General features: G+C 34.9%; 4 protein-coding genes and 1 pseudogene across 7 annotated transcripts; 2 read left to right on the plus strand and 3 right to left on the minus strand.

The window, feature by feature from the left end:
* Positions 1–473: 473 nt before the first annotated feature.
* Positions 474–2,901, minus strand: LOC131621679 (uncharacterized). 2 transcript variants are annotated; one of them, XM_058892708.1, is made up of 3 exons: positions 2,763–2,901; positions 2,400–2,646; positions 474–2,178 (listed from the first exon to the last, which is right to left on the minus strand). In XM_058892708.1, exons 2-3 carry the CDS (start codon positions 2,575–2,577, stop codon positions 1,124–1,126), a joined length of 1,233 nt encoding a protein of 410 aa, XP_058748691.1. In that variant the 5' UTR covers positions 2,578–2,646; positions 2,763–2,901; the 3' UTR covers positions 474–1,123. The 2 variants fall into 2 exon arrangements, with proteins under 2 accessions (XP_058748691.1, XP_058748692.1); XM_058892709.1 differs by lacking the exon at positions 2,763–2,901 and having other exon boundaries at positions 2,400–2,755.
* Positions 2,902–5,569: 2,668 nt separating this feature from the next.
* Positions 5,570–14,379, minus strand: LOC131621678 (uncharacterized). Of its 3 annotated transcripts, none has more exons than XM_058892707.1 (13): positions 14,145–14,379; positions 13,008–13,252; positions 12,482–12,725; positions 11,563–11,840; positions 9,713–10,480; positions 9,527–9,621; positions 9,308–9,370; positions 9,130–9,218; positions 8,975–9,040; positions 7,614–8,018; positions 6,086–6,160; positions 5,919–5,989; positions 5,570–5,809 (listed from the first exon to the last, which is right to left on the minus strand). In XM_058892707.1, the coding sequence occupies exons 1-13, from the start codon at positions 14,148–14,150 to the stop codon at positions 5,674–5,676; spliced, it is 2,541 nt and encodes an 846-aa protein (XP_058748690.1). In that variant the 5' UTR covers positions 14,151–14,379; the 3' UTR covers positions 5,570–5,673. The 3 variants fall into 3 exon arrangements, with proteins under 3 accessions (XP_058748690.1, XP_058748689.1, XP_058748688.1); XM_058892706.1 differs by having other exon boundaries at positions 9,527–9,618; positions 13,008–13,491; XM_058892705.1 differs by having other exon boundaries at positions 13,008–13,491.
* A 12,544-nt stretch (positions 14,380–26,923) lies between these two features.
* Positions 26,924–44,220, minus strand: LOC131621680 (tubulin-folding cofactor D-like). The gene is made up of 17 exons (XM_058892710.1): positions 43,945–44,220; positions 43,298–43,845; positions 42,557–42,659; positions 40,727–40,903; positions 39,820–40,005; positions 38,421–38,537; positions 37,870–37,974; positions 37,482–37,652; positions 37,170–37,385; positions 34,491–34,689; positions 30,560–30,765; positions 30,210–30,434; positions 29,553–30,128; positions 29,196–29,474; positions 28,349–28,393; positions 27,488–27,673; positions 26,924–27,317 (listed from the first exon to the last, which is right to left on the minus strand). Exons 1-17 carry the CDS (start codon positions 44,143–44,145, stop codon positions 27,027–27,029), a joined length of 3,831 nt encoding a protein of 1,276 aa, XP_058748693.1. The 5' UTR covers positions 44,146–44,220; the 3' UTR covers positions 26,924–27,026.
* A 744-nt stretch (positions 44,221–44,964) lies between these two features.
* Positions 44,965–47,825, plus strand: LOC131621629 (uncharacterized protein At2g29880-like; annotated as a pseudogene).
* Positions 47,826–64,895: 17,070 nt separating this feature from the next.
* LOC131621681 (coatomer subunit delta-like) lies at positions 64,896–71,653 on the plus strand. Its single transcript, XM_058892711.1, has 12 exons — positions 64,896–65,048; positions 66,319–66,377; positions 67,268–67,307; positions 68,188–68,411; positions 68,858–69,100; positions 69,191–69,338; positions 69,513–69,817; positions 70,051–70,249; positions 70,336–70,489; positions 70,786–70,848; positions 70,929–71,025; positions 71,289–71,653. The coding sequence occupies exons 2-12, from the start codon at positions 66,375–66,377 to the stop codon at positions 71,376–71,378; spliced, it is 1,566 nt and encodes a 521-aa protein (XP_058748694.1). The 5' UTR covers positions 64,896–65,048; positions 66,319–66,374; the 3' UTR covers positions 71,379–71,653.
* The last annotated feature ends 436 nt before the right edge of the window (positions 71,654–72,089 follow it).

Raw genomic sequence — 72,089 nt, forward strand, 5'->3', positions numbered from 1 at the left:
TCTACTCTCAACCAAACGGACCCTTAAACCATGTGTACGGGTTTGAATACTCAGACTAGGAAAGTTCGAACTTTGAAAACATCATATCTTTGTTTTCAATTTGTTTTCTTTTTCATTAGAGGGTAAAAAAACTAAAGGCTTAGAGAAGATTTAACATGTCATCCCAAAAATTAAATCTGACACCCCCAATAATAGGTGTTATTACTTTTATATCCTTAAAAAAATTAAAATTATTTTTCGTGTTTATAAAAAATTTCAAGAAAATATTGGATTTTTTCTAAATTTCTGGAAATAAATATTGAATTTTAAAAAAAATACGAGAATTCAATTTTTATTAAAAAAATTACACTATCGAAAATTTGAAAATTTTCAATAAAATAGAACACTTTTCAAATTTTAACGGAAATTTTCAAGTCGTAAAAAAAAATTGAACAAATTCATGCCGAAAGTTTTAAAAAATTTACCGAAAATTTCCAAGTCATATAAAAAAAATGAACAAATTCATGCTGAAAATTTTAAAAAATTTACCGAAAATTTCGTTGTTGCCACCTCTCAAATTTGTTCGTTCAACTTGGAGGTGGCAAATTAAATCCTTCCCCTTACATGGTGGTGATTTCCAACTTCTATCCTATTTTCAGTTTTACTATCACCCTTTATCATTTCTCCTAAAGATTAGTGCACGAGTTCTCAGATAGAACACATACGGTTGGCTTCCTACGATGGCTTTATGATTTCCAATTCTTGAGCACAGTGAATAGCACAGATTGACTTCGTAATGTCGTAATTAGGATGATATAATTTACAAGCCATGAGAGAAAATAACAACACATTTATAAATTATTTGTAATGTATGTAACAGTTACAACCAATGGAGCTCTATTCTCATATGAACAATTGAGAACTACCTTTTTCTTCTTTTCTGTATTTCTTTAACTCTATGTTGGGCTTCTATATTTGGTACTGTAATGTAGATACTGACTGCCAAGTATATACAAAAATAATAATGATCATAACTAAGACTCTACTGGAGAGTAATGAATTGAATGAGCAGAATTCAACCGACACGGTGCGGTTTATAAACACCAAATAATGATAGGAATACATAATATCCTGGCATTCGTCTTCACAGAACCGTGAACAGATCGTCCATCGGTATGTCTAGGCCCACCGCATCATCATCATCTTCTAAGGGATCCACATCAATGTTTAACCAAGAATCCAGGTCTTTATCTGCACCAACTTCTATGGAGTCTAGTTCAGGCATGTTTGTTAAATCCAAGGGATCCTCAGTTTCAAAGGCAAAATCGATAGTTCTAGAACCATGAGGTACAGAGCCAACATTATTGTTATCACTGGAAACCAGTTGATCAGAGCCACAAGCCAATTGATGCTTAGAGTTAGTATTTTCCACCAACTTGTGAAGTGACCCTTCTGCAGAAGTAGAGAGTTGATCTGTCTTCGGTTTGCCCTTTGCTTTTGGTTTACGCCCATTCCTTGTGTTACTTGCAGAAGAACGACCGCCTCTTTTAACATAATTTCTCGTAGAAGTGTCCTTGTTCGTCCCTCTTTTACTCCTCTTTCCCTTTGTTCCACCCAAGAACGAATTACCAAGAGTTGCACTAGCACCAACATCCTCAAGTAGTACTTCTCCCTTCTTCCCTCCCAAAGAAGCACTAGCAAGTAGCACTTCTCCTTTATTCCCTCCCAAAGAAGCGCTAGCATCAACACCATCATCGTCAAATAGCACTTCTCCTTTCTTTCCTCCCAAAGAAGCACTCGCACCAACACCGTCAAGTAGCACTTCTCCTTTTTTCTCTCCCAAAGAAGCACTAGCACCAACACCGTCAAGTAGCACTTCTCCTTTTTTCTCTCCCAAAGAAGCACTAGCACCAACACCGTCAAGTAGCACTTCTCCTTTCTTCCCTCCCAGAGAAGCACTAGCACCAACATCATCAAGTAGAACTTTTCCTTTCTTCCCTCCCAAAGAATCACTAGCACCAACATTATCAAGTGGCACTTCTCCTTTCTTCCCTCTCAAATAAGTGCTAACACCAACACCATCAGGTAGCACTTTAGCTTTCTTCCCTCCGTTCAGTATTTGTCTAGTCCTGGCAAAGTCCAAGTTGGATGGATGGTTTGAATTTCCCAAGACATTTAGCTCCCTGGAAGGAAATGAACCTGCAAAAACCAAGGCCCAATAAATAACCAATAAGAAATAAAAAGGATCTATCCCCCTAAAGAAATAATATTCTAGAAGGCAGGAAAAGATATAAAGATGAACCAAAATTTGAATGCTTTAGGAAGAGAAATAAATTGATAAACATGACATCTCACTCACGTTATTTGAGTATCAAAGAAAATTCATCAAAAACAAATAAAACATGATGAAAACAGAAAACCTGGTGGTGCAAAATCTTGCATAGTGTTTTGAGCAAGTGGTCGGTTATCAGCAACAGTTGAAACAGTATAGTTGTCAAGAGCAGGAGTTGCAAATAGGACATCTTTAAACAGGGGATCCAAAAAGCAACTTTTCCTGGTTTCCTCAAATGCCCGGCATCTAGCAAGAGTCCTCTTCATGAAAGCCAAAGCAACTGGCCTTGAGGCCTTAGAAATTCCATATTTTGCTGCAATAGTTCCCCGAGTGGCCTATAATAATTAAAAAGGGTCATTTTTCAAATGCAAATCAGTTTAACTAAACTATCTCATGACCAAATCTGTCACAGCATAATTCTTAAAAGATTGGTCTAGAACAGAAGTCATACATCTGTTAAGTTTCAGGTACCCTACACACTATTATTCAAGTCTGCTCCTGATTATAAGTTTTTGAAGGCATTTGGTTGTGCCTGCTTCCCTCTGCTCAGACCATACAATGCTCACAAGCTGGAGTTCAGGTCTCATGAGTGCCTTTTCTTGGGGTATTCAGCTTCACACAAGGGATATAAATGCTTGTCTCCTACTGGCAAGTTATACATCTCCAAGGATGTACTGTTTAATGAGTCCAGGTTTCCTTTTCTGGAACTCTTCTCTAACCCTAACAATTCTTCTACATCATCTACACCTAAATCTTCTTCTATTTCTTCTCTGCACCATTTGCTGCCTCCTAGTGCAATCTCTTCTTTACCCATGCCTAGTCCTATTACAGCTGTACCCTTCTCTTCCTCCAATTCCTCTACTACAGTTCCATCACTTCCCTCACCTCACCCTACAAGTAACAACATGTCACCCTCTACTGACCTATCCACCCCTCTACCCTCTCCTACTGCTACTTCAGCATTCTCTCCTACTGCTACTTCAGCATCCCCTCCTACTAGTAATACAGGTGCTGCTTCCTCTCATTCTATCCCTCTTAATGCTGTCCCTGTTGTGCAAAAGCCAACTAATCATCATCAGATGATTACTAGAGCCAAATCAGGTTTTGCACAACCAAGACTTCAACCTTCCTTGTTGCTTACACAGTCTGAGCCCAAAACTGTTAAACAGGCCCTTGCTGATGACAAGTGGAAGTGTGCAATGCAGGCTGAATATGATGCTTTATGCAAAAACAAGACCTGGTCCCTGGTACCTCTACCTCCCAACAGACAACCTATTGGGTGTAAATGGGTGTTCAGGATCAAGGAGAATCCTGATGGGTCAGTTAACAGATATAAGGCACGCCTTGTGGCCAAGGGTTTTCATCAGAAACAGGGGTTTGATTACAATGAAACATTCTCCCCTGTGGTCAAACCCATCACCATTAGACTCATTCTCACTGTGGCTTTATCAAGGCATTGGTCCATTCAGCAATTGGATGTTAACAATGCATTTCTGAATGGTCTTCTTACTGAAGAGGTTTACATGGAACAACCATCTGGTTTTGTTCACTCTGACTCTTCTCTAGTTTGCAAGCTGCACAAGGCCCTCTATGGCCTCAAACAGGCCCCTAGACAATGGTTTGAGAGATTGCAACAAGCCTTGCTTCAGCTTCACTTCAAGCCTAGCAAGTGTGACCCCTCTCTCTTTGTTTTTCAAACTCATAAGGATACCATTTATCTCTTGGTATATGTTGATGATATCATCATCACTGGCAGCAACTCACATTTACTTCAAGATGTCATCACCAAGCTCAATTCCTCCTTCTCTCTCAAACATCTTGGTGCCTTGGATTATTTTCTGGGCATAGAGGTCAAACATGCTTCTACTGGCTCCATTCTCCTCACTCAGGCAAAATACATCAGGGACTTGCTACACAAAACCAAAATGACTGATTGCAGTCCTGTCAATTCTCCTATGCAGACCTCCTGCAAACTTACTAAGGCTGGTTCCTCTGCTCTTCAAGATCCCTTCATGTACAGGTCTGTTGTAGGGGCCCTCCAATATGCCACCATTACCAGACCTGACATAGCTTACTCTGTCAACAAAGTTTGCCAGTTTATGGCTCACCCTCTTGAGACTCATTGGGTTGCAGTGAAAAGAATACTCAGATATCTCAAAGGCACTCTCAGTTTTGGTTTACAACTGTCTGCTCTACCCTCTGCTCAGCTGCCTTCCATTAGAGTTTTTTGTGATGCAGACTGGGCTTCAGATCCAGATGACAGAAGGAGCACCTCAGGTGCTGCTATTTACTTTGGCAATAATTTGATCTCATGGTGGTCCAAGAAACAGCCAGTGGTTGCTAGATCTAGCACTGAAGCTGAATATAGAAGCCTTGCCCAAGCTACTGCTGATTTGCTATGGCTGCAAACCTTGTTCACTGAGCTTGGTATCTCCACTCTTCAACCTGTTGTTTTGTGTGATAATCAGTCAGCTGTCCTACTGGCTCACAACCCTATCATGCACACTCGAACCAAACACATGGAAATTGACCTTTTCTTTGTCAGAGAGAAAGTGCTGGCCAAGAAGATTTCTGTTGCTCACATTCCAGGAGTAGATCAGATTGCAGATGTCCTTACAAAACCTCTCTCCTCTCCTAAATTTCTGGAGTTTAGACACAAACTCAGGGTTGCTAGCTCCCCATGAGTTTGTGGGGGGGGTATTAGAGTATTCAATAGTATAGGGTTGTAAAAGCAAGCCAGTCAGTTTTAGACTGACACCTGGCAGTTGTAACTAGGATTACCTACTACTGCAGGTCACAGCTTGACTCTATATAAAGCAAGCTGTGTACCATTTGTAACCAACTTTCCAGATCTACAACAAAGAGTTGTAACTGAAATACAAAAGTTCATCTATCTTTTCTCTTTCTAATAAAAAGGAGAGAAAGAGCAAAGAATATAAATTCGAGGATAAAAAATGTGTAACTTCCCAATTAGTCCTCAACTCTGTAGAACACCCTCATACTGGTCCATGGCACTGAATAATTTAAAAAGACCCATGACTCTATTAACATGTCAAGTTGGAACCTATATATAAGCACTTACTATCAATAAAGTCTTTATATTACAAAGACCACCTACTATCAATTTGGTCACTATATTTAACCATTTACTATCAATTTAGTACTAGTATCGAAAAATTAATGAGTGAAATTTGATAGTCGTGGACCTTTTTGAAATAATCATAATCTCGAAGACTTATTTCAGAGTGTTCTATAGAATCAGAAATTAATTTGACGGTTTAATCTTTAAAAAATATTTTGAACTGCAACACCTTTCAATCAAACAAATAACATGTTTCAGATAATATGTCAAATAGCTGAATTCAATTGCCACATCTGCATTCTAAAACTAATTCAGCAAACAACAGGGAATAAGCACAAAAAATAAGTAGGCATATTACCAGCTTCTTCTTATATGCCAACTCAACAAGTTTGTCCATAGCAACTTGCTCAAGGGCTCTGCATATTAACAATACATATTAGCAATTAACGATGGTCAGCATGTGGACTTGTCAACAACAAAAAAACTAATGAAACAAGATAAACTATATATTGTCAAATATTATACCGCTGTTCCAATTCCCTGCCATCTTCTACTGCTTGAATAAGTTTCATAAATCCTTCTTTCTTTTTGATGAGCTAAAAAATTGGTCAAATACAGACAGTTTTGTAAATAATAAAACCAAGAATAACTTAAAACAAAACAGACAGTTTACTTCAGATAAGAATCAAAACCTGCTGGCAGCTTCCCTTTTGCAATTGAGTAATTTCTTGATCAATAGCTTCACAACCTCCATCAGCAAGCTCAGGCTTTTACAAGACAATCATATGGAGAACAGTTAGTAACAGAAGCATAGATAGAAAAATGAACCGAAAAATCATATTCAATACTCAATAAACTCATCAAACATAATGCAAGTCTGCATGCATATTAACATAAAAAGATAATATTCTGGCCAAGGAGTCGAGCACCAGTCATCATAAAAGATCGGAGAGGCATATTAATTAAAAAAACATGTTCTGTTTAAGGATGAAAAGGGAGGAGGGAAATGTTAAGTGCTTCCCCTCTAAAGTCTGGGTTCGTCCAATATTGGGAGGATTTGGAAGGAAGGAAATTATAATGTGTGTACAGACTAAAAGTCTGAAATGCCCTCAATTATGTTTAAAACCTTAAATTACACTCCAACAACCTCACCATTTCCATATAAAACCCTCTACCACCATCACCCTCGGACACTTTCCATCCCTGTTGCCACCCAACACACTACCGTTTCCCGCAACCATCATTTTTGCCATATTTATCTCTACCATGGTACCACTGCTACCACCTTGCACCTTTTATCATCACTATCACCGTCAAACACCCACCACCACCACTGGAGCCTATCAGCATCTCCACTGTAACTGGGTTAGGAATCCAGGAACTTAATTGAAAAGAACACTCATATATCCTCCCAAGTCCCAACACACTGGGCACCTTCCATTCCATTACCCAAGTGCCCAACAATCTCTGCTGCCACATAGCACATGCAATATCGCGTAACGCCCTTCACTAAAACCACTTCTTGGCACTCTCTGCCGCTACTACGCATCCTCTACCACCACTATCATCACTAGACACCCTCTTCCATTGCCATAGTCTTCCACCACTATCACCACTAGACACCCTCTTCCATTGCCATAGTCTTCCACCACCACCACTTAGCACCCTTGGTGACACCATGGGTGGATTTACACCCACTGCCACAACTTGGCGGAAATGGGTAGTTAAAATGTCTACTGTTAAACAAAGAGCACATCTAGGACACTCGCCCTTTCCTTAATCCAAATACTCTATATTCTATAACACACCTTCTCAACCCCCCTCCCCTCTCTCTCTCTCTCTTAAACCAAACATCATAACACATCCTATCATCTAAAAGTTGTTTCCAGCCTAACCATAGATTATGTGGGCAAACAATATATTGCTCTATTTTAATTTTCTGTTGAAGAATGAAGGAGGTATATTATAGAAGTTGAGATAAAAACAAACCCATGTCAAGGACTGGTAGTCAAAATGCTGAAGTTGTCAACTAGAGCTGAATGAATTGTTGCTATTTCTACAAGTCTAGTTACATGTATGCACAATGTGGGTAAACAAGATAAACAATAAAGCAAAAAAAAAAAAAAGGGGGACAAAGAGGCAAGATAATTAAATTATACAGAAAAAATCCCATATATATAAACTACAGAATTTTCACATATCTACAAATTGGAAGCTTACCACTGGTTCTGGGAATATGCCGACAGTCTTTAGCTCCATTAAGAGTTTATCTTCCATAGACATTTCGTCACATGTAGAGGTAGCATTCCCATTACAGGAAACTGTGTCAGTGTAGAATCCAACAGGAGGGTCATCTCTTTCATGCAGAAAAGATATGTTTTCATCTTCAACAGTTTCTTCAATTTGATCATCAATGATCAAAGCTGTCAATACTCTCTGGTACAATGGTGGTAGTTTGTATTCTAAATCCATTTGACTGGACAGAAAGCTGCCATCGTGAGGTTGATTAACCATGTCAACCATTGAAGATAGCTCTTTTGAATCAGATTGATTTAAAATGTTTCTGCCTCTTTCTCCTTCAAGTGGATATTGCGAAAAAAGGTTGTTCGTAAGCACAACCACATCCTGAGAATTTGGATGAAAGTAATGTGTTAGAAAAAGACCAATAACTGATTAAAAATTTTACTCTGGATGCTACAGTGTTATAGCAATTTGAGAGCTGTGCCCCAGTTTTATATTCTAGTGGTTATTCATATTAAATCAGTTTTGTTGATGCACACACTATGTTTTACTTATACAAAAGGTTGAAGCACTAGCGTATTAATCTAAATCTATTGTTTGGATGGCCGGATAAGATAGATAAATATGATAAGGTATAGTACATTAGTCTATTATTTAATGAGTTGGTACATATGATAAATTAATTACCCCTACCTCTTACCATAACATGTTCCTCTTGTTCAAATTCTATTATTACAAGGTAAAGATTGCATTAGAAACCAGAAGAACAGAATTAAAAAAAAAAAAATCTAATTTACTTTTATCTCTAATACAAAAAAGAGGATTAGAAGTATAATAAAATATGAAAATATTTAAAATAAAAAACTACTACAAATTAAAATAAACAGTAATAATATTTAAAAGATTAAATCAAAGTAATATATATATACATTAACTTTGAGTAGAATTACTCCACTTAATAAGTCCTTATAAACATTAAATTTCACAAATATAATTGTTGATTATTATCATATTAGTTATCAAGCAACAAAGTTTCATAGAAATTAAAATTTGTAGCTATATAATCTGCAAGTCAACATTTACTTGTATTTTAAAAAAGCTTTTATACATTCATTTGAATCCCCTACTCAATAAGAACAGTTAATTTGACGGTTGGATTGGAAAAATATATTTGTAGAGTCTTCTACTCATATGGTATTTGTAACACACATGCACCTCAAATGAAGAAAAAGCTAACTAAAATTGTTATTTCACTTATTTGAAGTAGAATATCCATTATTAGTGAAAAGGTGTCGAACTTGAAATAATTGCAAATATAAGATTTAAGCTTTAGGCATTACCGGGGCATCACTTTGAAGGCAAAGCATTTGAGATAAATATCTTTGATCATCCTCTATTGTTTTAACCTGGATCAAAGAATAACAAAAGGGGGGTAAGCAACAATTCAATTAAGAGTCACTTAAATTTTACAAACACAAATTGTCAGAACACACACCTGCTGCTTCAAGTGGTCTATGACTTCCAAGTTGACAGGAGCAAAATTAGGTTCCATTTGCTTCCAGAATAAACTAGAACAACCAGTATCTGCCAAGGACCAATATGCATATAAAATTTCTGCATACATTTAAACACACACACACCCAACTCAAAAATAACAAGGTTTAGTAACATACGGCTGGCATTGCTAGCAAAGTTGGCCGCAAATAATAGTTCCTCACAGTCATCACCTGATCTACCTGTCATTTTGGATTTTGTACAACATTATTGTTTGAATATGAGAAAACATCTTATATCATCTTGTTACTATAGAGTATCTTATTAAATAAGTATCATATGATAAACAATTCTTCTCTTTTAATGCAATGAGTAGTTACTCAAATGGATAGACGTACCTGCAATTTCCGGGGAACTACTAATTGATGGATGCCCAAGATGAGCAATAGCTTTACTATTGTGTGGCTTCTTCATACGAGGTCGCCTTGATCTACTGGAAAAACATAAACTTAGTCTAGTGGAAGAAATCCCTATTTAGCCATTATCAGGAGGAAAAAGAGAGCAATAAGTGAGAGAAACTATACCTTGCATTCTTTAGAGAAGAAGGTTTCGTATTTCGAGTTCGCTTTGTCAAGGATAAAATCTCAGACTTCTCTTCTGTTGATGAGATGTCATTCTTCAAAACTGAAAAGCCATTGTTGCCACTACACTGCCTACGCAGACCATCTCCAGTCTCTTCTCTGTTCAGCTTTAGTTCCTTTTTTGTCATTGACATGTAGGAACCTGTAATACAGGAATCATTTATGGCTCTTCCATCACCTTTGTTTCTGTCCAATTCTTTCTCTTTTAATTTATTTTCACCATTTTCCCTGGCGCCAAATTCTAAACTTTCAGATATTCTGGTCTGGATTGAATTGTCGTCATTTTTATTCCTAGTGCATTGCATGTTGTTGATAGCATCCTTGGATGTAAGTGGTCCACTAGTTGTAGTAGAATTCATTATAGTACCGCTAGAAGGGAAACAGCCTTCAAATGGCACAGGCATTTCATCACAATTTAAGACCGGCGGCGATACCCCATTTGCTCTTCGAGTGCGAGAACTTTTTTGAGGCCTCTGCCCAGCCCATTGGGCTAAACCGGACATAGACGATTCTACAGGAAAAGGACGCTTATGATTGATTGCCCCAACCAATGAATGAGGCTGGTTCACATTTGAAGGTTGCTCCCGGGCATCAAGTGTTTCAGAAGACGAGTTTCCAACTATCAAGTTATCAGTTTGAGGTGCCCTTGAAGCTTTGACTTTTGTATGTGGATAAATACCACCGGTATAATTTTTGCCATGGTCATCAAATCTAAAAAAGAGAAAATAAGATTACTCATAAAATTATATTAATAGGGTTTTATAAAAGAAATAAAGCTTGTTAGGCACTTCATAGATGCTTCATAAATACAACCGAGCAGATAAGTACTTGTTTCTTTTAAGTACACCCCATTCCCTATTTGTTCCATCCATTGAATCCTTAAACACCTTTTCTTGCTCATACTTGGCATACATGTGAAGCTGAACTAGCGGGCAGGGAAGCTAAGAAGCTTGCTATTACTGGCAATTATAGCCAAGTGAATCTTTTGCGATCATAATAGCCTCACTTAGCATCACCTCTAACTAGTAAATCATAAACGTGTGGAAGGTATAGAATTGTTACTATCATCACAAGGTAGGTAAACAGTTAAACACTAAACTTTCGGGAGACTCGTTCTTACAAAACATGCTTGTAAGGTGAGAATTGTCTTGCCCCTCTTATAAACATATGTTTAGGCCATATCTCATTCCAAGTGGGACTCTTCACAAATATCATTTCAGATATAGCCCTAGAATAAAAAAAGAACAAATCTTGTGTGCATTTCTTTCTGTGCTCTGTGTTGTTTTAACTTGAAATAATTAATTTATAATATTTTCAAATACATAATTTTTCTCAAAATTTGTTATAATGACAAAAAGTGTATTTTAAGTTAAGAACAACGCAAAAAGCACTTACGAGAAATGCACCAAAGTTTTGTCCAAAAAAATGCTCACGAATACTCAGTCGAGTAGTTTAAGTGACAAATTGATTGGTAACAAACTAAAGATTGATGTTAACTAATGTACACATATCACATCACAACAGTAGCTGAAATAGAACTGCGTGTCAGCCAACAATCTTTTCACCACATGAATTCTTAACACTACCCAATAAGGATATTTTTTATAAAGGAACCTAAAGATGCTCAAACACAACATTCCTAAATTAAGTATGAATAATTGATTTTTTACACACCAACATGTTTTCCAAATTGCAATTCATTTTTATGGCTGTTAGTTCACTTCTCAAACTTTAAGACTTGGCCATTTATAGAAAAAATCAGAAATCAAAGCAACTCATAAACTTGTGTTTACCTCAAACCTATGGCATCACAAGACTGCAGACCAGACTCATTAGCTTGCTTTAGATACATAACTCTTTTCGGCTCTCCTTCCCCATCAGTGGATCTGGCTGAGGCAGTGCCCATGGAATATTTTCTTTTCATTTTTCTATCCCATGTTTCTCCACTTACAGGTAACCATTGAATCTTCTCTTGAACACCATCACAAACCTTACCAACATCCTTGATGTTGTCTTTATCCTTTCCAATTGTCAAAGGCTGTCTGCCAAAGCTATTGTTTAGCCCTTCCGCCTAGTATTCATCATCAAAAGATATAAAGTAAATATAGATTATATATTTTTAAAAAATAAAGTATTAACAAGGTCGAAAAAATACGTTGCTACTCAGAAAACAAAGGAACATAGCATGTTCAGTATTTAAGAGAGTAAAATCAAATCAATAATTAGTTATCTATGACTCTCTACATTGTGGTTCAATGAGTTACATCGGTAATCCAAAAATAATAGTTCCTCCAGATACCTCGCAAATTTAATGGCACTGGAAGTAAGATTAAAAATAACAACATATGATGGATATCCAACTTGGCCCAACAATTAAAATTTAAGTGTATTAAAATTAAAATAACACATACAGTTGCAAGCTGCAACTTGAAATCTTTCAATATCCCATTCAGATGATTTAGTGTGGGGCTATAGCTTCTAAATCTTCAGAGAAGCACATGTAACAGAAATCCAATATAGTTGCACCAGATTCAAGAGAGGATGTGTCATCAATATCATGCTCTTCCTTATCCAAGTTATTTCAAAGCACTATAATTTTATTTATTGTTCAATATTATTGGAATTCTATAACTGGCAATTAACATGGCATAAACCTACAGCTTTAATAAAGGAAATGCAACAATAATTTTAAAAGGCTAGCTAGCTACTAACCTGTATCTCAGCAGCTGATGTACCGATGTGCATGTTGGGAAGGATTTTCTTAGGCATATCCTCTGGTTTTTGATTTGCAAGCTCTGTAGTGCTCTGATGAGTCTGACTTCCCATGTTAGATAATTGGGACCCACTCATCCTTTCATTTGGTAACACCTCGCTCTGAAATTGCTTCTTTGAGTTTAAGGCCTCCCAATATTTGTTCAATTTGTGTACAGATTCATCCAACCTCTTTGATCCATCACTGAAAAAATAAAAGAGTGAAACCTTTATAACAGAATCATTACACAGGTGACAAACTGACAATAAATGAGAAAATTCTTGGCGACTCAAACGCCGCCTTTATTCCAAAAAACTGAGAAAAGTTTACTAAAATAGTAGTCATTCAATTACATTACATATGCTGAAAATGTAAGCTCTCAATAACGCGCTAATTGATTAGGAATTACATTAAATGAGAAGTAGGGTAAAGGCGGTATGATTTGATGACAGAATATAAGGTATTGCATAAAGTTCCACAAATTACCTAGCCCTGGCAGAAGCCTCCTGTAGACGTGCATTGAATCGTTTCAGTTCCTCCGGATCCGCTGGAATGCGAGACTTCGGATTACCAGTTCGATAAGCACAATCTTCAAGGGTGTTTCCATGAGATATCCTCAGAGCCCGCTTTAAGTCATTTAAACTAGTAAACTTTGGACCTCCTGTGGTTATTGGATCCAACTTTAAATACTGGGCAAACGAATCCGAATCTCGTGAAGATGTAGAATTTCCCTGCAACATACTAGTATCAGAAACAGACATCCGACTGTCATTACCATCACAAAATCTTGCGGACCTATCCGAATCGACATTTCTCAAATTTCCCCGTTGTTCATTTGAGAAAGCCCCCTTGACAGCCAGCTCATCTTGGCTAGCTGCGCTGGAACCAAATTTAGTCTTTGGCGCCATAATTCAACGTTAATTGAATCAGCACGAATATTCTCTTAGCAACTCATGCACTAAGGGATATCCTGAAGACAATCCATTAAACATTAAACAGTAAACAAGTACGAATAGGTAAGTTACTTGAAACGTATATGCAATAAGTCAATAAGATAATAACAACACAAATCACAATCAATAAGTCAAAAAGAGACAGCGAATACTACACATTATCAAAGCCCTAGAAAATTTCAACAACCCTAACTCAAACTAATTTCACTTAAAAAAACACGCCATTGAAGGAAGCTCAGAAACCATAAAAACACATGGATTATACTTTAAATATACAATAAAATTGGGATAAACAGATAAACCACAACATCACGTCGTTAAGAGTAAATAACATCCACATAAAAGTCGAATTGCATCAACGAATAAAACGCACATTAGTGATAAATCACAGACAGCATTGAAGTTTCAAGAGTTAGAATTTCAAACCCTGGAAAACACGGAACGGCAATGCTATTCAACTGAAACAACGTGAAAATTAAACGTTTCGAAATCCAAAGCTACCATGATCAATAAGATAAGAAACATCAACCAAAAAAGTATAGAAAACTCGCAAAACTAGAATCGAATCCAAGAAAACTAGGGTTCAAGAAAAAGAATAACAATCGCGCCAACACATGGCGGCAAAACAAACACGGAGATAGATGAATGCGTGAAGGGGAGAGAGGAGTACCTGCATTGACCGGAGAAGAAGAAGGGATGGGATTTGCAGAGAAAGGACGAAGACGAAGACAGTGTCGAGTTGAGGACGAGAGAGGGAAAAAGGGTGGACCAGTAGGATATGACGAGAGTTTATATAGTAGGGCGCGAGATAGAGAAAAAGGGTTAACGTTATGTGGGCCCGATACCTGATTTGGGTAAGGAGTGGTAGTTGGTTGACTCTGTCGCTTTAGGTCATGGACTTGGAATTGATGTCTTCATTATAAAATTAGGCTTGATAATAATAATAATAAAAATGTAATGGTTGATATGATGGATATTGATATGACTTTTATATTGATAATGTGGTAAAGTTTTTTAAATTTTGGGTATTTTTTATTATTGTTTTTGCGGGAACTTTATGTTGTCTAAAACTATTAAGTGATTAAGTGTATGTATAGGTTTTAAAGTAAAATATGAGAGTTTGCTTGTAGTAACTAAAATAACATAAAAGGAAAGAAAATGTGATCAAAGTTTAAGAAAACGACATTAGGATTAAACTTCATAAGTTCTAATTTTCTTAGGTGCTATCAATCCTTGTGTGGGTCAGTTCATACAGAACTTTGTTCTGGCTTTAAATGGGACTCCTGCTAGTGAATGGTGGGATTGATCCCTCTTAGATTAGTCGGTCGCAAGACCGGATACCAAGATTTTCAAACAAAAAAAAGAGTTTAAAGTACGTTTTTTGGTCGATTATGGGATTTTAAGTTTTAGTATACATTCATTTATTGCTTTGATCAGTGATATGTTTTAGTTTCTGACAAATGATGTGATATTTATTGAATCTATTAATATCAGATCTCTGGTTTAATTGATAGATTCGACAGTGGTTTAGTGATTGTAAACTTGGACATATTTTCTAGTAACTAGCATTTATAAACATTTTATTCTAGGCCACTTAAGTGGAAAATCTATTTCTATCATTTTTTAAATCAACAGATCAATTTTGGAGTTTCACGTTGGAGAAGCATTAAGTATGGAAATAACAATATCAATATATCGAAAGCAAATTCAGTTGCATTTAATGCATTTTTACATATTTATTAATGTTGCAAAGGATACGACTCTTTAAGGTCGTGCTTCAATCATGATTTTCATGTCTAGTGTTACTGATACTCAATCAAACATGGAAGTTTGGAGGTTACATCTGACTTGCTGGCGTTGAGCACCGAGATTTTCACTCAACCAATCGTGGGGGCTCGGAAGAGGCATTTGGATTGCTAACATTGAAGGGCGAGATTTTCACTCAACGAGCTTAAAGAGGGGATCTAGGCTGTTGAAGTTGAGATCTAGGATTCTTCCTTAACCAATCGTATAAGTTTAGGAGGAGAATTCGGCTTGCAATCTAGCATAACAGAAATATATACTAGTTTTAAATGGAAAGTCATTAGCAAGTATGTATATAAATTTATTAAGTGATGGGGAATTAAAATGTCCAAGGTGTTTTAATTGGCTAACTTGGTTGGATATAATTTCATATTTGTGGAGAAAATGGCTCATTCATCTCCATTTAGTGGTCATAAGAAATGGTTTTCCCAACATATACTAAACAACAAAAACAAAAGACAATAATTTTGAAATGAGGGTTATTACTTTTAAGGAGTTTCCAATTTATTCAACTTGGTTGAATGCCATGTTATTGACAAAACAGCTGATGATATGCGTAAATCAATGTTGGAGGTATAAAATTTCTTAATCACTTACACATTAGTTGTTACTATATTTTACGTAATGAATGTTATTTCAAGTAAACAATATTCAAATTTGTTACTATTGACATTTGTTTGTATTAAGATGGAAAAGATTATCCTATGATTTATTCCAATAATCTTGATTTGTTGTTGAACATGAATATTTTACTTTGTACCGCCTGGAGGTCATATAGATAGAAACCTGTAGCGATAAGAACGATAGGGTTGGTGTGGTCACAACTACAACTACTAGCACTTCAAAAGGCTTATATTTCTTCTAAGGGCACTACAGCAAGCTACCTTTTTTTAGGTCTGGCATGAGCCATTCCATTCCTACTTCCACTCAACAAAAAAGATAGGATTCTTGGGCTCTACCTCCAGAGTGCGTACAGACTAGTTTTAATGCAATCTTGCATAACATAAATATATACTAATTTTAAATGAAAACTCATTAGCAAGTATGTATATAAATTTATTAATTGATGGGGAATTAAAATGTCCTAGGTGTTTTAATTGCCTAATTTGGTTGGATATAATTTCATCTTTGTGGAGAAAATGATTCATTCATCTTCATTTAGTGGTCATAAGAAATGGTTTTCCCAACATACATACTAAACAACAAAAACAAAAGACAACAATTTTGAAATGAGTGTTATTAATTTTAAGGAGTTTCCATTTTTTTGGAAATCTTGGTATCCGGTCTTGCGACCGACTAATCCAAGAGGGACCAATCCCACCGTCCACTAGCGGGGAGGGCGTTTAAAGCCAGAACAAAGTTCTGTATGGACTGGTCCAACAAGGATTGATAGCATCAAGCAGAATTCGAACTCAGGACCTTGAGATGAGCACATTCTAAAGACCCAAGCCTCTACCACTGTTGGAGCGGTAAAGCGGCAAGCAACAAAAGTTTTGGAAGTATTTATCTGGGAAATTATCGTGTCCACAGAGATTAGTGCTACTGAATTGCCGTTCGACGGATTCTTAGTTCTTGAGTTTGAGTTAAATGGGTTTTAAGTAAAAGTGGGAAAGTAAACATATGAACATAAAATAAATACATTCTTGATAGAGAATAATTTATCTGGTTCGAATCTAAACTACTCCTCGCAAACTTAGATTTATCACTCCGCCGTATTCAATCTACAATACTCATCAGAATCACCACATATCCCTCACATCAATGTCCATTTCTGCAACACCGAGGGAGTTCAACTATATTGCTCTTTTGACCATGTCTCAACCGATCGAACAACACAGACATTAAACTCAGATATTATGTGGATGTTAACCCCAATTCTATGTCTAGAATCAAAAGCTAACAGTTATCCCCCTAATCAAGATTTGTGATGTCTATTTCTACAACAACACAAATCCAAAACATTTAAGCAAAAAGATCAAGGAAACACCGATTAAGATTTGTAAAGCAAACTTTATACAACTAGTAGAAAGAGTAACAAACATCCATGGGTTTAGAGTATTTACATACAAACTCAACAAAAGAGAAATACAAAGAGAAGAGAAGAAGATGAACCAAACATTTATTGGTTTGCCAACACCAATCGATGAGAAATTCGACCTCCGATCATCCGATTGCAAGCTCCAATGGTGTTTCCAAAAGCTAAATCTACCCAAAAATGACCTAGGATGAGTTGGGGTTCAAAAATACCCAAAACATAACCTAAAAAATCTGATTTTCGCCTATTTATGCAATTTTTCAGATTTGTACAGCGCGCGTCGCGCCCAACCTGCTGACTTGAAAAAACAGCTTTTAGTAAAAATGACGTAACTTGAGAACCGTAACTCCGATTTGCGCCCGGTTCGAAGCGTTGGAAAGCTTATTCAATTTCCTATCTAACAATGAATAAATGGCAGTCAAACTGATGATTTTTATCATCCTCATTTTGAGCCTTAGCCACCGAATGAATTGATTATGTCGCTCAAAATCGCGCGTTTGAAGCCGTGTCTTCGACACTTTATTGCTCATGCTCCAAATACGTAAGAATACCTACAAAAAGAGTAGAAAACTATCAAAAAGTATAAAAGTGTATGAAAATATATCAATTCACAAAGTATACGTATTTATACACAAAATAGGGTATTATTCAAACGGTATTAGCAAAAAGTATCGATAAGTGCCACTATTTAAAATGGGGTATTATCCACAATTGTTTTTTGCGCAGAATTTGAAAATCTGAGTTATGCAAATCGATTTACACTTTGTGCAAATCGATTTGCAGCTGACAGAATGTTGTTTTTTTGCCTTTTTTTAACTTGTTTTTGGTCCTAACTCCTCTTCTACTCCATTCTTTTGATATTTTCCTTGAATCACAAATTAGAGGCCTAGATCCTCTCTAATGTCAATAGACTTAGGGCGTCGGTAGGATGAAAACCTGAATCCGCAATATTAAGTGATTGAACTTAGAGATGAAAGGAGTTTTGAATGTGGTTCCATCTTTTACTTCTTTTTGTTTTGATCGATGAAAGTCTTCAATATCTTGAGAATTTTTATGGTTTCTTGATAAAGACGAGATCGCTACCTATTTTCTTTTCGTGCGGTATTGCTTTCGGAGAGTGATTTATATATCACTTCTCTCGCATGCATTAGCACATAAATTGTTGATCGGCCTCGTTGTAGGGTGATTTCTACATAAATCAATGGGCGATATGCTTAACATAGCGCAACATTTCGTGTCCCGAATAAAAAGATCCAATATGGCAGAGAATTGTATGCGGTTGATTTAAGACTTATGGAAGTTTGTCGTGTAGTCGCTATGATTTTAATGAGCTTCAGATAAACTTCCATTAAATTTAAATCCGAGAACATCCTTCACTCACCATCGATCTTCATGACTAACACTTAGATGATATACTTGACAAGTTTCAAGATGGTCATCTTTAACAACTAACAATTGACTTTAATTTTTGCGCTTTATTATATTGTCCTTTATATTTCTCGCTTTATGCTTTATTTTATCATTCATCATGTTTATGTTTCCGCTAGTTTCTCTTTGTCCATTTGGACGCTTTGTTTATGTTTCCGTTATTTTCTCTTTGTCCATTTGGAAGTTTTATTTCCGTTATTTTCTTTTTGTCCATTTAGATCATGCTCTATTTTTGTGCTAAAACATTAATAAACAACTTCAAATCTAAAAAACACTTAAGGCCCTATGGACTATTGGTTACTATCCCAAGCATTTTGGAGACCTGGACTTATTGGACTTAGTATCCTTAGACCCTGTTATTCTGCTATTATTCTGTCTGGCATTAGATTGTTGTCTGTTTGTATGTGCAGGTATTTCCTCAAAAAGTCCTTGATGGTTAATTCCAAGGCGTCGTGATAAGGAATTTACCCAAAAACAGCCGTTACTCTGCCCAATTTTTGTCAGAATTGTAATGTGCTTAATGCAAAAGTGGTGCTAAAGATAATAAGTTCATCTGGATCCCCAAGTGGTAATGCGTTGGTTCAGTGTTGGTAGTCCAAAGGATGAGAAATCTACCTTGACTCTTAATGTCAAGTGTTGGCTTCTTTTTTGTTAGATCGTTCTTTCCTTAGCTTTTATTTTATGCTCTAGAATAGCCTCTTCATCTCCTCCCCTTCTTAGATTTTCAAAATCTTCTCCCTTTTTATAAAATCTTCTTATGTTTGCAACCTTTTTATATATCTTTCTTTTAAAAATATCTTTTGCCCTTAGTGGCTTTTCTTTCATAGTTTAGACACAATTAATTATTATAGTGAGTTGTGATACCCACGATTTTGAGACTGATTGATATGATGGAGTTTTTTCCACGTGAGAGAGCTAGTGGCATACTCGTTGATTTCCATCCGAGTTGGAGCCCTTCTTTCATTTGTGATGCAAAGAATCCATTTTTTCTCATGATCAAGATCAATGGCTGAGTATTCTCTCTAACGACGATAAAGTGTTTATCCCTTTTAAAAAACCTTTTCCCTTTTAAGCGGAACTACATTAGTTATGACTTCTCCATTGCACCGAGGAGGTATGTAGGCACAAGATATAATGTCTTGTCGAGCTTATTTTAAAAATTAAACAAACCTTTTTTTACACACACAACACAGATTTTCAAAAAGGTTCCTGTGGAGTACCACAGATATAAGGGGTGCTTAAAACCTTTCCTTTGTATAATCAACACCCGTACCTAAGATCTCTTTTTGTTTTAAACTTTGGGTTTTATTCGTTATTTTCCCATTTCCTTTGGAAAAGCGCGGTGGCAAATTTCAATGAAATAATGAGTCGAGTCAATTTAATGGCTTCGTTCTCATATTTTCCCCGCTACACATGGTATTGTGGTTCTGCAAAGAACTTATCAAATATTGAGATCTAGAAATATTTCGCATGACAATAAGGTATTTAAAAGGCTAAATTTATGTACAATGTCGACAACTAATGCATCAAACACTCAATACATTTATCATGTTAACTATTTTCAAAGTTTTTGTTGTGAATTCAATACCAATAACAAAGTATAAAACAAGGAAAGAATAAAGAACAAGGAAGAAGACGAACACAAGAATTGGTTATAAATGTTATTCTTTTACTTTTTCTTAGAAAACAAGATTACAAATTTACAAGAATAACAAATAAACTCTCTCACCCTAAATTAGGATTTGCAGTGTGCAATGATGAGAGACTAGTATGTTATTTATAATAAAACTTAACATACTAACTAATGGGCTTTTTCCATAAAGCCCATTACACAAACTAACTTAATAAGCAAGCTAACTTAAAAAATTAGGGTTTAAACACTAAAACCTAATTTAACATGCTAACAACCCTAGCATCTTCGACAACAGAATGTGAACAACCTTCGACTTCATGCTTAATCATGTCGAACCAAGAAGCTACCCTTCGACCATACTAGAGTTCAATCCAATATCTCACAAATCTCCATCTCGGACCTAACTCTACAACATCAAGGGAACATATTAGCTTTCTTTATGTAGCTTTATCAACTGCATACAGTGGAAAAACTTGCAACTCGGCAATCACTTGGTGATCATATCAGCAGCATTATGATCTTTCGAAACCTTCAACACTTGGACTTCTCCACGCTTGATTACTCCTTTGACGAAATGCAGCCTCACATGAATGTGCTTAGTTCGCTAATGATATGTTGAGTTCTTCGACAGGTGTATTGCACTTTGACTATCACATTTAACAGTGATACCTCGACCTTGAAGTTTCAGCTCCTTTGCAAAACATTCAAGCTACAATGCTTCTTTTACAGCTTGAGTGAGGGCAATATATTCTGCTTCAGTGGTTGATAGAGCAACAACCTTCTGAAGTGTTGCTTTCCAACTAGCTGTTGTGCCAAACATAGTAAAAACATATCCAGAAATATATTTTCTAGAATCCATACAACCTGCATAATCAGAGTCGACATATCCTTCTATTACTGCTTTACTATCTTCACCTAAGGCTCCACCATTAATTAGGACCCTGTTCAGAGACCCATTTATGTACCTTAAAATCCACTTAAATTCTTGCTAGTAAGCCTTTCCAGGATTCGCCATGTATCTGCTTACAAGACTTACTGCATATGCTATGTCGGGTCTAGTACAGACCACAACATACATCAAAGAACCAACTCTATTAGCATATGGGATGCTATTCATATAGGCTCTTTCGACATCAGTACTGGGACACTGATCAATACTCAGCTTGAATTGAGGGTTTGTCGGAGTCACAACTGGCTTCGAATTCGACATACCAAACTTTTCGAGAATCTTTCATATATATGCTTCTTGAGATAAGCATAATTTCGACTTCTTTCTATCTCTTCGAATGTCAATTCCATCCAATACGAAACTTGGGGTTTTTCCCAATACACCCCTAAAGCCCATCACTCTTTTGAGTTTGGTGCATGGATATAAACGGTGGACGGTCCATGGTCCGATCGACAGGCTTTGATACCATATTAGAGTTTGACATAACTCATCCTTATAAAACCGATTTGTAAGATGAGGGGTGTAACTCTATATAAACTTTCTCAAAACTCTATCTCCAACCAATATGAAATTTAGTATTTTTCTCAATATTAAAAAATATATGATTGCACCAGATATTGTATGTTGCAGATTTAGTCTTAATCTCGCAAATATCTATTTTATTATTATTGTTTTGTGGAATTTGATATGGGAAAATGCAAGATGGACCCAGGAGAATGTTTGCATCTTTATAATGAGGGGACCAAAAATGCTACTTTGATATCAAATATTACACCTACATCGTATATCACTATTCGCATATACAGTGAACATTAGTGATATTTATAATTTTGCCTTTTCAACATTTTATATTCTCTCAGACAAAACAATTTTGGTATAAAAAAACTTGGTTAATATTATTTGTAGGTTGGTTAATATGTGTCGTGACAATAAAAAATAATTTGAATTAGAAAATAAAGTTGATTAACTGAATATAATAAGTTGGTTAATATAGTTCATAATTTGGTTAATGAGTGTTTGACATCAAAAAATAAATAAGGTTTGTTAATGCATTTCATAATTTGATTAGTAACTTCTCAAAATTTTAAAAATTTGAAGTAGTAAAATAAAGTTGATTAATAGAATGTAAATATTAATTATTATATTTTATAATTTAATTTAATTTAATGTTAGAAGTATTTTATTGGTTAATGAAGTGGTGAAGTTAGTTATTTTTTAGTTAATGCAATGGAGAAGTTGATTAATAACACAACCTTATATTTATGTTATAAATACGATTAATAATATATGGTGTCAAATTTGAGTGTAAAAGCTTGTGTCAACATAGCATACATTGTGCGTGGACAGGGCATGTCCTTTGAATTTGGGTGCCTTGGGCGAATCAAAAGAGTGGTGCCCCTATAATTTCTTTAAACAATAAATATGTAAGGATTAAGGAAATAATTGAATAAAAAACACATTTTCATTTGTAATTGTGCAAAAAGAATACAAGTATGGATCTTTGAATCAATGTTTATACTACATCAAAACATAAACCACTATAAAGAGCGTTATTATTCTTCTTCATAATTCGATATTTTTTTCTATAAAAAAATTTGACTAAACCTTTAAAATTATTTAAATATCATCCTCTTAGCATTTTTTGTTGCTAAATCATTAATAATTTGGTCATAATCAAGATTCTTCAAAAAATTATTTTCAATTGAAATTAACGCAAGATTATTTAATCTATGTGACATAGTAGTTCTCAAATAAGATTTAATAATTTTAATTTAGAAAAACTTCTTTCAACATATGCAACTCTGATAAGAATAATCAATATTATTCTATAAGCTATGCACGCATTAGAAAAAAATTAAAAGTCTTCAAAGAACTCAATATCATATAGCTTGATTTTGATTCAACTGTTAAAACTTCTTTAATAGCTTTCAATTCTTCAAACAAAATTCCACCATCAAGATCAACCGCTTAATCCAAATTTGACACGGTAAGAAGATTTCTAACCTATCAAATAACATTATCAATAATATAAAATATTCTATATGTTATTATTTTAATTTTAGTGCCTCAATTAAATTTTTTATTTGCTAAAATTATGGATATATTAATTGATTATATTTTAGAAAAATTAATTGATTTTATTCTACTCTATATTTTATTTATGGGAAATTATATTCTTTTATTTATTTTAATTTTGTAGTGCCCCTAGAAATTTGTTAGTCAGTATTTTCAAAAAAAAAATTCTAACAAATTTTTTTATAATAAAAAATTTTCTTTTAATATATATAAGGGTAAAAAAAATTTGGTGCCCTTAAAATTATGGGGCCTTGGGCTCCCGCCCCGCGAGCCCATGCTCAGGACCACCTCTGTGTGTGGACATAGTAGTTATAGTTATGGGCATTGCGTGACACTAATTATTACACCAAATACGAATTATTTATACGGTGAATTGTGTTTTTTTACTACATTCGGTCTTATTTATAAGAGAAAAATTACTTCTAAAGTTATCAAATAATTAGTGTTTCTAGACTGTATCATGGACCAGATACATTAATTATTTAATGAATATAGGACCCTTTTGTTTTGGCTTTTTTTAAAAATGATTTTTATAGTGTTACATAATTTTTTGAAAAAAGATTTTACAAAGAAACTTTTTATAAAAGCTTCAAATGAAAATTTTGTTTGAATAATTATTCTTAAAATGTGATTTAAGGTATTTCATCTATTTATGAAAAAAAATTGAATATCAAAATTTCAAAAAATCACTTAATTTTGAAGCTATTTCAAATAGATTTTCATAAAAATCATTTTTGAAATACAACTTTTTGAAAAAATTGTGATTTTGACTAAGGTTTGATCTTCAATAATGTATGTTTATGTTATAGGAGGTTCAAATTAGTGTTTCATTTTAGAAAAAATGAACATAAAAAAACTTGTAATACAATATAAACTCTTTAAATTAATAATGTCAGGGTCGGAGAAATTTATTAATTTAGAGAGTTATTAATTTATCAATAAATTATTAATTATTAATTTAAAGAGTTTTTAAGTAATTATATTGTACTACATACCAAATAAAAAGGCAAATTAGTTTATGTCTCTTAGAATTACGTTGCAGCGAACCTTGGGACTCAACGTAAATTAGTAACTACTGCGTTCATATGCAGTGGAAATCAATAATGAATTTTGAAGTACAGTAAATGTAAACAAGAGGAACAAATGTGTTCAATGTATTCTTAAAGGAAAACAGACAACTATTGAATCATATTTCAATAGAGTGTAATATATATATATATATATATATATATATATATATATATATATATATATATATATATATATATATATATATATATATATATATATATATATATATATATATATATATATATATATATATTTTAGTTTCTATGAATTATTAATTTATGATTTTCTTGGGACTCAAAATTATAAAGGGATCTCCTGAAAAATTATTATCTTATTATTTTATCGAATTTTTCAATTTTTTACATTAGCCCAAGTCGGGACCGGACAAATTTATTATTTTAGGGAGTTTATTAATTTACCGAGTATTAATATAAAGAGTTTCTACTGTATTTTGAAAAATGGTTTTGAAAAATCTATTTTCAAAAATACAAAAAAAAAATCCATTTTTTTAAAACTAAAACAAACAGGCCCATAAAAAGTCAATTTTCTCTTATAAATAGGATGAGAGAGAGTTTTTTTTTAAATAAAAACAATATTATTTATAAAAAAATTATTTATTTTTTAAAATTAATTCTTAATACAAATATAATGATGTGTCATTAACCAATTTTATCCTTGTATTAACTACAAATTACATCTTATTAACCACTTATTTTACTTATAATTCATTAACCAATTTCACAACTATATTAACCAATAAAATACATTATATTAATCATTTTTTACACTAAATTATAAAATGTATTAACCACTATTTATACTCTATTAACCAACTTTATTTTACTATTTAAAATTTCTTGTGTCTGAGAACTTATTAACCAAATTATGAATTGTGTTTACCAATTTTATACACATTATTAACTAAAGTTGATTTAATACGTAAGATTATTTTTTGATGTGTGGACACTCAATAACCAAACTATAAACGATATTAACTAACTTTTCGCGCTCAATTAACGAATTTTATTTTACTAAATACTTCTTTTTTATGTCATAATATATATTAATCAAAGTATAAATTATATTAACCACGTTTTTATATACTATTCATCAAAGTTATTTTAGAGAAAAAGTTATAAAAAAGTCAAAATTAAAAAAAAAAAATTATTGTTCACCGTATTTGTGAATAGTAAATAAGATGTAGGTGTCAAATAACATTACTCAATAGTTATGCAAATGTGAACATTGATGTTGAGTCGGCCAAGATCAACACAGAATATACAATGTGCGGATTCAAGATGTAAACATTGATTGCTAGTGTAATTCTTTACTTTTTAGTGTGTGAGTTTCGCTCCTAACTCTAAAAACAATGCTTGAAGTGCCGGGATGTGCCAAATAATTTAGATATAATTTGTCACTACTACAACAACATTAATTAACCTGGCCAAGTCCTTCAAATTTGTTCTACCTTATTTGTGGCGATCTTTTGACATTGTGACTCAACATCGAAAATTTGCAAGCCATCTTCATCGCGGTAACGTTCCTCCTTCATCAATGAAACATGCTCCACATTTTTTCCACCGTAACATATAGCCATAATCAAGTAGAAAGACACAGAAAAACCAGTGACACCAATCAAGAACCAACAAATGAATATTCACCAATAGAAACGGCACAAAATCATGAACCCGGTCGGTGTACATAAGCTTTGGATTGGTAACTAGGTGTAAAAATCATTAACCCCATGAACATAAGCCACAAATCTTGAAAGATTATGCCAACAGAACACACAAAAGTTACACACCAAGAAACTCATTGGAAATCCAATTCCCATAAGGGTTGTCAAAAAACTAATAAAATTCAAAACTTGCAATAAATAATGGTAATGTCCTTATACCCCCATAAGATCTCTTGAATGAAGATGAATAAAAAGAAAATGGAGTTTGATGTGGTTGAAAAAGTGCCATAAACCAATTACGAAGAAACCAAACCCCAAAATTTCATGTCCCTCAATAGTGAAATTCAAATGTTCACTAAGATGAAGTTGGTTAATATGAGGATATGTATAATATTTATGTATGATATGATAGAAGTGTCTATATTTGAGACACTAAAAGGAACAAGGAATAAACATTCCTTCCTCAAGGTTAAAGGTTGCTACTTGTGGTGGGTATCACACAAAATACAAGGTTTGAAAGTTTAATCTAAGGAAAAATAGAGCAAAGTCGAAATTAGAAGGTGCGTTTTTGTTAAGGAAATTTCAGGCTAATGGATATACATGCACTTAGAGTGGAAGTAGTTAAATTTATTTATATTTTAGACTACAAAATATAAATTCTTGTTTGCTTATACATGTGAAAAAATAACTCTTGCGTCAGATTAAGAAAAAAATACCAAGTTATCAAACTTACTTTTAGAGTACAAATATCTTAATATCAATCACTTCACTTTAAATTCAATCTTAAATAATTTAATTTTACAAAATCAAGTCTAACAAAGACTACAAATTTGTCAAACATTCACTCACATGCTAAATCTAGGATTGCACCAACAAAAATCAGAACCCAGATGACTCAACTAAAGAGGAATATGTTGCATTTTCATCCAAGTTTTCAGGCTTCTTAGTAGCGGTTTTCCACGTTGTTCCATCACTATTTTTGTCAGATGGTCCCACCTCCAAACCAACCAACTCAAAAAATTCTAATTTTTGATGTTTTATTAAATTAATGTCATCATCCCAGCAAGTCTCAGAAATAATTTCAAGTGCTTTCTCTATCTTGTCTTCAGCCACAAGATTTCCATTTTGCAGGAGGACAAGGTAGACTTGTTCAGCTGAGGCTTTTCGAATCTGTTTAACAAGAGATAAAATATAATAAACTCAAGTATGAGAAGCCAAAAAGCAAGCAGAAAGAGTAAATTGTGAGCAGACCCTATCTGCTCTGCAAGTGATTGCTTTTAAGCAAAAAAAAACAGTGTGCTAAATCGTAATTCATGTGTTGATGAATATTTGAGAATCACCTTAGGGTAAGGATGACCAAGAAATGTAAGAAGTTCAGAAAAGGCCCTCGTATGGATTGGTTCCGGTACTGAAGCTATATAACCAAATATTGCAATACCAGTATACAACTTGGAGAAGTTTGCTGATCCGTTTAGTTCTATTGCCAGAGAATCCAAAACAGCAGCACAAAAAGTTGGAGTCTGAGCCTGAAATGACAAGTATATCATACGTGTTCTCAGGGAACAATTGCAAGTACATAAAAGATAAAATCAATAAATAGACACCACATATCTCATACTTGTGACTGACTTATGAGCAGTAAAAATGGCTCATATAGCTTGAGTCATCTGGATGACATGGGGAATGATGTACATAGGATGATGCTCATGGCAGTCCAAATTACTACTCATTTGTTCTTTGCCAGAACAAGGAAAAGTTTACAAAAATTGAAGGAGGTTTTCCACATGGAGTTTCTATACTTAGGGTTCAAGATGTCTGTATTATTAAAAACAGAAGTATATAGAAATTAGAATCTGTAGAAAGCTACCTTCTTATCCTACATATTTCCTTTCTAACTTTTAATTTATTTTGACTCAAGTATCAGGGGGAACTCAAAGTACATCTCTTGCCAGGGTATTTGACAACCAGACTAATGCAAAAATGGGCAACATGAAGAAAAGGAGTATCAGACAACCTAATAACAGGAAAGCAGTATATATATATATATATATATATATATATATATATATATATATATATATATATATATATATATATATATATATATATATATGTATATATATATATATATATATATATATATATATATATATATATATATATATATATATATATATATAACACAGAAAAGCAGGACTAACCTCCATATTAAGGAATATCTTCTTGCTGAGCAAACTCTCAATGGCCTGGAACACAATATAAGCTCATAAGTACATGAGAGAGCTCCATATAATATTAAGTGCAAATTTAATCACATGTATAGATTTTTTTTTCATAACAGAAGAGGCACGCAACAAGTATTATATACAGTAAAAAGAAAATAAATTAACATTTGACTTAAAAATAATAAGCAATGATTGGTGTTAAGGAGAGTGCTGACCAGGATTATCTGTGTTCAAAACATATAAATGACGAGGTATTTTTACTTTTAGAAAGCAGATCCTTCAACTACAATGGACTAGTCTTCCCTAGTAGCTAACTGAATGTAGCAAATTATGAAGGCTATAAAAGGTAAATCTTTAGGTTACATCTTAACTTCCTAATGAACATCGAACTAATTATCTTGGGAAGTCATTTGTGCAGCATAAAGCTTCTAGGTTAGTGGTGGCACAGTTACATTGAAAACCCTGTGATTTGATCAGATGCCTGGTCTGTTCAGACCCAAAAACTGGTTGATGGCCAATAGATGAGTCATGACTCACAGCAGAGATTGCTGGCGACCTGAGGGAGTCGCTGATGGCTATGGAGGTTCAACCCATGGATTTGCATGGTGGATGTTGATGGAGGTTCAACCCATGGATTTGCATGGTGGATGTTGATTTAAAGCATGGAACCAGCGCCTCTATAACATTCAGAATATTCTCCAATCCCCCATACCATACCAAGAAAAAGAAGAAAATAAAAATAGGTATAAAACAGAACCAGATCTTTTTCATGATCAGTTAATCGAAGCAAGAATAATAAAGCCCTATTTAGGAAAGGCAATACCTTTAAAGTGGGTACAATGACTCTGTCGCGTTTCCTGTATTGTTGGAGAACCCACAAAATATCAACTGATAGCATATACTCCCTGAGCGTTCTTGTATTAGGGTCTTTGGATTCAGTCCCTTCTAAATACTCTAACAGTGCCAAGAGTGATACCCTCTTCAAAGAATTCGGAGTATCTAGCAAATCACCCATAGATATGACTAAACCTGATACCACATCTCTGCTATAACAACCAAACTGAAGTAGCTGTACGAAGCGTGGGTAAGTGTGCGAAGGAACCTGGAATAAAATAATACTGTCTCAATAAAAAATCTATACTATCAACCTCAAGAAAGGATGAAAAATCTATAAACTTACAGCCCATTTGGCTTCTGCTTCCTTCGGAATTATTTCCTCTAACTTTTCCCGAAAGGGAATATATGGAATATAAATCATCTGGTTGTACAAAATTCTGTAGAGAACGCTTGCTGCAGCTGCTCTCAACTTATCCAACTTCTCCACAGCTTGCTTACAAATCCCTCCAACTAAAGTAGTAGCAAGATTTTCGTCGAATAATAAAAGCTCAGAATTTTTATTAAGCATACTATCAGTCAGAGGATTCGCTAAGGATTCAACTTCATTATCCTCTGATTTTACATACAAGCAACCTGACTTGTCGATCTTACAGAGCATATATGTACATTTTTCAAGGCCATCTAATGCAGCCTCACGAACCCAAGATCCTACATCACCTCTATTATCAACAGAATAGTCATCAAGAGCTTTAAATAAACTCCCCATCACCTCATTCTTTATAAAAATATACAGAGAAAAATCATTCTTAGTAAAAGAGGTAGATGTATTCTCTTTTCCACTGATTAATGTTTCACATACTGATACCAGCCCTTTGACAGCATTTACCCGTGCTTCAGCATCTCTTTCTTTAGGGTTTTTCTGCAATACGAAAGCATTTGGGTAACACAACAATTGAACCTGAGATAGTAGAGATGTAGAATATGCAACTGCTTAAAATACCTCAATTTTACAACAGCCACAAAGCTTCAAGAGCACATTTCTCCATTGATTGGCCAACAACTCATATGGAAAAACACCTATGGCCAATGGAGATCCTCTCCTTACCACTACATTGGGATCAGTCAGCATATTAAGATACTTTTCTGTCAAAACACTGGTACTTTTATCATCTGAATCTAGTAAGTATGCATAGAAAAAATGTTTCAGGCCTTTAACAGCAGCATTCTGTACATCAAAAGAGGATTTAACTTGTCAAATATATAATGGCCTAAAAATGGCATATGCAATAACATTAACCAAAAATTAAATAATTTATGCAAATTGCCGGTGTCAAAGGAATAGAATAGAACCTGTATCTGAGAATTAGGATGCCTCAAGTTCTCATTTAGAGTATCGAGTAAGCTTTTCTTTATTTTTTCCGTTAATGCCACTTTAGATATGGAGATGCATTCAATAAATCGAGAAACAGCTGCGCGCATTATTTCTCCCCCCTTTCCACGATAAAGACGTGCTTTCTCAATGGCAGGAACAACATTTGCAAGCTTTTTCTGTTTATCTGCCAATGACAAAGTTCAGCAAACTCATATCTTCGATCTTCGATAAAGATATGTTTTATCATGACAGTTAGTTGGGAAGATAAACCTGACTAAAAATTTATGTATATATTGATCTTTAATTTACAAGGCCGTGTATTTAATTCCCCAGTCCAAGGTTTCATTCATTTTCTTCTCATGCTAAGGAATGAAGTCAAATTATTCCAACAATTCTATTTCATAGGTTTCTTCCAAAAGTATTTCGTTTGAAATAAATGATATTCATTGAAAAGTAAGGTAAGTAAGATAAGTATTAGAGTAGAGAAGATAGAGAGAAGTTCACTGAGAATTCAATTGTATATTCTGTGAATTGAATTACAAGGAGTTAGCATTTATATAGACATGCTAATCCTACACCCGTATGTACATAGTAGTCCTACACCTCATAATAACTAACATTTAGTTAGTTATTATGATGTGGGAAAAGTAGTTACTAGATGCTAATTGAACAAACAGCTTTCCTGATAAGAAGTAAGGGGGAGAGAGAAAGAATGAAAATAGTGTTCTCACTATTCTGAATAATTTGTGTAATTGTATGCATAAGTAGAATGGTCAATAAGCCCCAAACTCCCAAGCCCCTTAATTATGGGCCCCTTCATTATTTTGGAAAGAAAAGAAGTTGTTGGAGAAAAAAAGTTAAAAAATGTATTTTTTGAGGAAAAAAATAAATAAATAAGTTGGGGCCTGTGGGCCTGTCTTAGATTTGGGGGCTTTAAGTATTAGGGGCTTATTAAAGTGGAGGGTTTTTGGCCCCCTAAGCATGTGGGCTGGAGTCAAGTTTTGAAGGACTCGATAAATTGACAGATGTATGCATAAAATAAGACTAAGGTTCCAAGTGTATATCAGTGTAAGCCTGACCCACAGTTCAATAGTCCTATAAGGTTCCAAGTGTACATTATGTCATTAATAAGTTCCAGCAGCTGAAGAAACAATTTAGTTTCGCACCAACATGTGTGTGAAACTGAAATAGGTTGCTCTACTTGGAAATCACACCTCTTCAATTTCTGAACATGTGCATAAATTATAGACTAGGCATGCAAGGCTTGTATAACAGAAATAGAATGATAGAATCCATAATATTGATGTTGGGCTGGGTCCATGTAGGCCCACTAATTGGGAAGTTTAGTCTAGGAGAAAGGTTAGTGGGGACAAGCAGTTACTTAGGGAGTGCTATATATATGCACATGGGTAGTGGTATTGAGGGGCAGAGAAGTGTTTTATTTCAATTAGGAGTTATTACTCTGGTAGGAGCAGTTTGCTCTGGTGGTTACAATTGTATTTCTTTTTCCATTTCTTCAATTCAATCAAAAACTATCCCATTTATTATATCAATTTCTTGGGTTTCTATCATTGGTCCGACCTGCCGGATTCATCGAGAGGAGCCAGTGAATTTGTGATTAATGCCACCAAAAATGTCTGAGAGAGTGGATGAATTGGAGGATCGAGTTGCGTCAATGGAAGAAGCGTTTGATGCGAGAGTGTCGACATTGGAGGAAACGTTTCGCCAAACGCTTGCTGATTTTCGTCTCACTTTGGTGGAAGAATTCGCGAAGATTCGACGGGAGCCTGAAAAACCACAACCTGTTGTGGGGGAAACGGTGTCGGAGTATCGGATGGCGGTGAAGAAGGTGGAGTTACCTTCATTTGACGGTGAGGATCCTGTTGGATGGATAACGCGTGCAGAAACGTATTTCGATGTACAAGGAACGGCGGAGGAAGTGAAGGTTCGATTGGCTAAGATAAGCATGGAAGGAGCAACAATCCACTGGTACAATCTCTTGCGAGAAACAGAGGAAAATCTGACATGGGAGAAACTGAAACAAGCATTGATTGATAGGTACGGAGGGAGACAGAGTGATAATCCATTTGAGGAACTAAAGGATTTGCAGCAAGAAGGAAGCGTTGAGGACTACATCAGTGCATTCGAGTATATTTCTTCTCAAGTGAGAAGGTTGCCGGAGGAGCAATACTTGGGGTATTTTCTTGGAGGACTCAAACCAGAGCTTCGATTGAAGGTAAGAACTTTCAACCCCCATTCACGGTTGCAGGCGATGAAATTAGCGCGTGATGTGGAAGATGAATTACGTGGGAAGTTGCTGCCTCGAAACAGCAAAGGTCGTTTTGCGAAAGCAGGAAGAGAAATGGATAATGGGCTTAAGTTTAAAACTCAACAGGGGTCAAATGATGACGCAGGCCCTACAAAAGATAAATTTGGATATGATCCATTGCTGAGAACCCAATTGCAAACGGGTCAATCCAATTTGAATCTTAATCAGAATTCTGCAATGCGAACGAGCAGAGAGGGTACACGACGAGACAACCATGGTGATCGGAACAGAGGTGTCAAGCATCTACCATATTCTGAATTAATGGATCGCAAGGCAAAAGGACTTTGTTTCCGTTGTGGAGAGCGCTATACTCCTCTCCATCAATGTGCGGAAAAACAATTGAGGTTGGTGATCATGGGTGATGATGAAGCTGTAAACGACAACGGCGAAGTTATGGCAATCGAACTGCAAGAAGGAGAAGTGCAAGCAGCAGTGGACTGTAAGATGATGGCAGTGTGCAATCCCGAACTGGGAGGTAGAGTTCAAGTTCCTTTTTCTGCTCCATTGCAACTTGTCGGAATGGTGAAGGGGGTGGTTGTAACGGTTATGATTGATACCGGAGCTAGTCATAATTTCATCTCTCCTCAAATGACAACATTGTTACAACTATATGTAGATAAAAGTAAGGGAGCGTGTGTTAAATTGGGGAATGGTAATCGTACTACTGCTGTGGGAAAAAGTGAAGGAATGGAAATTCAGTTTGAGAAATTTTCTACTAAGGTGGAAGCTTATGTCTTAGAATTAGAAGACATTGATATTGTTTTGGGAGTGAATTGGCTGCAAGGATTAGGTAAGGTGAACTTTGATTGGAAAGAAAGAGCCATTAGCTTTTCTTGGAAAAATGAAGTAAAAAAATTGCAGGAAACTGCATTTAAAAATAAGCAACTTGAAAGGGAGATGCAAATGGACAAGGCTATTATCAACCCTCTGTACAACAGTATGCAAACAAAAGAATATGCAGGAAAAAGACTGGAGGAAAGCCTTATTATGCAGCCACAACTTAACATAGCCACCATGAGTATTGTGCAGCCAAGAAAAGTCACAAGGTGGGAGGGAAGCAAAGAAATTATCAGCTGGGGAAGTGAAAATCAGTTGCTGAATCATTGTCCTTATGATAGCCTTGAGGACAAGGCTCATTTTGTAGGAGAGGATAGTGATAGAATCCATAATATTGATGTTGGGCTGGGTCCATGTAGGCCCACTAATTGGGAAGTTTAGTCTAGGAGAAAGGTTAGTGGGGACAAGCAGTTACTTAGGGAGTGCTATATATATGCACATGGGTAGTGGTATTGAGGGGCAGAGAAGTGTTTTATTTCAATTAGGAGTTATTACTCTGGTAGGAGCAGTTTGCTCTGGTGGTTACAATTGTATTTCTTTTTCCATTTCTTCAATTCAATCAAAAACTATCCCATTTATTATATCAATTTCTTGGGTTTCTATCATAGAACAACATACAGAAAATGAAATTCAACAATAGCTGCCTCTTCTTTTGCTTTTTTTGCAAAGTTTTAATAGAATAAAATTGTTTCACTTCCATTACTAACAGGAAACAGCATAATCAAAAATTGTGAAATGACAACCTGAAGGAAGAGCATAATCGCATTGATGTAAAGCAAAAACAAGTTCCCCGGTTGCCAACGTTGCACCATGGCGCATGCACAAATCAGATGAAAGAGTACAAGGAACTAGCTTTTCCATAACAGCACTTGCAAAATATGGAGGATCATATTTTACAAGTAAGGAAAGGGCCTCTGCAGAAAGTTCTCGCAAGCTTTTATCCTAAAGATGTAATTTTCAAGTCAATTCTCTCAAAATATATCAAGAAAATTGAATATCAGGAAGCAGCAAAATAACCATAAACTGTTGGTAAATATCATAATATAGATAAAGTTATGCCAGAAAAGTACATCAGAAGGGAGGGAATCATGAGATTAAAAAGTAACAAACAGTAGATAAATTAAGCAGAAAAAGTACATCACATGAGAGGGAATCATGAGATTAAAGAGTAACAAACAGTTGAAAATAATCAAACTTAAAAATGTTAGACCATCCTATTTAGCCATGTTAGCTTAAGAGTTAAAAACCTCCATCGCAAAATAGTCTCTCTCTCTCTGTTACCAGTGAATTGTGAATTGTTGTGAGTATAGGTGTCAAAAAAGCCCCACATGACCAAGTCAGCCCCTTATTTTTAGGCCCTTTATTGAAAGAGTATTTTCTTGACCCTGGCCCCCTAATGATATTATTTTGTAGAGGGCTTAAGGCCCTATTTTTTTTAGAATTATTTTTTTATGAAAATAAATTTTGAAAATAACTTTTCCCAATTTTTTTTCTGAAAACAAAAAAAAATTGTAAGATCATCGAAAAAAATTCTTTTTTTTCTTCTGAAAACAAAAAGAAGAAGTATTCTGATTCTGAGGGCCTTTCCTTATTTTGGGGCTAATTTTTTCTCAAAATTTTGGGAGCCTTTAATATTAGGCCTCAGTTTTAAAAAGCCCCATAAATTGACAGCTCTAGTTGTGAGCCATTGTCAGGAAAGTTTGATGATCTGGTGTGCCATTCGAAAATGAGCAGAGTCTTGCAAAGGAGCTGGAGTGAGATTATTTGAAACTGGTTCAATGAGAGCATTCTCTTTTTTCTTTTCAAGACGCAATTCATGAGTGGCAGGCATAGATTCAACTCAAATTCATCTAAAGAGCAAGGACCAGACTAGTTGATTACTACAGAGACTAGAGTCATACGCTACAGGTAAGTAAGGCTTCAAGAATGATCTTGAATTTTCAGGATAAGAAACTGGAGCGCCAATCGGGAGAAGCAGGAAAGCAAGGGTGCGAACTCAGAGGAGAAACATGGATATGCTGTTATTTGATTTCCCTTGGATTTGGTAATCCAACATAGATCAGATCTCAGCACTGAAACATTTCTTCATCAGACTGTGCAAATAATTGTAAATTTCTTCTGGTACCTGCCACAAATGGCAATCTGCAACCACTCATGATTGTCAAGAACCAGATAGGGAGAAAAGAAACATTGTTATGATCAACAAATCATACTGTTCCTATTCTGTATAACAGTTTCAGCCTGGCCATCAAATTCAAACAAGAAACATGGTAAATTATTAGAAAGGATGACATAGAGTTGTAGCTCGTGACCTCAAATGATGCCTTTGATCTGTTGCATCCATCGCAGGAACTTTGTATGGATGTACTTCAATGGAATCGGATGCAAAAAGGTAATTGGCACATTGGGAAAAATGCACTATGAGCTATCAGATATGAGAGGATTTAAGGAAGTGGTCCTTTCACCCAAAATAAAAAACTAGCTCATAGTACAGTGTTAAGATTCATAAAGTGGGGAAATGGAGGAAAGTGAGATTAAGTTTGAGAGTAAATCTGTAAAAGAGTTTGTATATTCTGATTATAATGAATGCACTGGTAGAGGAGAGCATTTATACTGTTAGATTAAGTTGCAACTATAGTAATCAGTTGAACTGATCTCAAACAAAATTACTTTGATCTACTGGACCAATTTAAAGCTAGCAGCAGCAAGTGGGTTTCTGCTTATGCAGGCCCAAATAAGAAAAGTTAACAGTAAGTCTAATAGACTATAAATCAGAAACATAAAGTAGAGAGGTAAAGTGAAACAACATATATCTAATAAGCCGTGCATAACACATAGCAAATACATACATAATGAATAACTCGTTTTATTCGTCCTTTTAAACCTGAAAGATTTTTAAAAATTAACAATAAATCTACGAAGAAAATTTTCTATTGTGAAATACATATGCCATGATATAGGTGATTTGTGTTAGAATTTTTGAAAAACATCTGTTCACATCATTATTTTATCATAAAATATTGTAAAGTATTGTAGATTTAAACTCTCGTATTAATTTCAATATTTGCTTATGAATCATGGTCTATATCCTTATTTAATTAGGATTAGAAGTCTGATATTAGTATAAATAAGAATTAGTGTTTTGTATTTTGTAACACCACCCAACACCTCAATGTAAATATTATACTATTTTAAGTATTCCATTTCCTCCATTTATACATCTACAGGACGAAACCCTATGACCCCAACAATCCTCACAAAAGCTGAGCTTCTATCCTATTCAGCAGCCATAATATCAGCCAGAATGCTACACAAACTTCATTCAGAAAGTGCCACAAATCCATAATGCAAGGGCAATTAGGGTCAATATGGTAGCAATAGAATTGGTAAGAGAGAGGGAGAAAGATTTTATTGGAGTTTACCCAGTGACAAATTTTTCTGCCCAGCAGGTCGCTCACAAATGGAATAAGATATCCTTCGTATCGAGCAATGGAGATGGCAACATGAAGATAAGAGTTAACTCTAGAAGAAAGTGAAAAATAATCTGCAGTATTAACGATGTCAATGCCATGCGGATAATTTCCTTGTCTTCCAACATTCTCCTGAAAAGCAGCTGCGGCTGCTCTTCTGCAGTTAACCTAATTATCACAGGTCAGTTAGACATTCTATTTCCAAAGGAGCAAAACATTCTAAAATAAAGCATGTTGTGAGAAGGGCATAAAAGATATAAGGACCTCACGATCATAGCATGCCACTGTTAAGAGGTGTGGAGCAAGTTCCTCTAAAATGTTTCTCATATCTGAGCGATAATATGCACGTCCAAATGCCCAGCATACATATGCAGCAGCATCACGCACATTAGACCCTACACTGTGTGGACCTCTTCGAACATCGTAATGCAGTGCCTGATAAAAAAAAAATGCTAATTATTTCCTTTGTCATGTAGCAGTTATCTCCAAAAAAATGTTGTTGATCTCCGATTCTCCCTAGTGTTGGATATAGGCTTCAAAATAAATAAAGTACTTTGAACAAATAAATAACTATAAGCAGAAAAATGAAATAGTCTGAAGGCCCAAATTCTACATCTATAAGCCTATCAATGGATATAGTTTGTAATACCACCTGCACAACAACGGGAACAACTTTGGGAAGACTAGTGGGTAAGAGCAAGCCTCTACGAGCAAGTTCAGCCAAAGCTAAGCAGCCTCCATGCCATGAACATTCGCCCTGAAAAAAACATTAAATTTGAGCTATAAAATTGGAAGTCTGGAACGGAGCAATGATAGAACACCAAATAAATTTAATGTTTAATTAGGGCTTACTATGATCAAACTCAAACAGAATTTTACACAAAATCAACCAGGACGCTTCATGAAAATCTTACAGATAATACTCTCCAAAGTCCAAACTACCAAATACACATACCTAACTGCTATGTAACTCAATAACTATAGAACTGCCTACATAGCTTCCACATGGGAAGAGTTCTACATCCTACACCTTCTTTTGGAATATGCCTTCCCAATAAGAGGCTTATTGGTTTTTCGAGTCCTATCAGACTAGTTAACATAGCAAAAAAAAAACTACTGCAATACTTGTAGAAACCTAGGTGAATATGAATTTAATTATTAAATTCTGATGGTCGGGAACATGTATAAACAAAAGTTCCATACCTCACCAGGTGAAAACAGCGCCAAAACAGAGGATAAAACCTCCTCGGAAAGGGAAGATGTCAAAAGTGAAGTTATGCGACCAATACCTTTCCCTGCAGACCAACGTACAACAGTGTCCTACAATCCAATGCCAAGATTTATTTAGCAAGAGAAATAAAACTATACTAGATGAAGGAAACATGTCAGCTTAAGTTGCTCTGAATGAATTCACGAGATGTTTAAACAACTATATATCATAAATAATTGTGTGTCTGTCACCAGCACATTTGGCAGTTCACTTCAAATTTCCTACAAACCCCCCTTGGCATTCAGGTTAGCTAAAGGAAAGAAAAACTGGTAAGGAATGATGTGCAAATCAAGGATGTATTAATACTTAATAAAGGGGGATTGATTTTGGGTGGTATCTTAGAGTAATTAGTTAACACTGAGACAACTGTCTCACATAAGATAAAAGGTGGTTGCTACAGCTCAGTCTTATTGATTGCCGATGATTGACCATGGCGGAAGGCCAAAAATCAATTATTTTAAGCCAGTCATATCAATCATAAAATGCCATGGAACTGCCATCCTTCAGAAATTGGCTGTGACGGATGTCAGAAAATCTGTCGTGGCCAATATTTGAAAACAATGCTACAAAGAACATGTGATTGGGTTTTGGAAATATACAAAGAACATGCATAATTCATAAAACTCTTCCAAAGTTGTATTGAAACAAAATAATTGATTAAACTGAAAGATAATCATATGGCAGGAGTATGTCAGAGAATCACAAGGTTCAAACTATGTCAACAGTGCTCTAGTAATATGTCAGAGAACCACTCATCTAAATAAATTATGTAGTTAAGTGCCTTTGGCTTATTTGGATAGAGCAGTGCTATTTCACCCAACAACCAACGTTACAATCTACTAAACAAATCACAAAAGGAATGTTCAGGATCTAAGGAAACCGGCAATGGTACAATATAAAGCGCCCTACAACACAGAACCAAATCAGGAGGAAACATTTGCTATGTGATAGACTTATCCATCTGGGTAACTCAAATATGTCAGAGTCAGGGCTGACTAACATTGGAGTAATATGTGAGTCCTTTATATTCAACAGTGTTTAACCAAGCCTGTTAGTCGGTTGTCTCGGTTCAGTAACATCATACATATCATCATTATTTCACATCTCATGTCAGTTCATATGACAAATGAACATCATCAACAGAGTAATTAGTAATTAATTACAGCTTTCAATAGCTTACAAGACTTTTTTATACAATCCATTTACAGAAAGGCCAAGCTATCTGCTTCCTTTCAGTTGTATAATCATTGAGATGGACTTAGACTCCTGAGATACTTAGTACTAAGGTGAAACACAAAATTCACAATTAAGAATCTCACCCTTTAGACATACCATATCCCTCAAACCAGATAACAACATCTCAATGATCTCTTCAACATTTTCTGGAACATCCATATCTTCATCTTCGGCCTCATCTGTAAGTTCAATTGAGTTGGAGCAATTGTCGTTCACACCCAAATCAGACTGATTAGCTTTACTGGATGTATTCAAAGAAATATTTAGTTTGGCGGTTCTTCCCTGCATGGTATACATAGAATTGTCAAGGGAAAAAAATGGTGGCAAACATTAAGCTTCTACATTTGTTTATAATTAATCACCAACAATGTACAACTGTCCTCCTAAAAAGTAAGCTATAATGTCATTTCATCAGTTACCCATTATTTAGAAACACTTGGGAGAATCTATAAAAAAATATTAACACTCATGATGACTGATGAGAACCAAACAATGGAGTAAAAATTTATGTAGCTGAGACAGTTACTTTTATCAAGGGCTCAAATCAAATAACTAAGTTTTAAGAAGTTTATGTCTGAAGCTTAGTTCAATTCAACTAAGTGACTCAGGCCTGTAACATGATAAACATACTTTCATTCATAGTAGCTCAAACTTTTAAGAGAACAGAGTACGGCCGTGGCCAAATTGCTGAAGGGATCTTTGAGTTCAACTCTTCACATTTCCAATATCAATAATCTCTCCAAAATCATCCATCCAGTTTTGTTTCAAGTTCTACATCAAGTTCTTAACTTGCAGTAGAAGCATTGATTATTTAGTTGGCATAACAAGCATTGTTGGATAATGCATATAACTATAGCTAATTATTGATAGTGACTTAAATGCCAGCTCAAAGTAGAAATAAACAAAACATGGACAATTATACTTGCAATTAGGCATACACAAAAAAAAGTATCTTCAAACAAGATATAAGATCCCATCGAACTTGAATTACAGAAAAGCTAACCGTATAACGCCATGAGGGTAATCGATGAGGAAGGGAAGCAAGCCCAATCCTTTGGGTTAACTTCATCAAATACTTGCGAAGCAATGGATTTCGAGCCGCAATTGAGGACTTGTACAACAACGAAGTGTCATTCCAAACGACAGGAATTACATCAAGCAAGAGATTCCGACTGCCTGCCTGCTTATATATTTATGCTGTAAAAGTTAGAATCGTTAAAGGCAACAACAATTTTTAGTTATGATTGCTCTGAGTGAATATTTAACAAAGCAAAATGTGATGACTTGCCTCCTCGAGCTAGCTGAAACATTCAATCAATTTGAAGCATAATGTTTGACTCATTCTTAGTTTGTATCTACTTGCATGAAAACCTATCACTCCCTTCGTTTCACAATGAGTGTCAAAATGAATGTCACGTTCACTTTTAAAGGTATAATTAATTCTTTTTTTCAATTCTACCCAGTAATTATTACTGTGTACACTACTTTCAAAAATCACATTTCACTTGGTATTGATGATCGAAAGAACACACCAATGGTTAATAGGGTTAGTTTAGTATAAGTGATGTTTTTTGACAACTTATTTGTGGGTAAAAAACCTTAAACAACGCCCATTTTGAAACAAAGGGAGTATTAATTATCCATCTGTAACATTATCAGTTTTAAGTTAGGAAGGAGAAAAGAAAGAAAAAGAAAAAATAACTCAGATTCTATTAAGGATGCAAAATAAAATACTAAGCCAATAGTATTATTTATACTAATAATAGATTCCTAATCCTAGTTAAATTTAAAGCAAGGAACAAATAACTTCATATAGATAAGACAAAAGTTAAAGGAATTAAGATAAGGTTCTTAACAAAAAGACCCCTAAACATAAGGTAACAAACTTTCCTTAAAAATAAATAACATAATTAACCTCATCTATAATGCATCATAGTCCTGAAGCACGGGTACTTCTAAAATGGTGGAGTACCCACACCGGGTATGTGCCCGTACTGGGTACACGTACCGTACTTGTGATACTTGATTTTTTTTCTCATTATTCTGTTTCAAGTAAAATTTGTAGTTTTCTCATATATGATATATTAGTATAATATTTTCCATATTTTAGTATCTTTGTTACTATATCTTAAACATAATTTTTTACTTTTTAAACTTTTACTTTGATGTTGTTTTAAATTGAAAAAATTTGTTCTCTAGTGATACATTAGAGAAAAAAATCTTTTTTTTATTGTCATACTCGTACCTTCATTTTCTTTTAAATGTTGTATCTCGTACCAATACTTGCACATGGTACCGGGTACCATGCATACCTATGCATCATAGCATCATACTCTCCATCTAAATAAATATTTTGTTGATATTCTAATACTCCCTCTCAAGGTTAATTTTACTAAGCTTAAAGCCTGTTACAAATGATCACTTTGAATAAAAAAGAAGCTAACAAAACTATATAAAACAAACTCCATCAAACATGGCTGAAAAAATACTTAGGGATATGGTAGATAAGTCAAACAGGTGAGTATCTTTAGAAAGATAACTCAAAAAGGCAGCTGCTATAATAAAAAGCCAAACAGAAATTCAAACAGCTGTAATATTTAAGAGACTGGAAACTTTGAAATTGAAATTAAGGCCAATGATTACGGATGCTAACGAGATAAAATTATCATGAATTAAAGTCAGATAATAATGAAGTAATCATGAATTATCATTAAATAACATGAATCATCCATGTGTTTCATTATCTCCCTCAACAGAATTTTATAGAAATTCTAACTTAAAAAATGGTGAAAAACACTTGGACCCGGTGGTGTAAATGAAAGTTAAAACAAACCTTGAAAATAGCAGCCAGTGCTTCAATGGTCCCGAGTACTTCGAAATGCTGGAGTACATCTGCAGTTACAGAAGTCATGACCTCGTGTGTCCACTCAACAAAGCTGAAGCAAAGAGAAAAGTCAGTTTATCCAGCAACTGTAGGGTGATTCAGTTCTTAGATTTAGCATGATGGTTAGTGAAACAATAGCCTCTATGCAACACAAATGCGGGCATGAATACTAGCCCAAACATGCCTAAAAGTGATAGCACTTAACTGCTGTAATTTGTGAACTAGTACCAATTAAAACAAACTATTTAAGATATCTAATAAAAACTTTTCTTCTATTTGTAAACATAAGTGGAAAAGCCAAGAATCAATTAACGATTTGAGCTAGGCTTTAATCGAAATAAAATTATCCATACATCGTGACACAAACAGTTAAAGCAAGGATATATAAAGCTTGAGCTAACATTAAGAGGGTGTTAGAATAAAAAACTCAATTGAGCATTAATCATTTGAAAGCCTATGTAAAAGCTATTTCTACAATCAAAAGAAGAGGGACACCAACACAAAATGAAGTCTCGGTAAACTTTTATATATGCTATCTTAGAGACCATACTAAAATAAGATGAGAGCAGCTCCCAGGCATGTAGTAAGTTACTCTAGTAAGCTCTTTTAAAAAATTGTGCTTATACTAATAAATTCAAATAAACTCTTCCAAACAAGTTCTAAATAAGCTATTAAAGTTATTGAATAAACCTAGTAAAAGCTTTTGGCATATCTGGACGAGTAAGTAGCCTCGAGAGTACTAATCCAGCCATAGAATGCATAGGCCCGGCAGCCGAGAGATAATCCTTACAGAACCCTATTATCCTCAACACAAGAGGTACAAGCTCAAACTCCCTTACATTATCACTGCTTGCAATGCTAGAATCAACACTAGATATATCAAAAGGAACCAGCACAAGTATATAAAGCCACAACAACATCACGCATTTAGCTTCATTTTCTCCTGCACTTTCCTCTCTCAATGATGAAACTGAATTCCTCGAACGACACTTTTCAAGCAGAGATACCGCAAGTTCGAGATCAGAAACTTGATGAGGAAAGAATCTAATCACTGATTTGTATCCACAGACATGGACTAGTGAATACACAACGATGCAAATTGGATTAACTATTTCGAGAATTTCGTCGGAAACTACACCGAGTTCAATTGTTCGTGAACGAATAATGTTCATCAATGGCGGAACTATGCTTTCTAGGTAAGGTTCTAGAAGTTGTCCTTGCTCTTGATACTTATCCATCTGCAAACAAAAATCGGGATCCAAGCAAGGTTATGAACAAATAACCGCGCGATAATCGAAGTCGATTAATAGAGAAAGAGATTAGGGATAGTAGAATACGATGGATCTGATTTTGTGAACGACTGGAGGATCGGAGACGCGAGCATTGGAAACGGTGTCGTCGATGAATGCTTTGACGAGGTTCCATTCTTGAAGGAAGTGCTTTTTGAGAACTTTTTCCTTGGAATCGTACTCGTCGTCTTCTCCTTGATTCATCGCCGTCGCCGTCGATACTACTGTTTCGTCAATCGGTTGTTCCATCTTCTGAAACCACCAACTCCTTACTCAGTTACACTACTGTTCTGCAAAAAAACAGAAAATGGCTAGTATTGTTATTCGCGCCTCGGGTTTAAAATTAAAACCCTCTGTCAATCAAATTAAAATGTGTTTAATGTTCATTTGTAAAAATCAAGAGATACTATTAATAATTAATAATCTGATTTAAATATTTTTACCAATCGTTAGTGGGTACAGTGGTGATTGGCGCTGGACTTGGTAAGGAGAATCACGGTTAGATTTTTAGAAAAATCGGTATTTGAATTTAACTTCGTTAATATTTGTAAATTAAACAGATGGTATTAGATACTAACATAGGCGACGCCAGCGCCCGGCGGCCTAGGGCAGTTGCCCGGGCTCTTCCTTATCTCGCCTGAACTTCAAAATCTCACCGCATTGGTCTCTCTCACTCAAGAAATCGAAAAGATCATAGTCAATCGTCTCTCGGATCGTCACGAATTCTCTTCTTCTATTTCTTTCACTTTTAAGTTTGATTTTTGATGCAGAATCGTTGTTGTGATTTTGTGGTTTATGAATCGGTGAAGAATTGTTGTTGAATTTATAGTTTCGTACTATGCACACCAAATGTTCGATGAAATGCGTGAACCATGTTCTTTTGTTTTTCTTTCATAGGTAAGAGATTCTCTTGTCATTATGGTCTTAAATTTTAATCTTCATTAGAATTACACTTATTTATGAGCAATAGGCTATAAAAAAATGAAAAGCGATTGGGTTGTGTATATTTGTCAGAAAATGGAGAGACTTTGATATATGATATTAAAAAAAGGCGAATGGCTTCTAGAAATGGCATCATCTCCTTCTTCTTTCACTACCAACAAAGTGAACATTTTACTTCCTTTCGTGTTTCATTCATCTATCGCTAGCATCCTGTTGTTAATTGCACAGTTTATGCACTCATTAACACTTAACAATGATTTTCCTCAATGTATAAGATTATTTGAAAGCACGTTTATGATTTCTATTGTATTGGCAGGGATTTAGCTTGGTCCTTGTGCAGCACAAGGAAAAGGACTGTCTTGTTGCATTTGGGGGATCGAAAAAGAGGCATCAAATCAGGTTTAACAAATGTTAAAGAACATGTATGATTATGAATTTTCTTTTAGTTGAACTTTTAGGTTTCAACCTATTTTTCTTGGTTGTGATAGGTTGAAGTGTTGAAAATAGACTACCACCAAAGGTTCAAGTTCTATACTTGAAGAACATTCATCATCCATTCAACATAGAAATGACTCTTCCCGGCATTTCTTCGACTCTATTGTTAGACAAAATCTAGTTTCTGCAATAAAGGTAAGGTTTACTTCAAAATGTTTGTAGGGTAACAGTCAATTATAGTTTGTGCCCAAGCTGTATAATTTTTCTGGCTTCGCCACTGGATACTAATCTAGTTATAATATCAAACTAAGAGAAAATAGAACGATATTACTTATGGGTGTGTTTGAATTAGCGGTTGACAAAATTGATTCTAACAGAATTGAGTTAGAGAGAATTGATTTTATTGTAATTGAGCTTATCAAAATTAATTTATGTTTGGTTACATTTATATAAAAGTGAGTTGAACTATAAATTTGAGTGTAAAAATCATCTAGAATTAATTTTGAAGGCAGAAGTTACCAATTCTAGCTTCAAGTAAAATCAATTTTGGAGACATAATCAATTCTACTTTTACATGAACAAACATCTTAAAATCACTTAGTCTGTGTTTGGTTACACGTTTGAAAGCACCAAAATCAATTTTGGTCCCTTAAAATAAATTCCAGCATGTTTGGCTTTTTGAAACTTCCTGCCGCGAACGTACGTTTCCTTGTTCAAAATTGCTTTTCCTCCTCACAGCAGCTTTGATTCCCGTCAATTTCTCTTTTGCCCTTGGATTTAATAACATTAATAACTTTCATCACCTACCTCATAATTCTCATCAATTTATCAATCAGAATTTCCTTTCAACCTGATCTTTACCAACCTCATTACTCCATATCAATAAATTCTAATTTCCATTTCAGTGTTGGGAAGTTATGGGTTGCAGAATATACCTACTTTTATTCCTTATTTTTGTTAAATTTTTATCATATTAATTCACATATTAATGCTAAAGTTATTACAAACTTCTTTATATAGGTTAGCTCATCACTCACCTTCTTCATTCAAAAACACATTAGTTGGAAGAGAAGTTTGCAAATTATCAGATTTTTGTTGTGTTTGATATCTCAAGGTATGCTCAAATGCTCCATTTTTCTATTTACTTGGTTGTGATAATAATGCATATGTGGTGTTTGATGAAATGTTTGAATAGACACTGTTGTTTTTTGTTTTTTTCTTTAACAAGAGTTATTGCTTCACTATTTTGTTTGTTATTATACTTGGTCTATATTCATATAAGCTACTATTTTATAATGGTTTTGCTAAGATTGTATGCATATAGGGTTAATATTTGAGTATATATTTATTTAACTTTGTCCATATAGAATGATATCTATTTGTGTGGATCTTCCCACAAATAATGGAAGGGCGCAATAGAAAACTAAAGCTTTTTCGGATCACAAATCAACTAAAAACTTTGTCAAAGTATGATTTGATCAAGTTTCCAAGGGAGAACATGTTGGTACAAGCTTTACAAAAAAAGGATGGAAAGAGATAATTTCTCGATTTCATGATTTAACCATAAGGAAGTATGAAAAAACACAACTAATAAGTAGGTATGATAGTCTTAGAAAGGATTGGCGTGCATGGTATAACTTATTCGGAAAAGAAACTGGAATAGGGTGGGATCATGTGAATAATATTGTTGTAGCACCGGATGAGTGGTGGGAGAGTAAATTGCTGGTATGTTATAAGAAAAATTTGTTGTTTCGTAACACCTAGGTATGTATGTTTGTTGGTGTTTGTTATTTGATGATGAGTTATGAACATGCAGGAAAATCCTCTTTATGAAAAATTTAGGAACAAAGGGCTTCCATTTGCCAATGAATTAACCATACTTTTCAAGGATGTGGTGGCTAATGGAGAGTACACATGGACATTGTATTGGGGCGTATTTCCAAGTGGGGTTGATAACGATGATAATGATGTATATTGCTCATGCTTAGATAATATTGGCATAGAGATATAAGAAGGATCTGATGATAGTGAAGATGCCAGTGTTGGAGCAGCAATCGAATTTGCAAATATTGAACTCAACTCTTCACAAAAAACAGATGCCCAAAAGAGTGGTGAGAAGAGGAAAAAAGTTTTTTTAATAAGCAATTTGGACCTAGCGCGTTTCGAACCTGAGACCTTGAGAGGAGCACACTCTCAAGAAGACCTAAGCGTTTCACCGCTAGATCACACACACGCACACGAGGGCTGATAAAACCATAAAGAAAAAATTGAGTGCCTCTTCAAAGATTGTTGAAGTTGTTAGTCTAATTGTAGAGACTTGTTGTTCTCGCAATGATGTTGCGGGAAATGCATCTATTCGTGAAGTGATGGTTGAGCTTTAGAATATTAATGAAGTTTCTAATGATCTTGTGTGGCATGCAAAATGTTGTCAATTAATGATGTTTAAGCCAGCAAGGAAGATTTTCATTTCTTTGCAAGGTTCAGAGGAGAAAAGGTTGAATTGGCTAAGGCATGCAGCAGTTGATAACCCTTTGCCATTCATGAATATGTAATTTGGAAATGTTGTAAACTATGAAGTATTAGGAAGCAAATTAAGAAGTACTAGGAAGTATTAGAAAGTCAATTAAGAAGTGTTAGGAAGTATTAGGAAGTAAATTAAGAAGTGTTAGGAAGTATTAGGAAGTCAATTAAGAAATGCTAGGAATTATGAAGTACTAAACTTTTGTTGTGTTTATATATGTACTCATTTTTTAATGTTCTGATGTAGTTTAATTGACCATATAGTTATATATTTTGACAGAATTTGTGTAGTTTAATTTTCTGGTGTAGTTTAACTTATATGATGCAGAATTGAGAAAGAATATATTTTGGCATATAGTTATATAGAGATAGCATATATTTTTTGTATTGTTTTATATGCAGAATTGAGATAACATATATTTTGGCATATAACATATATTCTTTAGTATGATTTATTTTGGCATATAGCATATATTTTAGTGTACCGTATATGATTTCTTTAGCATATAGCTTATATAAATTATATACATATTTGATAATAGTTCTTTTATATTTGTAGTGTTTGACAAATAACAATAATTCTTTTGGATTAAAATGAACTATTCTATTGAAGAATCAAATGAAGATGATGAAATTTTTGAACAAGCTTCTCTAGTGGCTGCACTAACCGGAGATTATGCATTAAAATATTTATGCAAAGAGCCGTGTAGAACCAGTGAACTAACATGACATATATGGGTAAAAGAAATATTACAAGGGAATCCCACTCGTTGTTATGAGATGTTTTGAATGGAAAAACATATTTTTCATAAACTTTGCAAGAAATTAGTTGATCGTGGTTTAAAGCACACTAATCACATAGGAGTTGAGGAGATGGTTGAAATGTTCTTAGTTGTAGTTGGACACGGTGTGGGTAATAGAATAATTCAAGAAAGATTTTAACACTTGGGAGAAACTGTAAGTAGACATTTTCATGAAGTGTTATTTGCTTGCTTGAGTTTGTCCATGGAATATATTAAACCTCAAGATCCTTTTCTCCATGATAGTCATTCAAAAATTAGAAATGATAAACGATATTGGCCATTTTTTTAAAATGCCATAGGAGCAATTGATGGTACACACATTCCATGTGTGGTTAGTGTCGGTGATCAAATTAGATTCATTGGAAGAAAGGGATATCCTACACAAAATGTAATGGATGTATGCGATTGGAACATGTGTTTTACTTTTGTATTAGCTGGATGAGAAGGTACTGCCCATGATGCTCGTGTTTTTGACCAAGCTCTCACAAATGCTAATCTGAATTTTCCACATCCTCCTCCATGTATGAATATTATTCTTTACAACTTATTAATATTATTTATCATGATTTATAGTTTTATTTTTTATTAGGTATGTATTATTTGGTGGATGCCGGTTATCCGACACCAATGGGATATCTTGGTCCATATAGATGTGAACGTTACCATGTTCTTGATTTTAGACAGTCTCATGGGTTTGATAATCACAATGAGGTATTCAATTATTATCATTCAAGTTTAAGCTGGATACATGAATCTAACTTAGTTAATATTTGTGACCTAATATAATGGTATTAGTTACTAATTTAATTATAGTATCAAACTAAGAGAGGATGAATAAGCACTATTAGAAAATTCGCGTTTAGTGACCGATTTAGTGACCAAAAAATTTCGGTCACTATAGTGACCGAATTAGCCACCAAAATCTAATATTCATGAGCTAATTTTAAGAGGTCACTAAACCGGTCACTAAAATAAACCAGCCACCGATTTAGAGACCAAAATTTTGTGCCTGAAATTTCGGTCACTTTAGTGACTGAATTAGCCACCAAAATTTGATATTCATGAACTAATTTTAAGAGGTTACTAAATTGGTTAAAAAAAACTTTTATAAACAATTTAATTTATATACAAAAATTAGAGACCGAATTTGGTCACTATTATTTTTTTTTTCTTTTTCTATTTTTTATTCTCTTTATTATGTTACTAGTTCCTTTCTATTTTTTAAATATTTTAATTCTCTTTCAATTTTTAATGTTTATTAAAATTTTCATATTTCTTATTGTTTTAACATATAATATATTTATATCAAATTATAAGTATATTGTTTAAATATAAAATATATCAATAGATGTGAAGTGGTGTAGTGACAAGTTCTTATTAAAATACGTGGAGGTCATAAGTTTAATTCTTAGGTATCACAATTTTTAATTTTATTTTATGAAAAAAACACTAAAATCGGTCTCTAAAATCGGTCACTAAATTCGGTCACAAATATGGTCTCTAAATTTCGGTCACTAAATTTGTCGCAAAAGTTTAGTGACTAGCACTTTTTCAACCAAAAAGTATTGGTCACTAAATCGGTCGCTAAACATTTTGGTGACCAATTTTAAACTTTTTCGATCTCTAATTCGGTCACTAAAAGGGAATTTTCTAGTAGTGAAGAAAGTAGAATGGCGATACTTATGTCTTTCAAAGTAAATTGGTGTGTATTTACATGAACCAAATGAGAATATTTATACTACTAAAAATACTACTATTATACTAAGATAATAATTGGTATTATTATTCTATCTTTGACAAATTATACATCTCCAATAATTTGACATTACTATTTTAAATTTGACAATTAGATAAATATTTCTAAATAATAATAATAAAAAAATTCTCAACTATTATAACACTTTTCCTTTTATATTTTATTTTCTTTTTATTTGTCACTCACTCGCACATTTACAGCGTGTTTGGAACAATAGATTTATAGGAGACAAAAGTAAACGAGAGAGACATTGAAGAAATAGGCATTCACCTTATTTAGTATGGCAAAGAAATGTGAAAGAAAGAACAAAGAGAAGACTCGTACAATATTTTGTATTTTGCATTCATTTGCTTGTCTTCATTGGTTTTCTTTTTGCCTAAAACTTTGTACAATGATCAAATGCAATTTATATCGTGATCAATTGACATACTTATAAGTTAGCAAGGTCATGATGAATAAATAATTTTGTTCTAAGGGTCATAAATCTGCAATGTATTGGCTTCACCTCCAAAATCAAATAAAGTATAAGCAAACTCTTCAACGAGTTTTATAGGTGTTAATATAAAAACGGACCATAGTTGTAATTTGATTGAAAGTAGAAAAAAATAACTCACATGTTTGAATAAAATTAGGGAATCCAATAAACTATAAACAAATTTTAAGATGAAGCAAAATAAAACACTATAAACTAAAACAAGTAATTAAAAAATTTATTTAATTATTTAATTAGTTTAATTTTAATGACCAATGAAATTTATGAAATTAAATATTTTTAATTTAAGAGTATATTTGTTGTTTTAAATAAAACATCTATATATATATATATATATGTCTCTGTGTGTGTGTGTGTGTGTGTGTGTGTGTGTGTGTGTGTGTGTGTGTGTGTGTGTGTGTGTGTGTGTGTGTGTGTGTGTGTGTGTGTGTGTGTGTGTGTGTGTGTGTGTGTGTGTGTGTGTGTGTGTGTGTGTGTGTGTGTGTGTGTGTGTGTGTGTGTGTGTGTGTGTGTGTGTGTGTGTGTGTGTGTGTGTGTGTGTGTGTGTGTGTGTGTGTGTGTGTGTGTGTGTGTGTGTGTGTGTGTGTGTGTGTGTGTGTGTGTGTGTGTGTGTGTGTGTGTGTGTGTGTGTGTGTGTGTGTGTGTGTGTGTGTGTGTGTGTGTGTGTGTGTGTGTGTGTGTGTGTGTGTGTGTGTGTGTGTGTGTGTGTGTGTGTGTGTGTGTGTGTGTGTGTGTGTGTGTGTGTGTGTGTGTGTGTGTGTGTGTGTGTGTGTGTGTGTGTGTGTGTGTGTGTGTGTGTGTGTGTGTGTGTGTGTGTGTGTGTGTGTGTGTGTGTGTGTGTGTGTGTGTGTGTGTGTGTGTGTGTGTGTGTGTGTGTGTGTGTGTGTGTGTGTGTGTGTGTGTGTGTGTGTGTGTGTGTGTGTGTGTGTGTGTGTGTGTGTGTGTGTGTGTGTGTGTGTGTGTGTGTGTGTGTGTGTGTGTGTGTGTGTGTGTGTGTGTGTGTCACTTTCACTCTTATATCAAACAAAAACATTAAATCAACTTTTTTTTACCTATTTCTCTTATTTCACTCTCTTTTTTACTTATTTATATTTTCTCAATTTTTTCTCGCAAAGTATTCTCTAAGATGCTGGATTAATCAATTAGAACACATTCTAAATCAGTTAAGAGAATGTTTGTAATGTCCAAAAAGTACACGTGTGTCCCCCCTGCAATGACAAGGAGACTCAAATGTCCTAGTAGGTATATTACACGCTTATGGGTGAAGGCTAGCTCACGGCGGCGAGTAACCCTGTGTGGCTGTTTTTAAGGTTGTTTAAAGGACCAACTTACGTGAGAATAGCGGTGTAGCAACCTGCCCTAAAAATTAAATTTATTAGAGTCGCCACCTATTCTACCAGGGCGGATAGGAAACCCTACGAAGTTATAGAGATCGGGGTAAGATTATTATAATCAGGTCGAGGGAAGGTGTTAGGCACCCTCAACCCTTTCCTAAGGTTTTGAATTAAGGTAACAGTTTTATGGCTAAAAGTTAAGGTTTAATAGCTAAGGAAATGAAAAGGGTGAGCGATAAGATTCGAACCTGATTAGGATTTTGGGGAAGGGGACTCGCCTTGTTGCCAAGTGCCTACGTACCTCCTTATGGAGGATCAGAGTCTACGTAGTTCGGGATAAGGGTTGTACGCCCTTTGAATTTGATTTGATATGGTTTGAAGGCTTTTTGAGTGGCCTTATCGTAGTTATGATAAATCGTAGTTTTTTTGAAAGTGTTTTAGGATTGGGCGTACAACCCTGATTTAATATGTTTTCGTTAGGTGCGATGATCAATAGATTTGATCATTATAATTAACGAATTGAAGAATGTATTGCTGGTTATTCTGACCAATAGATTTGATCGTCACGAACAGCAAATGAAGTGTATTTTAATAAGGTTTATATTTTTTATCAACACCTCTCATAACCAATAGATTCAGTTATTACACGATGATGAATTATATTATTGATGTTTTATTATTCTTATCTCTCGCCAATGCGACTAATAGATTTAGTCGGATCGAGGAGAGAATCAGTCAAGAATTAATATTAATAAATAAATTAATTAGATTAAAAATATTTCTCGCCAATGCGACCATTAGATATAGTCGGATCGAGGCAAACCCTAATGCATAGATCGACTATGGTTTTGTTGTTTTTAACAATTAAAATTAATTATATCAATTAAGTCGAATAATCGGCATAATCAAATAATCGGGATGGTCCTAAATAATTCTAAACCCTAATCATTAACCTAACCCTAATTTAAATCCTAATCCTAATTAAATAAACTAATTAAATTAAATAATTAATATTCTAATCTAAACAATTATAGAATAAAGTAAATAAAAAATATATAATAAAACCTGGTTTGGATCCTGTGTTACTGGCCTCTGGGTGTCCATGATATACCTCCAGTCTTGTACGCGTCATATCTAAGATGATGATGATCCAGTGGTGATAATTGAAAGGTATATGGTGGACGCTTATGTGAGGGCAGCGCTGGATCATGAGACACGCTATTCATAAAAAATATATTAGAGCGTGGGGATCGAACCGGCTCCCTCATGATTCTCTATTCCCCCTCTTTACCGCATGAGCTGCGTTGGTCAGTTATTTATATGGTGCACAACAATTAATAAATATAATATAAACTCTGAATGGTTTAGGGGTGCTCAAAACCAAACCAACCCAATAGAAAACCGCAAACCAAACCAAACCAAACCGAAACCGCAAAAAACCGCATTTAGTTCGGATTAGTTTGGGTCATCTTTTAATAAAACCGCACGGTTCGGTTCGGTTTGCGGTTTGTATTTTGTAAACCGAACCAAACCGAATCAAACCGCATTATGTTACAACCTAACTTTTACTTAACTCACATCCAACCCAAACTTAAATGTATTATACCTTAGCCTTATGATTAAGAACAATTTTCTCGTCCTTACACATATGATTTTAGTCCCGATCTTCTCAAATCTCTAATAGTATTATCGCGCCTTCTTTGCCACATACATCTTCCCTCTTTTTCTATAATCTCTACTCTCTTATATTCTTTCTTTTTTACCTTCTTATTTTTATGCAAATGTTCCCTATTTCAGTTTCATTTTTATCGCACATCTTCTTCTCTAATCTCTCAACTCTTTTGTTTTTTCTTTTTCACCTTCACTAATCTCTCATCTCTTCTATTTTTTTGTTTCATTTCTAATAATTTTTATATTGTTTTATACTATTATTTTATGTTTATTATTTAACTTTTGTCTAATTTAATTTTTACATATTAAATAGAAAGTTGTTGTCAAAACATGACGAGTTTTGTTGTTATTTGATAGTGTATAAATGTCTAAATACAAAGTTATATTGTCATCTATATGTATATATTGTTCAATAAAATATTTATAAAAAACCAAACCAACCGAACCGAACCAAACCACATTAGTTTGGTTTGGTTTGGTTCGGATTTTTTTTAAAAGCCAACCGAACCAAACCAAACCGCACGATTTTTTCTCTTGCGGTTCGGATGATTTTTTTCGTCAAAACCGCCCAAACCGCACCGCGATCACCCCTAGAATGGTTAAGTCAAACAAAAACCAGACGCGGGCCCCAGTAGTACGCGATTAGCGAATCAGATGAGGAGAGATGTGGTGCTCATGTTGACTGACCAACGAGAACGAGCCAGCACACCAACCGCGCCAGTCAAACGTTCTCCCCCTTCTACAGCCGCCGAACAGGGATTCCGGTCATCCCTTCCGTTTGACCTCCACCGTCGACCTGCAAAAATCAGAGAAAAAGAAAACAAGAAGAAACCTGGTCCACTAAATCGACCCTTGCGAACTCATTGGCGGAGTTATTTTTTATTAAAAACATCTGTAAGTGCTGATACGAAGGAGATGAACTCCTTTGCCCTAATAATGGCATGCTATTAATCCTGCACTAAAACTCGCTAACGATGGTTCAGACTCGCCCTAAACACTGTCATGAACAAGCATATGCACATAATACCGATTAAAATTGCAAGAATCGCGAATTCGAATGGTTAAAAAGTTTGGCAAACCGTGAAAACAAACATGGAGATTCTGGACGCGGTTGGACCGTGATGATGCGTGGAATAGATTGCTGGGGACCTCTTGCCTTGATTAGAACGTGTGGAATGCCCTCATATTGGCTGAGAAGAGTGCCACACCTTTGCCTTGTTCTTGAATATTTCTTTCTTGAAACCCTAGTCTTGTTTCCCTAATTTTCACCCCCCTGCCCTCTGATCATGTTAAGCATATATATGAGAGTAGATTAGGTCATTCCATGGGCTTGGACTCTTTATTTTTGATCCCTTGGAATTTTGCATGAATATGCATGAGGTTTCTTCCTTTTCATTTGGCTAAAACCCTCCCTTTTACATATGAACGAAAACTGGACCTCCTTATGGTGTTGTTTGGGCCTTCATGTGATTAAAACAAGAGCTATGCAATTTAATCCATTTATTTTGATATTTTTCTTAATTTATTTGATTTTTAAATGAATAAAAAATCCAAATAAATAGTAAATAAAAATTATAAAAGGGTGAATATGGATTTAGAGGTCTCATACAAGGTCATGACCATGTTTGAAGTGAAAACCTTAGGCCCATTAATCAAGAAATTCAAAATTCTTCATCTAGGTTTTTATGTATTTCTTGAAATTTTGCCAACTTGTGTGCCTCGTATCTCCTTCAATATTTGCCATATAACCATGTTCTAGGACTTTTTGGAAAGCTTAAAGAGTCCTTTAAAACCTCCTTTTGGTTTCACCTCAATTGGAGCTTCCATGCTCAAGTTATGAGCTTTGACCCAAAAGGTGTTTTTTGTTGACTTTTTGGAGGACCTATAATCTCTCGTACCATATCTCCCAAATGATGTATTTCTGGCCTTGGCTTGTGAGAGGCAAAGTTGTAGAGAATCAAATTTCCTTCAGAATAGGCTTTGGTTGGGAAATTTTTGATGTTCTATGTGAAATTTATGGCCGATCAAAGTTGAGTTGACTTTCTCCTTTAAAAAACCCTAATTTGAACCTTTTCTTTGTTCATTTTCGAGTTTTTATTAATGGGTCATGATCAACCATTGATCGAACGATGGATATCACTTCAAATACTTGATGTTGACCAAAAGTCAGGAGTTTTGGCTGTACTTTGCCCATAGTTAACTTTTAGGTCAACATAGTCGATTATCGATCATCTTGAGCCATTGAATGAGCAATCCTTGAAATTGAAGCTTGACTTTTGACATGGAGATGCTTTGAGTCATATGAGACACCTTGAGATCCATTTGAGGCCTTAGAGATTCAAACTCCTTTGATAGAATGCAAAACCCTGATTTAGGAGGCCCTCGATTATGAGAACGTTGCCTGAATAGACCTTTGAACCTTGAACCCTTGATGATGAAATGAGATGGGCAAATTTTGGGGTATGACAAGCGGCCCTGCTGGTGGCCGACGGGTGGCTGAATTGAAGGTGTTAGAGCTATTAGGAGCGAAGTGCTCCCGGAGTAGTAGTGAGTGATATTTAGTGTGTATGACTTAAGTTTTTATCCCCTCGAGGGATATTATAATTATAGGAGTTCTCCGAGGCCTAGGAATTTTACCTTCTTGGACGTGGTCTTAAATGCTCTCCTCTGATTGGGGTAGGTTATTGACCACTATTTTCGCGGGGTCATCGGAGACTCTTTCAAGCTTAACTCCCAAGTCAGAGGAAGCTCTTGAGTGACTCTCTTGGATCACCTTTCGGGAGGCCCAACTGATGGGAAAGGGCGCCTTGGTTTGGGTATTTATCAAATAAAACACTTCATAGTCCCTCAAGCACGTGGACTTTTCCTTTAAAGAGAGGAGTGATTAAAACATCTTTCTTTTTTATACGTCCTTTCGCTCAGTCGTTGATCCCCAAGATTGAGAATTCTTTTGTTGGGTGGTGCTTCCCTCATGTGCGAGTTCCCCAGTAAAGGGCGAGTGGAATATTATGTGTCCCTCTATCGAAAGTGCTCGGGACCGCAAATGCTTTTGTGGCATGGACATTTAGTAGATTTGGGGAAACAAGTCTATTACAAGGAGATATTTCTGAGACACCCAAACATCTATCAATTTGGCCAGATTGAGTGTTCGAGGAGGAGAGACATGTGTAGCATTTAATGCACCTTATGGTGGTATTTATTGGGAAGAGAAATAAGTTTCCCATGTCCAAGAACTAAACAATTATATTAAGCAAGAGAATCATGTTCTTAATGAATATCAATAAAAGCACATACATTTGTACAACCAAACTCTTACACGTATTTTTCAGACATAAACACTAAGATAACTTTAGTGAAAGAATAGAAAAGGAGTGGAAAGTGAGAACTTAGAGATTCAAAATGAATTCTTCAGATTATGAGGTACTACAAAAGAGTTAGTTGATTAACCCTATTGTATTAATTGATTATTTAGTGTAAACACCACTCACGTAGGTTTAAACCAACTAGTAATCACCCATGCACGTGCTTAAAACGTTTTTCCAATGATTTTATAAAATGAGAGACTTCGAAAATATTTGAGTGTGTGTGAGAGTTTCCTTAGTATCTTAGAAGCTACTCTTATACTTTACAATACATTAATCATCAAACACAATACCAGACGAGTAAGCTTATGCACTTCCCCTCTCTCACAACCATAAAGCTTCAAGATTCTTTATTTCATTCGTCATTGATGGTATCGTTCAACGGGTGTGATCATGGAACCACTTAGAAGATTAAGATGATAAATTTGTAATGAATTTATCAATCTTATAATTGAACCAACTCTCGTATCAAACGATTTGTAGAGAAGGAAAATCAATTGTGGTTTGTGGTTCCCTTGAAATGGGAAGTTTTCTTTTCTCATCTCGAGATTTTGAGGTAGTACACTTATTATAGATTAAAGAATCAGAAAGGGCTGACTCTCTAGTAAGTGGTTATTCAATTACTTAGCCAATACAAAATATTCTATTTATCCTTTGGTCGAGTCTTGCGTGTTTTTGGAACAAATTGGTGCCACAAGCAGTATGCTTAGAGCCTAATATAAATCCATGACCCAAAAGACCGAGGAGGCTAAAATGAGGTTGTCCAAATATTTCCTAAGAAGAAATCTCGTGGAAAGAATCTCAGCAAAAATAAAGCGGATTCCAAAATTACTTCTCAGTTTAGAAAGATCCAAAGACTTTTTAAGTTTTGTTCGAGAAAGAATCAAGGAGGAGTCTCCAAAGGTTACCTACCAATCTACCATGCTATCATACATGGGGTGAAGCATAATCTCGTGTCATGCTTATATGTGTCTCACTTTGGAATATCCTTGCTCTTCTCTTTATCGGTTAACTCGCTCGTTTTACCCAACCAAATATGTGATCTATGTGTTATGCTTTATTTTCCACCTTTTTTATTATGAAAAAGGGGTAATATACTCTTGGGAGAGTAAAGTACTCTCATGCGAAAGGGAGTTTAACCACTCTAATTATATATCTATTTGTTTCTATTTACCACCTCATTAAGAGATGTGTTGTCATCATAAAAAAAGGATAATATTGATCTATGTACTTGTAAGCATGAAGTTGATGATTCTGCTGATAACTTTCTTAAAGTTTTGACAATGACAACATCAATGACTGTTGAAGTCGGTGAAGTCGATGGTAATGATTTTTCAACTCTCTAATGATGGTGACCAAACTAAAGGACATCTAAAACCTTATCTAGATATATTATTAATCTCAAAAAGCGGTGCTGCATGGTCAAGGACACAAAAAAATAAATATTTTAGTGACACTTACACGCTGAAAACATACTAGTAAATACCAAAAAAACTCAAACTTCCTGAAGTATTAAGTAATAAAATACTTCCAAATGTATAATAGGATACTTCTAACTCCAAATACCATTAAAAAGCATAACTCTTAAGCAAAACACTGCAACATACTTATAAATAGCAATAAAATCCAAGAAAACAAACACTTAAACATCTAAATTTTAAAATAACTAAACATCAAAACTCTAATAAAAGTTCAAGAATCATTAAAATCTAAATCTTCATCATCACTTCCTCTACCAATAACATCTTTTTCGTCATCTGTAATGTGTTATTGATCACCAAATTCATTATCTACTACTGCCACTTCTTTTACTTTTGGGTTAGATCTAGACGAAGAAGGTGGAGGTGCAACTTCATTCTTTTTCAATATTGACATACGACATACTCCCGTCTTCAGCCGATATTTTTCCACTTTGAATCTTATATATGTCCAGCAGTCATAACGCCTCATCATCATCTTTATGCACTTCACATGACATAACTTTCTTTGCCGCCTATTTCTTATCTTCATGATCCTGCAAAATCAACTTAACGTCTTTGAGTGTTTGAGTGCAAGGAGGAACAAAGATGATGAGCGATGGAGGAGCAAAGATGAAGAGTGATGAAGGAGGCCACATACATCTCACATATTCTTCTTTAATCCCTCATCTATTATGTTCTTTATTTTTCATCTTCTCATTTTTAATGTTACTGTTCTCCCTTCCAATTTTGTTTTTTTATTACACCTCTTTGTCTTTAATCTCTCATCTTTTATGTTCTTTCTTTTTCATTTTCTTTATTTCTTTTCTTCTTTGATTTTTCTGTTTCATTATAATGTTTTTGATATTGTTTTATGATACCATTTTATGTTTTTTTTATTCCACTTTAATCTAATCTTGTTTTTGTATATTAAATGAGAATTTGTTGTCCAAATATAATAGGTTTTGTTGTTATTTGGTAATGTATGAATGAATAAACATGAAGTTATGCTATCCTTTATATGTGTATGTATGCTTCAAAAAAATCTTGTAAAAAATCGAACCAAATGAACAAACCCAAACCGCATTGATTTAATTTAGTTTGATTTCATTTCTAAAAGTCAATCGAAACAAATCGAATCTTACATTTTTTTATTGCACTTCAGATGACTTATAACATCAAAATTTTCAAAATCGCACGACAGACACCCATACTAAAATATGCTAAACGAAACATGCTTCCTACGAACACATCTAAAATCTATCATAATATACTATTTAACAATATATTTTGAATTAAAATACACTTCCCATAACCATTTGCGTTTTAAGAGGATAAATTGAAAAATTCTTATTGCTTTAGAAATGAAAGATTCTCAACCAACCCCATGGATCTCTTAAAATCCACATGAAATTACATTTTTGCCCCCAACTTTTGTAGATGCACATCTGGAAGCACCCTATATATTGAAAAAATTTGATTCCTTCCGTAGATACATCTACGAAAGCGTAATAAACTAGGGTATATGGGGAAAAATACACAAAAAATCAGTTCAGGGACGTTTTCGTAGGTGCATATACGACATAGCTTAGCACCACATTGTTTCGTAGATGCATCTACGAAAGTGTCTGATATAGTTTGAACCAACATGATCACTCCCCCCATTGTTTCATTTCTTCAAACTCTTCATATCCCACACCCTAAAAATCCTACATCATCAATACCCTATTTCACTCCAAGACTTAAACTTTTTGGTGCAACAAATCAAAAGGAGCAAGAAGAGTCTTAATTTCAGGTAAATAATCACTTTCAACCACTATATTATTCACATTATCAATGATTTTTTCTGTAAAAAGGTTACATAGCTTCCGTAGATCCATCTACGAAACATGTTGAGGAAGAACACTTCCGTAGGTGCATCTACGGAATAATTCCTGCAGTTTTTTTCAGCATTTTGTAATTATGTGTGATTTTGGCAAAATAGGCATGGTGCACCCCGATAATATTTCAAGAGAATTAGCTACTTTAGTCGATGTTTGTACGAGTATCGATAGGGTATTCGCAAATATGGTAGATGTCGGAGGTGACTTTAGTAGTTAGCAAGACTTTGATGATCGTGAAAGCATGCTAACATGGATTCGTAGGAATGCAACTAACCTTGGTTTTGGTGTGGTGATAGGAAGATCGGATAATGTTACGCCAAGAAGAAACCCGTTTGTAACAATACTGTGCGAAAGAAGAGGGAAATACCATCCTCCTCTAGAGAATTTTAAAAGAGACGACACAGAAACTAGAAAATGTGAGTGTCCATTTAAAATCCGTTGTTACATGTTGGCTAGCAAGAAATGGAGATTATATGTTATTAGTGGTTTGCATAACCATGATTTGTGCTCAAAATTACAAGGTCATCCATGGCATGTCGGCTCAATCTCGTTGAGAAGGCATCTATTAAAGACATGTTCTTGAATTTTGTCCAACCGAAAAATATACTTGCCACATTGAAAAGGAAGGAACCCGACAACATATCAAATATAAGGCAAGTTTATAATCAACGATACTGTAATAATAAGATGAGTATGGGAGATAGGAGCGAGATACAACAATTGTTGAAAATGTTGGATGATAACAAATATGTGTCGCGATACACAGAACTTGTGATGACGAGCTTACAGTCTGAGATATTTTTTGGACTCATCCGGATTTGATAAAGTTATTCAACACTTTCTCGACAGTGCTCCTTCTCGATTCTACCTACAAGATCAACAAGTATTGACTCCCATTATTTGAGATGGTCGGTGTTACATCTACCGAGAAGACATTTGCCGTTGGTTTTGCCTTTTTGGAGTGTGAAAAAGAAGATAATTTTAGGTGGGCATTGGAGATGTGTCGCTCACTTTTGAAGAAATAAATTGGAATGCCTAAGGCGATTGTTACGGACCGCGATACCACTTTGATGAATGCGGTTGCAACAATATTTCTTTCTTCCGAAGCATTACTTTGTCGATACCACATATCGTGTAATGTGAGAAGTAAGGTTAAACCCGTCGTGGGAACGAAACAAGTAGGGACCAAAGGTGGAAAATCGGTGAAGCCCAGAGTGGTTGTTGACCAAATAATGGATGCATGGGCCCGTATTGCAAGTTCGTCGATAAAAGAATTATACGCCGATGCCGTATTGCAATTTCGGAAAATATGTGAAAAATATCCCGATTTATTGAAATAAGTTGAAAGCACCATTCTTGACAAGGTGAAGGAGAAATTTATTTGTGCGTGGACGGATAAGGTCCGATACCTTGGGAATACAACCACCAATAGAGTTGAGTCGGCACATGCTACTTTGAAAAATTGGTTGTGAGCAAGGGTGATTTGTGTAAAGCATGGGACACAATAAATCACATGATTTCGAACTAACACAACGAAATACAAACCTCGTTCGGTCGGAGCATTACGATTTTAGAGCATCGATTTAAGGACAACATCATTTACTCTCAATTGATTGGCAATATGTCTCGGGCAGGATTGAATTATATCTTTCACGAGGTGAAACTTTGGTGGCGATAGCGCAAAGTGTGGTTGCACTATTACTAGCACGTATGGTCTCCCGTGTGCTTGTGTTATTGCTAAAAATGTGAGATTAGGCGAGCCAATAAGAATGGATGAAGTCATTCCTCATTGGAAGAGACTTAGTTTTGATGATGATGATTGTATCGAAGAAGATTCGAATAACTCTATTATTTTCGAATTGGAGGCGATACAAGAGAGGTTTTCGAAGGCTGATGACAACATGAAATTAAACATCAAAGAACAATTGAGGAGGATTGGATTCCCGAAACAACCGACATAAAACCGCTGTCTCAACCCGTTAAGACAAAGGGTGCTCATAAGAAAGTGAAGTCTATGCCAAATGACAACTCGATAACACGGTCTCCTTCATATTGTGAGCACGATGACAAACGCTTTCCCGACTCACCTACTCCAAAATTGCAAAAATCTCAAAAGAGTTCAAACAAGGGAGCTCGCTTAAGCAAACCGCCTCCAACACCTATTCCACTGCAAGTTTCACAAGTTTCCACTCTGATTCCGACACCTATTGATCAAAAAGTTCCGATTCCAACACCTATTGCTCCATCAGTCGAAGATGTACAAATTGCTCCAAAAATTCTATTCATTGACGAGATGTCGGTTTTATGCAAAAATACATCGACCGGATTGTAAATGTGGCAGGGGACGGTAATTGCGGATTCCGGGCCGTATCGACTTTGCTTGGTAAGGGAGATGATGCCTATGAGCTTGTCCGACATTATCTTATCGAGGAATTGGTGAACCGTAAAGACTCGTATACGTGGGTATTTAGAGACGAAACTAAATTTGAATCGGTCAACGGAGCTCTTGTTCCTTGAAGGGGCGCCTACGCACCGGTTTCGCATTGGATGAGATTCCCGGAAATGGGACATCTCATTGCATGCGCATATGACATGGTATGCATTGACTTGACGCATTATGGTTTTTCGGAAACCTTTTTTCCGCTCCGCACCTCCTACAAATCCAATTGATCGTATTATATATGTTGGATGGATCGCCAAATCGCGTATTGTACAAGTTTACTTGAAACCAGGATGCCCCATATCACCTACGTCACCAGAATGGAATCTTCATCATACCGAACTTGTCGAAACGTGACCGAATGTTTTTGTTGATAGGATGCATGAATTCGAAAGATTGAAAAATATTGAAAAAATCTCGAATGCAGAAAAGTCAAAATTGGAACCACCAATAGATTTAGCCGGCGACAATTCTTTTGATGTATTTTCTGTTTTCAAAATGTAATTTATGCACTGTATACCATTGCAATATAATCCTTTTTTTATAGTTTATGTGTTTATGTGTTTTATACTATTACATGCCACTGCTGCTATTGCTTTGAATTCTGCAAAAAAATAGCAGGGAAATTTTCGTAGATGCATCTACAGAAGGGTGTTACATAGAAAATTATGGGTGTTTACCGTATATGCATCTACGGAAGAGAGAAATTTATGACCCTTTCGTGGATATATCTACGAAATATTCTGTGACAGAGATTGTGTGGTCCATAGTCTCCAGAGGCTTCTATAAATTTGAGGTTTCTAAATTTGCATTGCACACAAACACAAACACAAACACAAACACAAACACAAACCCTAAACACAAACACAAAAATGTCTCGCATAAGGCCCTGTTCATGGCAGCGAACATCATCTAGGCGTCCCGATCCGGAACCGAAATATCGTAGAAGGAATGGGCATGTTATTTTCTCTCCGGTCAAACCCCATATGCCGATTATGTTTTGGAACATCCATACCTTCGACCAACTCAAGAGGACTCTGATGACTCAGTTAGAGAGGGAGTACAAACCCGGCGAAGTCATCCGAAAGATCCAGAGGCTTAGAACAAGGACCAATTTTGAAACCGGAGAAAAGCAACGTTGGTGGGATGAAGTTGAAGACGACGTCGATTCCGGTCTAATGATGCATGGATCAGATGACATTGTTTTAACTGTTGTAATACCTTAGATCTCTTAATTTTCTTAATTTTCTGTTTGAAATTTTGTTGTAATACCGATCAATCAATGAATCAATGCTTGAGTCTTTTATGGTTAAAAATGTTGCGGTTTTGGTTTTCTGGGTCTGGGCTAATTCCGTAGATGCATCTACGAAAGTCTTCCGTAAGTGCATCTACGGAACAATACAACATTAAACAAAAAAAATGTGCTTTCGAAAATGCATCTACGGAAGCACGAGGACAATTTCGTCAATTCAGTGTGCTTCATAACAATGGGGTGAGTTAAGAAATCTTCTAAATTGCTTTTTATTTTTTGTTTTATTTTAAACAAAATATTTACTTTTTAACAAAATTATAATGTGATTTCTTTTTCGTATTTTTTATTAATTTATTTTGATTTTGTAACCTAAAATGTTATTAATTACCTATCTAATTGAGAAGATTTATTTTATAGATAAATTAATAAAAACAACTTTTTTTATTTGAAATCAGTTTTGTAAATTTAGATTTTAACCTATTAAAAAAATTGTACTAGTATCAAACAGAATAAAGTTTCTTAAAATCATTTCAGAAAGTGATTTATTTTTCAAAAAGTTTTGACAAATAATATTAAATTCATTTCTAGTCATTGCAAATCAAATATACGAAAAATAAATAAATAAATTTAATTAATTAACTCGAATAAGGTTAATGGGGGGTCCATCTAGACACACTGGACCCGAGTTAGATTAACTAGCTTCGTTTCGGATCCTCCTTTCTTCTCTTCTGCTATCGGTGACGTTAATCCTTTCCTCTGCGATTCAGATCAGATCTGCACTACCGAATCTCAGATCCTGCATCGGTAAGATCTCTCTCTGCTACTTAGCAATTCAATCACTGCATTACATTACCTTACCTTAGGATTTATACTTTAACTTTTAATTTAGGAATTTCAATTGTGTAAAGGTGTGAGAAAAGTGATCAGAGTTGGTGCAATACTTGAATTGTTTCGATTAGTGGTGTTTATGCAGTTCTGGTGTATATGTGATTATGTAAAATGCGTGTTGTATTCAATTGACGAGGTGTGTGATTTGGTGAAGTCGTTTATGTTGAATATTTTTAATATATATAGGCTTGTTTGTATATTATTTGGTGAAATTTTTAATAAAATTGTTGTAGTGGGAGTGATTGGTATTGGCTATGTATTTTACATGCATGTCATGAATTCCTACGGGAAAATAGTCCTTTTATCGGAGTGGTGTTAATAGCCCTTATGAGGGAGTAGTGATAATTTTCCTTCTAAGGAAGCTGTGATCAATGCCCTTGCAAGAGAGCGACTATAATTGTCCTTACGAGGGAGTGGTGATAATTTTCCTTCTAAGGAAGCTGTGATCAATGCCCTTGCAAGAGAGCGACTATAATTGTCCTTACGAGGGAGTGGTGATAATTGCCCTTACGAGGGAGTGGTGATGTTCGTTTTCATGTCGACCAAACATTAATGTTATGTTGTCTGTGATAATATGTGGAGTTTGTGTAGTGTTTATTAATATCAAATGTAGTTTGGGTCTTCTTTTTAATTGTCCATATTATTTTCTTGAACGCTGTGTTCATATATATGCTTTATTGTTATTATGTTTGTTTACGGATGGTGTCCCTTGCTCTTATAATTTGGGTTGATTATCACCACAACTGTTGAAGGCATCATAGTTTCGCATGCATCATCCTAATTAGCCGGTCTAGTACTAGTCTGTAGGTAATATGCAATGTCAGTCTTGTTCGGCGGGTTGTTGCGGATCAACTTAGATGTCACTTGTTTTCTTTATTTTGGATGCTATGTCTTTTTGGATAGTATATTAATTTTTTTTTGTGAAGATTTGGGTTTGCTTACAAACTCGTGTTTAAAATCTTGTAAGATGTTTTTTTAGCGTAATACCCTGTTTCAAATTAATCTGTACATTTATTTTATATGTGATTACTCTGATTGGCGGTTTTGAAAAGAATAAAAAAATTGGTATTTTGAAAACATAACCTTTTGGTTTTATTAATGTTCCAAAAAATTTAGGATGTTACAACCTTGCTTCATGATCCCATAGCTCCTAACTAACAATGTGATTGTTTTTTTTTTTTTGCAGATTCAATTCAACACTAGAAGAAACATTTTCCTCATTTCAATTATCAATCGAACAAAATGGTAACTCACCGCTAGTATAATATTTGAGAACTTGCTCATATTTTGCATTGCTTAGGAAACCAGTTTACATTTATTAGTTTTTTTCTCTCTTGATTTCAGTATTTATTTTTTATTTGTGTGTTGTATAGTTGTATTCACGCTGATGGAATAATTTTGATACTGGAGTGGCCTGGGTGGCCTGTAGCTACTCCAATTTTGTTATATGTATACAGTTTTAACTTATGATCTGTAAATAAAGACCATGGGAGTTTTAGTTCTTTCATATGAATTCTCTTCTGTAGTAAGTTTTTAGCATGGTTTTTCTTCTACATTACGGGTAACTTTGGATCTTCCGGTGCAAGCTTATGCTGCTAAGTAGTGTTTGATTTTCTTTTACCTTGAATATAGTTATGTAACTTTTGATATTTGATTTCATTCAAAAATGTGCTGAGCTTGATTGTATGAGCAAGTTGTTTGCTAGTTTGGTGTAGGCTCAATTTGTGAGGGCGAGGCAGGGTTTATACAAAGGCCATACAATCACATTTCCTTTAGGTTTTGTTTGCAAGTTGCGTTTTGGAGGAGAGTGGACTGGAGGACTTACTTTTATTTTTTAAATCAAGGACTCTATAATATGTTTTTAAAATTAAATTAAGTGTGTTTGAAGCATAATATTATCATTTATCGAGTTGCTCTTTCATTTTTTTAAAATTATCAAATATCAAAATATAGACTACGCCTTCCAAAATTCCCCTCCAAAACCCCACACTCTCTAACGCAGCCTTAGTAAACTGATGAAACAAACATCTATCGGCTTCAGAAAAATAAAAGATATTCCTATATGTTCCTGCTTTTCTCTTTTGTATCGTGAGTTATTTTTGTCTCTTCAAATGTTTTTTTTATTTGTTTTACAGGTCGTTCTTGCTGCATCCATTGTCGGCAAGTCTGGCAAAGGTGAGTTGCTTTCAGCTCCCATTCACCAGTGGTCTTTTATCCTTTAGTTTAAGAGTAATTAGCACTGATAGTTTGTGTCTAGCTCACTTTTCATTTGCAGTCATTGTATTATACTTAAGTAAACATAAATTTCACTACAGGGAAAAGAAACATATTAAATATATTATATATTGCTCTTGAGATGCCACTTTTTATCATAGTTAACTGTAGGCTAGACATGTGCTCATCTTTGTTTATAATATTTGAATTTTGAAGCTATAACACACCCTTCATGATTAAAACAAATGAGGTATTTAGATTCTCTCTACATTGCTGCAATTGTACATCGCTGCAATTGTTACGGACTCCCCCTTATTCACTATTATGAAACACATGCTACTGGGTTTTGAGAAATATATAAGAAATTAGTTCCAGTCGGGGTAGTTCCTTTCCAGGAGTAGATACATTCGTTGGAGTTGGACATGTGGAAAATCTTCTAATGAAGTAATTTCTTTTGATTTGGTTGAAAACATGGTCACTGATGTTAAGATAACTAATATATGTTACAAGTCTTAATCAGAAAATATAATAGGTATCTTTTGATATATGACTGCTTTGATATGTATAATTTTTCTGCTCTTCACTTTATGTATCAGATAGACCAATGAGTTATGAAATCCATTTACTGTTTCAATTATTCCATCTTTTTTGTGTGTCTAATTCTTAATATTGCAGCTTATTATTGGGAGGTTAATTTTTTCGCTTTCACATTCAGAATAATTTTTTAGTTTATAAACAGCAGCGGAGTCCTGTAATGATTTTTTATTTGACGGTGCCTAAATAATTATGGATTTAACACCCATACCCTTATGCCACTAAACCTCTTGCTTTTTGTTTACAGTGCTGGTTTCTAGACAGTTTGTGGATATGTCTCGTATAAGAATTGAGGGACTTCTAGCAGCATTTCCCAAGCTGATAGGTACTGGGAAACAGCACACATATATTGAGACTGAGAACGTGCGCTATGTTTACCAGCCAATTGAAGCTCTATACCTGCTACTTGTAACAAACAAACAGAGCAACATACTGGAAGATTTGGATACTCTGAGACTGCTCTCCAAACTTGTATTCTTTCTTTGATGCTTCAAATTTGACTTCTTGTTTTCTCAAATCCATTTATTTTCAATTGATTGGTCTTTTCATCTTGTTAGGAGCATTATTAGTTTTGTCGTTAATTTGGTATGACATGCTAGCCTGAATCTAGAATGTTTGTGCCGTTTTAATTTTTTGTCATGTTGGTGTTTTCAAGGGGTTTTAATGGTACACTTATGAGATGCATAAGCTCCACTTCTTCATTTAAACATGGCGTTTAGTACATTGAAACTTATAGGCGTTTATTACAATGAAATTTATAGGCGTTTATTACATTGATTTCAATAGGAAGGTTTAGGATTGATGAAATGATTTTTAGTGGGAGGGAGGTATTTCACCTTTTCAAATCTTTAAAGCCCCTGGATTAAACTTTTGTCAAAATGCTTTCACAAATTCAGTTCATTTCTTAATATTTTCAGGTCCCTGAATATTCTTATTCCCTTGACGAAGAGGGTATCTGCAGACATGCCTTTGAGCTGATTTTTGCGTTTGATGAAGTCATCTCTCTTGGGCATAAGGAAAATGTGACTGTTGCACAAGTTAAGCAATACTGTGAGATGGAAAGTCACGAAGAGAAGCTGCACAAGCTGGTTATGCAGAGTAAGATCAATGAAACTAAGGATGTGATGAAGCGGAAAGCCAATGAGATTGATAAAAGCAAGGTATGATCGGGGGACTACAATGTAAATTTTTTTTAAGTTGAGTCTGGGATTGCTCATAATTTAATTGAACTTAATACATTTACTGCGCAGATTGAAAAGAATAAAGGTGATAAAGGAGGGTTTGGATCAATAGGTTCTGGAAGAATTGAAAATAGCTTCAGTGATTCGAGCATACCTAGCACTGGAACTGGTTTTGGATTTAGTACTGATATTGACTCCTTTCCTACCAAGCCTAAAGGTTGGTTTTCATAGATTCTCACAAATTCATCTAGAATGTTTGTAAATGTAACTACTTAGAATGGCAATAGATCCTGCAATCTCCAAGGCTGTGCTTTATTCTATGCCCAAATTATCTTGTTTCAGAATTAAGAGTTATTTTTTCATTAATGTACTCTGCTATTCTCTTCCTTAGGTCGTCCAACTTCATCTGCTGCTGCTCCGCCAAAGGGTCTTGGTATGAAGCTTGGTAAATCTCAAAAGACAAATCAGTTTTTGGAATCATTGAAAGCAGAAGGTGAGGTAATTCTTGAAGATGTTCAGCCAAGACTTAGCCAGTCTCGGACAGCTGCCCCACCACTTACCGATCCTGTCACTTTAACTGTTGAGGAGAAATTAAATGTGACTCTGAAACGAGATGGCGGAGTTGGTAGTTTTGATGTTCAAGGCACACTGTCTCTGCAAATTCTTAACCAAGAAGATGGACATATTCAAGTTCAGGTATTGTATACTTACTATCTTTCTCAAGCTTTCTGTCCTGTGGCTGCTGATTTGCATAACCAGGAATTTATTTATAATAAAAAATGAGTTATTGACATACAAAAGTTATAGTTGTTTCGTTTAATCTCATCATCATTTGATAAAACATTTCATGTGAAACACAGTTCATGTATATGTCACTTTAGAAGACAACTAAAGTATTGGTACTTGCATATGGTGCCATGTTTTTGCAGGTCCAAACTGGGGATAATCAGGCCATCTCTTTCAAGACACACCCTAACATGAATAAAGAGCTATTTGCCCATGACTATATACTAGGTCTAAAGGATCCCAATAGGCCTTTCCCCACTAGTCAAGGCAGTGATGCTGCAGGTGTTGGTCTTTTAAGGTGGAGAATGCAAAGCACCGATGAGTCAATGGTGCCCCTGACAAGTGAGTTAATATCTATCATTAATGTGGTCAACAACTTTATTTTCATGTAATAAGAACTGACAGTGTTGTATATATTTCTAATGCAGTCAACTGTTGGCCATCTTCTTCTGGAAATGAAACTTATGTCAGCATTGAATATGAGGCTTCATCAATGTTTGATCTGCGGAATGTTGTGGTATCAGTACCTCTTCCAGCTCTTCGAGAGGCACCATCTGTTAGTCAGATTGATGGAGAATGGAAGTGAGTAATTTGTTGTTTTTCTTCCCTGAACAATTGTTAGGGACAACAATGATTTGTGTTTTTGGTCTGTGGTTAGTAGGATCTGTTACACATGGTAAGTATTAGGGAGCTTTACACCACTGCTCAGACTGTTTGATGGAACTAATTTTGCTTTCCCACATGACCCCTCCCCTCCCAAAATCACCAATTTATGTCTTTCATATTTACTTACATTTATAATTCTAAATCATTTTATTTTATTTTACTCCTTACATTTTTGTGCACTCGATAGTTACCTAATAAAATTGGCTTTGCAGGTATGACTCTAGGAATTCCATTTTGGAGTGGTCTGTCCTTTTTATTGATAATTCAAATCGCAGGTATGCTATGTTTGGAGTGACTTTTTAAGATTTAATTTTAAGCTTTCAATTTATTTTGTCTGATCTTAAAAATTTGGCAGTGGGTCAATGGAGTTTGTTGTTCCACAAGCCGATTCATCAGCATTCTTTCCCATTTCAGTTCGTTTTGCAGCAACTGAGACATTTAGTGACCTGAAGGTTTGTGTTTTTCTTTATGGTATTCAATCTTATTAGGGGCAGTGGATGGAGTGTAATTTGGAACAATGTGTCAAAATTTGAAACTGACACATTTATCAACCCAAAGATGTTTGTATGGCTGGGAAGTTTTTCATCTCTAAATAGAAGTTCTTTTCTTTCAACTCCTTTGCCGCCTGTCATCAGCTGCTATGGATAAGATATGATATTATTAGCTTGAATGTTGTTGTAATGAGATCTTAACCTTTTTTTGCTTCTCTCTGCAGGTTACAAATATCATACCACTTAAAGGTGGTAATCCTCCCAAATTTGCTCAGCGAACTCAGTTGATCACAGAAAACTACCAAGTTGTGTGATTGATTTCCTCTTGACTTTTTAGTTTCTGTGACAGTTTTGCGTTTACCATTTACGTCAATAGGCTTTACTTATAGTTGCAGTATTTGTTATACTATTCATGAGTTTATACTTTTGGTTCTACTTTTCAAGACATGGAGCAATGTATGATACTTCTATTTACTATCATGTCAAGTATCTTATGTGGAAGGGGATGCATACCCCATCTCCCCTCCTTTTATCTGTGAAAAAGTTTATATAAATCAGAAGACATGCAAGTCATGCTAATTAAGTATCAGCTATCTAGTTGTGTATGTAATGTGGTGTATTTGCTAAAATGATGTTTTATGTGTATTTTACATCTCTTCAAAAATATATTTTCAACAAAACACAATTGAAATTTAGGGTATGATTGGATGGATGGTTTGGGGGTCTAAAGTCCATATATGAGATTTTAAGATGGATACAATAGCATTCCTTAGTAACTCAAATCCCTTAATTTCTGATCACCCTATAAACAAACATATAACTTAAAAATTAAGTAAGAACTCAAAACCGGGCCTTTCTCATAAGGGATTTTGCATAATTTATATTGAGATTCATTATCAAAGTCTTCGGAATCAAAAGTATTCCTATTTTTCTTAGGGAAGAGAGGAGAGGACTTTGAAAAAATAGAAGGATTGAGTGAAAATAATTGAATGATTTTGATTGGGAGGGTTTAAAAAATTTATTCC

The sequence above is a fragment of the Vicia villosa genome, unplaced genomic scaffold (genome assembly GCF_029867415.1).
Source record: "Vicia villosa cultivar HV-30 ecotype Madison, WI unplaced genomic scaffold, Vvil1.0 ctg.000010F_1_1, whole genome shotgun sequence".
Taxonomy (NCBI): Eukaryota; Viridiplantae; Streptophyta; class Magnoliopsida; order Fabales; family Fabaceae; genus Vicia; species Vicia villosa.

Coding starts and splice junctions, on each gene's coding strand:
- LOC131621679 (XM_058892708.1), bottom strand. CDS start 2,577: ATGAAGAGGACTCTTGCTAGATGCCGGGCATTTGAGGAAACCAGGAAA. Junction 2,179..2,399: donor GCAAGATTTTGCACCACCAG/GTTTTCTGTTTT, acceptor TGGTTTTTGCAG/GTTCATTTCCTTCCAGGGAG.
- LOC131621678 (XM_058892705.1), bottom strand. CDS start 13,429: ATGGCGCCAAAGACTAAATTTGGTTCCAGCGCAGCTAGCCAAGATGAG. Junction 8,019..8,974: donor GCCTTCAAAGTGATGCCCCG/GTAATGCCTAAA, acceptor CCAAATTCTCAG/GATGTGGTTGTGCTTACGAA. Junction 6,161..7,613: donor GCATATTCCCAGAACCAGTG/GTAAGCTTCCAA, acceptor GTCTTGTAAAAG/CCTGAGCTTGCTGATGGAGG.
- LOC131621680 (XM_058892710.1), bottom strand. CDS start 44,145: ATGGAACAACCGATTGACGAAACAGTAGTATCGACGGCGACGGCGATG. Junction 40,904..42,556: donor CACTGGCTGCTATTTTCAAG/GTTTGTTTTAAC, acceptor ATATATAAGCAG/GCAGGCAGTCGGAATCTCTT. Junction 28,394..29,195: donor TCATTGTACCCACTTTAAAG/GTATTGCCTTTC, acceptor ATTGTGTTCCAG/GCCATTGAGAGTTTGCTCAG.
- LOC131621681 (XM_058892711.1), top strand. Junction 69,339..69,512: donor CTTTCCTACCAAGCCTAAAG/GTTGGTTTTCAT, acceptor TCTCTTCCTTAG/GTCGTCCAACTTCATCTGCT. Junction 70,849..70,928: donor ATTGATAATTCAAATCGCAG/GTATGCTATGTT, acceptor AAAATTTGGCAG/TGGGTCAATGGAGTTTGTTG.